The sequence below is a fragment of the Panthera uncia genome (assembly GCF_023721935.1).
Source record: "Panthera uncia isolate 11264 chromosome A1 unlocalized genomic scaffold, Puncia_PCG_1.0 HiC_scaffold_16, whole genome shotgun sequence".
NCBI classification, from domain to species: Eukaryota; Metazoa; Chordata; class Mammalia; order Carnivora; family Felidae; genus Panthera; species Panthera uncia.
Window position 1 is genome coordinate 19,529,169 of NW_026057576.1, and position 72,089 is coordinate 19,601,257.

The 72,089-nt window shown below is 40.3% G+C and overlaps 1 protein-coding gene across 1 annotated transcript; it reads left to right on the forward strand.

Annotated features, from left to right (window-relative positions):
* The first annotated feature begins 23,611 nt into the window (after positions 1 to 23,611).
* On the forward strand, positions 23,612 to 42,549 carry DLEU7 (deleted in lymphocytic leukemia 7). Its single transcript, XM_049647311.1, is given in 5 exon segments — positions 23,612 to 23,679; positions 25,438 to 25,863; positions 25,865 to 25,927; positions 25,929 to 26,061; positions 42,283 to 42,549. Coding segments are annotated over 5 exon segments (957 nt in total).
* Positions 42,550 to 72,089: the final 29,540 nt, after the last annotated feature.

The following is a 72,089-nucleotide window of genomic DNA, read 5'->3' on the forward strand; positions in this document are numbered from 1 at the left end:
AAGTCTGTCACTCATCTCTTTTTTTACAATTTATCTTATTTTTAGAGAGAGAGAGGGAGTGGGGGAGAGGGGAAGAGGGAGAGAAAGAGAGACAGAGAATCTTAAGCAGGCTCCACGCTCAGCCCAGAGCCACACATGGGACTCGATCCCATGACCCCGGGATCATGACCTGAGCTGAAATCAAGAGTCGGACACTCAACTGATGGAACCACTCAGGAACCCCTCAAGTCTGTCACTCTTACCCTAACAAGAACAGGCCAGAAATGCTAAAAAATCATAGTTGGATTTGTTGCTGTTTTTGTTTACTTGTTTTATACCCATCAGAGAATTTGTGAGGCAAAAATAACTAAATTAACTAAATGTTAGAAAGAATCAGGTACTTTCTAGAAGAGGAGTCCCACACTGCTTTCACCCCTAGGGCAGTCTGGACGGGATATAGCAAAGGAAGGGAGAGACCAGCCTATCTGTAAACACACTTTCAATGATCGTATGTGGGGAGGCATGATACCTGTGCTGAGTACATGGGCTGAGTACACTGAAAGTTCATGCCAGGGCAGGGGTGCCAAAAAATATCCCCCAGAGGTACATCAAGGCTTCCCCAGTACAGGAAAGCAGCCTGCTGGAGGTGGAAGCCTACCGGGAGCGGGAAGAGAGATTCTCTTAGGTACATGAATTTCATTGATTGTTAGGCATTGGCTTGCAAAGCTTGGGTGTAGCCAGCAAAGCTGAGAGGAGTTCTCTCCTCAGAGCACGGGCTCTCACCCGGGGCCAGGAAGCAGCCTGTAGAAACTGAGGCAAAGCAGGAGAACTGACAGGAATGCCCCCTACTGGAGGCACAGCAGGCCCTTACTCAACACATTGCAGCTGCCTACTGAAAGCTGGGGGAGGGCAAAAGACTGGAAATAGATATCCCAAACTTCTATGATGAAGAGGCAGAGTGGGGGTGGGGGGGCAAAGAAAATGCTACAACAACCCCCAAAATTTGGTGGCTGTGTTATAAAGCACAGACAGGTTTCCCTAGTTTGGCCTGTGAAGAGCTTGAGCTGGCCTGTGAAGCTTGAGGAAATTTCCAGAGTCTTGCAGGCTCTAGGGTTTCAAGACATACCAAAAGGAAAGTCCTGATCCCACTCTTAAAGCTCATGAAACCAGTCATAAACTGAATCCAAAAACTTGCAACAAAGCTTGGAACCCGCCCAACTAAAGATCAGGTTGACCAGCCCCTCAAACACAGAGAGCAGGATCCATGCTGCACAGTAGGAGTAAATATTATTTACCTCCATCCTTGTTGCTCTATTAGACCCCATGGCCAGTATAAAACAACAATATCATGAGCTACTGACAGTAATAGGACAATGTGACCCAAAGTCAAGATACAAATAATGTTATTAGAAGCAGATCCACAGATGGCCCAAATGTTAACAACAGAGGAAATCGGATATGGGGTATATGGGAACTATGTTATCTTTGCACTTTTTTTGTCATCTAAAACTATTCCTTTAAGAAAGTTTGTTTTAAAACACCTGTGAGAAAATAGCAAATCATCCAATATACATGTAATTAACAATTACGAAGCAGCAGGAAGAGGAATCAAGGCACCGATCCCATCTACAGTTGCACCAAAACCCATCAGATACCCAGGAATAAACCTAACCAAGGGGATAGAAGATCTGTACTCTGGAAAGTATAAAACACCTATGAAATAAATCGAAGATGAGACAAAGAAATGGAAAAACATCCCACACTCCTGGATTGGAAGAATGACTATTGTTAAAATGTCCATACTACCCAAAGCAAAACACCAAAGACTCTACCCAAAAGCTGCTAAAACTGATGAATGAGTTCAGTAAGGTCACAAGACACAAAGTCAATGTGCAGGAATCTGTTGTATTTTTATACACTAATATTGAAGCAGCAAAGGAGAAATTGAGAAAGCAATCCCATTTACAGTTGCATCAAATGTAATAAGATGCCTAGGAATAAACCTAATCAAAGAGGAGAAAGATCTGTCCTCTGAAAACTATAAAACACTGATGAAAGAAATGGAACATGACACCACGAAATGGAAAGACATTCTATGCCCATGGACTGGGAGAAAAATATTGTTAGAATGTCCATACTACCCAAAGCAATCTACACATTTAATGTAATTCCCATCAATACACAACCAGTGTTTTTCACAGACCTAGAACAAACAATCCAAAAATCTGTATGGAACCACAAAAGACCCCGAATAGCCAAAGCAATCTTGAAAAAGGAAAGCAAAGCTGGAAGCATCACAATTACGGACTTCTAGGTATATTACAAAGCTGTAGTCATCAAGAAAGCATGGTACTGGCATAAAAACAGACACATGAATCAATGGAACAGAATATGAAACCCAGAAATGGACCTACAACCATATAGTCAACTAATATTCGACAAAGCAGGAACGGATATCCAGTGGAAAAAAGACAGCCTCTCCCACAAATAGTGTTGGGAAAACTGAACAGCAACATGCAAAAAATGAAACTAGACTATTTTTTTTTATATCATACACATAAATAAATTTCAAATGGGTTAAAGACCTAAATGTGAGGCAGGAAACCATCAAAATCCTAGAGGAGAACACAGGCAGTAACTCCTTTGACATTGGTTATGGCAACATATTACTAGATAGGTCTCCTGAGACAAGGAAAAGAAAAGCAAAAATAAACTCTTGGGACTTCATCAAGATAAAAAACTTCTGCACTAAATGATAAAGCAGAGCTCTCATATTAGTCAAAAACTAGAAACAACCCCAGTATTTCGGCAGGTGAATACATAAACAGAATGTAGTATATCGATGCATTGAGATACTACTCAACAATAGAAAACAACTACTTCTATTTACAACCACATAGATGACTCTCAAAACCATAATGATGAGTAAAATAAGCTAAATGCAAAGGGCTAAATACTGTACAATTTCGTTTCTATAAAGTTCTAGAAAAAAATTGATCCATGGTAACAAAAAATTGATTAGTGGAGGGAACATTGGATTGCCAAGGGGCGTGAAAAAATTTGTGGGGGGGGGTGATAGGAATGTTTTATGTTTTAATTATGGTGCCAGTTGAACAGGGATGCACATCTGTCAAATTTATGAAACTGTACAATTTAAATAGATGTAGTTTAGAGTGCTCCTGGGTGACTCAGTTGGTTAAACGTCCGACTCTTGGTTTTGGTTCAAGTTGTGATCTCATGGTTCCTGGGATCGAGCCTGGCTTCAGGCTGTGTGCTCACAGCACAGAGCAGAGCCTGTTTGGGATTCTCTCCTCACCGTCTCTCTGCTCTTCCCCTTCATGCTGTCTCTCTCTGTTAATAAATTAACTAAAAAAAGTTGCAGTTTATTATATGTAACTTATACCTCAATGAAGCCATTTTTTAATATGGATATACAACTTCAGACATATGCAAGAGCACAGAAAATGGTTTGGACCATCACCTCTGTACAGGGAGGTAGGCTGGAAATTTGAACTTTTTACTCTGTATAGGTCCAGATTTTTAAAATGTACTATAAAAGGTACGGTTTCATAACAAAGATTCAGGGAGTACAGAAACTTATAAGAAAAATTACAGATTACCCATAATATCATCACTCAGAAAGAGCTTTCTTAACATTTTGGTTCAATTTAAAATAGTATCATGTGTGTATATTCCTTGGGAGCACGATTGCACGGATGCACATAAAATTGAGATCATTCTGTATGTGATTTTTTGCATCCTGCTTTCTTATTGAATACTGTATCATAAGCATTTCCAAATGTCTTTAGCTGTTGTTTGAAAACATGATTTTTATGGAAGTGTGCTGTTCCACTGTATGGAAGCATCAGAACTTATTTAACCAGTTCCTTATTGTTGGACATGTGGATTACTTCCCATTTTTTATTATAAACAATGCCTCAATAACTATAGTTAATCTTTTCAGGCATCCCTATTTAATACCTCGACACAGGTTCTTGGGGGTGGAGGTTTTTGTGTCTAAAGCCGTGAAGACACTCCTCACTTTGTATGGTTCTTATATGATTGAGTTTCAGTGTCACACAACAGTGTGCAAAAGAGAGGGCCACCTGCCTTCAGATGGCTACAGACACAAATGCCAGATTGCTTTTCCAAAGTGGTACCATAGGATGCAACCTATGGTCCATCCCAGCCAAACCTGAATAATGTCACTTTTAAAAATCGTTGATAATTTGAGAGGCAAAAAAAATAGTATCTAATTGGTAATTTAGTTTTCTTTTATTGTTAGAAGACCTTAACATCTGTCCTAGGTTTATTAATCGTTTGTATTTCTCCTTTCCTGAACTGCTTTAAATTTTGAAGCAAAATGCTCTGCAAAGGCTGAGTGGACTTTTTAAGTAAACTTTCTATCTCTGTAATAATCCCTCTACTGTGCAGCAAATTTTCAAATCTTTATAATCACTGCAATATAATATTAAAAACATCTTGGATGGTATCAGCCAAGTTGGAAGCAGTAAATAAATAATCCTAGTAGACACCTGCCAGCATAAAAATAGGTGAAAAAGGAATATAAATCTCACTGTCTTCCTTCACGTAAATCTCAAAACTTTCAAACCCATAACGTTTGCTTGGACCCAGAATTCTAAATCAAATCATTTCGCAGATACACAATTTCCATTTCCTAGGAAAATAAGCTACGTCCTGTTTCATACCATAGTTGTTGCAAAATACAAATGTTACATGTTAGTAGTGTATTTATAATGTGTAGCTTTCCACTATGGATGTGATAGAGATCTGTTTGAAATTATGAAATTGCCATTAAGGAAGGGAATATGTCTGGTGTGAGGCACATCTGTCTGGAAAACAGGACAGAGAATGTCAAAACAAAATGGTCTTCCGATGCAAAGCTCACACAGGGCTGGGCAGATAGAAGGGACTCAATTAACTATGTAAGAGAGTAAATCCTGACTAAATAAATACTATCCCTGCCTCCTTAGGATTTTTTTTTTCATTTTTAATGAAATACAGTTGACATATAATACACAGAACTCAGGTACTCAGTCCAATAATTTTGTTGTTAATGTGAGTATAGTTAACACACAATGTTACATTAGTTTCAGGTGTACAATTTAGTGATTTGACAAGTTTCTACATTATGCTATCAGTCTAACAATTGTTAATAATTACTTACTCCTGTGTCATCATCACCCAAAACAAAATATAGAATACTCCCATCACCCCAGAAGTTTCTTACTGGCCCTTTCCAATTCATTACCCATCCCCCTAACCCAGAGGCAACCATTTTCTGATTTTTATCACCATAGTTAGTTTTTCCTGTTCACGGACTTTCACATAAATTGAATCAACAGTATGCATTCTTTTGTGCCGAAATTATTTTACTTACTATGCCACTTTATTATTAAATTTTTTAAAGTTGATTTATTTATTTTTGAGACAGAGAGAAAGAGCGTGGAAGGGGCAGAAAGAGAAGGAGAGAGAATCCCAAGGAGGCTTCCACCCACGGCACAGAGCCGACGCAGGGCTCGAACTCACAAACCGCGAGATCGTGACTTGAGCAGAAGGAAGTCAGATGCTTAACTAAGCCACCCAGGCACCCCTCAATATGCCATTTTGAAGACTCATCCATGTGGCCGTATCATTCTTTGCCACTTAGTATACAGTGTATTCATGGTATGGATATACCACAATTTGTCTTCCCATTCTCCCACTGGTGAATGTTAGGTTATTTTTCAATTTGTGGCTATTACGAATAAGACTGCTTTGAATATTGATGCACAAATATATTTTTTAAACATTTTTTTAGTGTTTATTTTTGAGAGAGACAGTGTGAGCAGGGGAGGGTCAGAGACAGAGGGGGACACAGGATCTGAAGCAGGCTCCAGGCTCCGAGCTGTCACCACAGAGCCTGACCTGGGACTGGAACCCATGAACCACGAGATCATGACCTGCGCTGAAGTCGGATGCTTAACCGACTGAGTCACCCAGGCATTCCTGCACAAGTCTTTTTGTGGACAGAGTTTTAATTTTTTTAGGTAAATTCCTATGAGTGGAATTGCTGGGTTATGGGGAAAATGTGTATTTAACTTTTTAAGAAACCTCCAAACATTCTCCAGATTGGTTGTACCATTTTATACTCTGGCCAGCAATGCCGGAGAGTTCTAATTGTTCCACATTCTTGCCAACGGCTTATTGTCAGTATTTGGTTTGGTTGGTTTCGGTTTCGTTTTGTTTTGTTTTTAGGCACTCTGGTGGGCATTCATTGTGTTTCTTTGTTTCTGATGGACATATAAAGTTTATTGAATTTTGAAGGTTTTCTAAACCATGCAGTCACTGTGTAAAATAAGATATAGAACACTTATTTCTATTACCCCAGAAATTTGCCTCGTGCCCCTTTTAGTTAGCTCTCTCCTTTAACAGGCAACCATTTTCTGATTTTTATTATCATAGATCCATTTTGCTGTTCTAGTAATTAAAATAGATGAAATCACATAGCATGCTAGTTACCTATTTCTGCATAAAACTTGGCCACAAACTGAGCAGCTTAAAACGGCAGACATTTATCACCTCACAGTTTCTGTAGGTAAGAAATCTGTCACCGCATGGCTCAATTCTCTGCTCAGGGGCTCACAAGGCCAAAATCCAGGTGTTGGCTGAGGGGAGTTCTCATCTGGGGCTCAGGGTCATCTTCCCAGCGCTGGTTGTTGGCAGAATCCAATTCCTTCGCACAGTTTCCTCGCGGATTCGTCCACCTTGAAACCAGTCGGACGGAGTTCCTCTCAAGCTTTGAACCTCTCCGACTTTCCCTTCAGCCTCTGCTTTTAAGGGCTCATATGCTTAATTAGGCCTCCCAGGATAATCCTGAATCGTCTGCCTATTTCAAAGTCAACTGATGAGTTTCCTCAATTGCATCTGTAAAGTCCCTTTGCCAAGTTATGTAACATATTCACAAGCTTATAACCATATGACCAAGGTCATGGGGACAAAATTCCGTCACCTGTGGTGAGTCCTCTTTTTTGGTTCATTTGCTGCAATCAGATTACTACCTGTAAGATTTAGGCATATTTTGTGATCGTAAATAGTTTTAAACTGTTTTTTTTTTTTCTTGAGAAGTATTTTGTTCCACGAATATACCATAGTTTGTTTATCTACTCTCCTGTGATTGACATGTGTGTTTTTTCAATTTTTGGCTATGGTGAATAAGAATGCCGTGAATATAATTTTATAAGTCCTTTAGTTAACATATGTTTGCATTTCTCCGGGTAAGTACCTAGGAATGTAACTGCTGAGTCATAGGGGACATGTATGTTTAATTTTATAAGAAGCTGCCAAACAGTTCTCCAAGTTGCTCGTACAATTTTTTTACACTCCCACTAGCAATGTATGAGAGTTTCAACTGTGCCATATGCTCTCTACATTTGTTATTGCCAGTCTTTCTTTCTTTTTTTTTTTTAAAGCCATTCTAGTGAGTGTGAAATTGTAGCACGTTGTGGTTTTAATTTGTCTTTTCCAGATGACTAACGACGTTCAGCTACTTTTCTTGTGCCTGTTGGCTATTAATGGCTTCTTTTGTGAAATGTCTGTTCAAATTTTGTGCCTATTTTAAAAATAGGATTTTCTCAATTATTAACATGTATGTATCAGAATACAAGTCCTTTGTCATATATTAATTTTAAATATTTTCTCCAGTCTGCGATTCGCCTATTTACTTTCTCAACAATAGCTCTTAAATAGCAGAAAAGTTAATTTTCATGAAGTCCGTTTTATCAATAGTTTTGCAACTATGGTTAGTGTTTTTGGAGCCCTCTCTAAGAACATTTCTTTTTCTAGAAGCTGTATAAGTACATATTGTTTACATTTAAGGCCGTGGTGCATCTTAAATTAATTTTCTTCTTTATAATGACATGGGGGTTGAAGTTTGTTTTTAAAATATAGATATCCAATTTTTTTCTAGCACTTTATTTTAGTAAAAAGACTTTCCTTTCCCCCCATGGATAGATGTTTTGTCAAAAAAATTATCTGAAATGTCTGTATAGAAGTTCTATAGTTTCATTCTTCTTTTTTCAGAATTCTCACTATTATAAATCCTTTGCAAGTATTCCAACACCATTTGTTAAAATGATTTTTCCCCACATAATTACGTTAGCAATTTTGTCAAAAAATCAATTGATGATATGTGTGGGTCCATTTCTGGACTCTATTCTGTTTCATTGATCTCTTTGCCTAGCTTATTCTAATACCACATTGTCTTGATTACTGTAGCTTACAAAAAGTTGTGAAATCAACCTTATTCTTCTTCAAAGATATTATGGCTATTTTAGGCCTTTGCATTTCCATATAAATTTTAGTGTCAGTTTGTGAATTTATACAAATAAATACTAAAATTTTGAATGAGATTGTGTTGAATCTGTATATCCATTTACAATGAGTTGACATCTTAATAATATTTAATGTTTCCGATCAGTGAGCATGGCATATCTCTCCATTTCTTTGGATCTTCTTTAATTTCCCTGATCAATGTTTTATCATTTTCAGCACACAAGTGTTGTACATGTTTTGTTAAATGTATCCCTAGTTATTTCTTCCTTTTTGATGTATTATAAATGACACTTCTTTTAAAGCTTCAATTTCTAATGATTTGTTGTTAATGTATAGAAATACAATTGAGTTTTGAATATTGACCTCTGTCCTGTAAATAAGCTATATTCATGTTAGTTCTAGTGATGTTTTAATAGGTTCCCATTGGATTTTCTACATAGATGATCATGTTGAATGCAAACAGAAAAATAGTTTTACTTTTTCTTTTCCAAACTAGATGCATAATTTATTTTTCTTGCCTTATTACACTGGCTAGAATCTCTTAGAACAATATTGAATAGAAGTGGTAACAGTGAATAATATCCTTTCCTCATCTCAAATCTTAGTGAGAAAACTTTCAGTCTTTTACCATTCTTACGGTGTAGCAGTAAGTTTTTCAAGGATGTACTTTTTCAGATTAAGGAAATTCCTTTCCACTCTTAGTTTGCTGCAAGTTTTATCAGGAATGGATGTGAGATTCTGTCAAATACCTTTACTGTATCTGTTGATACAATCATATAGTTTTCCTTTTTTAGAATGGTAACATGGTGTGTCCATAAGAAATATTCCACAGAGGGGAATTGCTGGATCAAAATATGTGCATTTAAAATTTTGGTTGACAACTTAATAATACCTCCAAACCATCCTCTAAAATGGCTGACTTAATTTACATTGCACCTACAGGCTCAGAGACTGCTCATTCTGTTTTCTACATCCTCACTAATCCAGGATATTATCAATTGAGGGTTCATTTTAGAATCAGAAAAATCAAGAAATGTAAGTCACAATCAACTAAGGCATCAAAAAATTTGCATTCTGACCACTTATAATTTGTATTGCATTAATGGTAAAGAAGCAGATTTATAGAGCATAAATTCCAAGAAGTATGGATTTTGTCTGGTTTTGTTCACTGCTATATCCAGAACAATGCCTTATACATAACAGACATTCAGTAATAGTTGTTGAGTGAATGAATAAAAGAATGAAAAAATGAACAAAATATAAATCAGAACCAGCAGGGATATTTGGAAATCACACATGTAAAGGCTGCAAATCGGAAAGATGAAGACCAAAGAGTTAACTCGCTGCTCAAGATCTCACATATGATAAGTTACAGAGACATAGCTAGACCTCGGGCCTTGTGAGAACCCAGGGTACTAGCAAGTTAGAGGTGATATTGATGAGGATAAAGAAAACATCCTGCCCCACTCTGCCACATACACTTGTCTTTCCTTTGTGAGGGCTATTACTTTTATCTGACTGATACTTCTTTAAGCCATATAATGCTCAACATCCTCTCTTACGCAAAATATTTAGCCATGAAACCACAACACAGACTAAAGTTTTTAGTTGGAGCTAAAATTTCATAACTGAAAGTCCTCAGACTCCTGTAGGACCAAAATGCAACAATGGCATCCCTGAGATGGAAATCTGCGCTATATTCTTGTGAAGCTTTCAAAGTTACTGAGGGTGCTAAAAATCTCCACAGCTCTCATCTTCACTGGCACCTAAAGTGCAGAGTGAGTGCCCTTCTTTCTTGTCCCCATTAACCAGGAGCATCTTCACTGGACAGTCAATGAAGGAAGAAGCAAACTGCTATTGCGGTAAACTACTGAATTTTTGAAATTTACTTGTTTTAGCTTTTAATTAATATAATGTAAGATAGGGGTTTTTGAGAGTATATAGAAGAGACAATTAGCCATCCTTAGAAGGTGAGAGAGGGTGTCCTGGAAGTAGTGATACTTAAGTTAAGCATTGATGAAATAGAAGTTAGACTAGGAAGAGAATGGCTCCCTGCTCCTGACAAAAAGAACGGCATAGGAAAAAGCTCCAATGGCAAGAGAAAGTATACTGAATCCGAAGAGCTGAGTGTGAATGTGACACTATGTGGCCAAAGTGTAATATGAGAAAGAGGAAGAAAGAGACATGATGCTGGAAACTGACACATGCTGGAACACGGTCAAGTTCATGAAGACCATATAAGCTGTCTTACTGTGTTCACACTTTATCTTCAGGGTAACGAGAAGCTAGTGAACATTTGTTTTTCTAAATGTTGGATTGTATTTTAGAAAAACTATTCTGAGTGCCATATGGAAGATGAGTTAGCTGGTAGTAACAACAGAAGCTGAGAAAACAGGACAAAGTAGTAGCCACCCAGATGTCAGATGATGATGATGGGTAAGAGTAGGGTGTAGGTAGTGGGTGGAGAGAAGTGGGTTGGTTGCAGAGATATTTCAGAGGCAGATGGACAAATCACAAGGCTTGAGTTTATGGAGAAGGTGAAGGACAGGGAAGAGTAAAGAATGACATCTAGTTTTTTGTCTGGGACACTGGAAGAGGAGCTGGAAACACAGCAGGAAGAGTAGATACAAAGAGTGAAGAAAATTAGGTCAGTCCTGAATAAGTTGAGTTTGAAGTGATCATGATATATCCAGGGAGAGATGTCTCATGGCAAGTTGATATTCATCCACAGAACTCTAGAGAGAGCTAAGTGAGTCTTATTTTGGGATGTCATTATCATAAAGGTAGTCGGTAATGCCTGAAGTAAAGAAATGGCTCAAAAAGAATGTGTAGAGTTCATTCATTCATCAAACTGGTCACTCACTGTCAGCATTTAGGAAAAAGCACTGAAGAAGCGAGATCTGTTTCTCACTGAAGTTACAATCCAGAGGGGGAACCTCTGGGGACAGACAATAAACATGTAAACACATCAATAAATAAGATTTCCAATTAGTCCTAGTGCTAAAAATATGACAGTGAATGACTCTGTGTTTCAGATCAGGTGTTTAGGGAAGGAATTCTCTGAGGAGGTGTTGTATTATTGGAGCCATGAGATAAGAGGGCCAAGGACTGAAGCCAGAGGAAGACTGGCTTTTAAAGGCCAAAGAGACAGAATCCCACAAGGACGACTGGGAAGGCCCAACCTGAGATCTGGGAGAGCATCCATACACAAAGGTAGCAGAAGCCACGAGAAGAGAGCTTTCCAAGAATGGAAAGGTTAAGAGACTGACAAGTGACCACTGAACTGACAACAGGAGGCTGACGGGACCTGGGGAAGGGCCTGTTTCTGGAGCGGAGGAAGTTTGGCAGGCAAATCCCTGCAGCATAGGAACAGAGTTAGAAGTGAGGACGTGAGCACACAGAGAATAGGCAGGTCTTTCAAGAGGTGAAGGAAGAAAAGAAACTGGACTGACGGAAGATGGAATTTTTAAGATGTGAAAAATAACAAGCATATCTGATGGAAAGAAGCCACTATAAAGAGTGCAATTGGAAATTTATGAGGGGAAAAAACAATAAAAAAGAATTCAGAGATTGCTTTGTGTACTAGGTGTTTTACATATTTTTTTCTTATTTAATTCATACAAAACTAATATTAGTCTTAGTTTACAGATGAGGAACTTGAATCACAGAGAGTAAATAAATTCCTCAATTTACGCAGCTAGTGATAGATGTTTTGGGCCTAACTCCATATCGGCCTGACTCCAGACTTTGTTCATGTTTTGGAAGAATTATTTTCATAGTATGGAGTTTCCTCAAAAAATTAAAAATAGAAGTACCAAGGTATCCATATCGGTAAGAAAGGAGTAAAAGTTTCACAATTTGCAGATGATACGATGCTATATAGGGAGAACCCTAAAGACTCTGCCAAAAAACTACTAGAATTGATGAATGAATTCAGTAAAGTCAAAGGATACAAAAGCAATATGAAGAAGTCTGTTACATTATATATACTAACAATGAATCAGCAGAAGGAGAAATTAAGAAAACAGTCCCAGGCACCTGGCTGGCTCAGCAGGTTAAGCATCTGAATCTTGATTTCGGCTCAGGTCTTGATCTCACGATTTGTGAGTTCGAGCCCTGTGTCAGGCTCTGTGCTGACAGTGTGGAGCCTGCTTGGGATTCTCTCCTCTCTCCTCTCTCTCTCTCTCTCTCTCTCTCTCTCTCTCTCTGCCCCTCCCCCACCTTGCACTTTCTAAACAAACAAATAAATAAACAAATGAGAAACATTAAAAAAAAAAAAAGAAAGAAAGAAAAGAAAATCCCATTTACAATGCACCGAAAATAATAAGATGCTTAGGAATAAACCTAACCAAAGAGGAGAAAGGCCTGTACTCTGAAAACTATAAAACACTGATGAAAGAAATTGAAGATGACACCAAGAAATGACACATAAAGGACATTCCTTGCTCAGAGACTGAAAGAACACATATTGTTAAAAAGTCCATACTATCCAGAGCGTCTACACATTTAATGCAATCCCTGTCAAAATACCAACAGCATTTTTCAACAGAACTAGAACAAATGATCCTAGAATTTATATGGAGTCACAAAAGGCCCGAATAGCCAAAGCAATTGTGAAAAAGAAAAGCAAAGATGGAGGTATCAGGATTACAGATTTCAAGTTATATTACAAAGTCTTAGTAATCAAAACAGTATGATACTGACACAAAAATAGAAACATAGATCAATAGAAGAGAATAGAAAACCCATAAATAAACCCACAATTATATGGTCAGTTAATCTTCAACAAAGTAGGAAAGAATATTCAATGGGAAAAAACAGTCTCTTCAACAAATGGTGTTTGGAAAACTGAACAGCTATGTGCAAAATAATGAAACTGGAACACTTTCTTACACCAACACAAAAGAAAAACAAAAAAGAAACTCAAAATGGATTAAGAACCCAAATATGAGACCTGAAACTATAAAAATCCCAGAAGAGAGCACAGGCAGTAACTTATCTGGCATTGGCCATAGCAACATTTTTCTAGATCAATCACCTAAGGCAAAATAAACTGTTGGGACTATATCAAAATAAAAAGCTTCTGCACAGGAAAGGAAATGATCAACAAGACTAAACAGTAACCTACAGAATGGGGGAAGATATTTGCAAATGACATATCCAATAAAGGGTTAGCATCCAAAATATATAAAGGACTTATACAACCCAACACCAAAAGACCTCAAATAATCCAATTTAAAAATGCACAGAAGAAATGTATAGACATTTCTCTAAAGAAGACATCCAGATGGCTAACAGGCACATGAAAAGGTGCTCAACATCACTCATCATCAGGGAAATGAGAGGAAAAAAAAAAAACTACCTTGAGATATCACCTCACACCAGTCAGAATGGCTAAAATCAAAAACACAAGAAAGAGCAAGTATTGTCAAGGATGTGGAGAAAAATGAACCCTCTTGTACTGTTGGTGGGAATGCAAACTGATGCAATCATTATGGAAAACAGTATGGAGGTTTCTCAAAAAGTTAAAAGTAGAACTACCTTATTATCTAGTAATCACATTACTGGGATGTACTCCCCCAAAATGTAAAAACACCAATTCAAAGGGATACATGCACCTCTGCGTTTATTATACCTCATTATTTACAAGAGCCAAGTTATGGAAGCAGCCAGTGTCCATTGATTGATAGATGAATGGATAAAGAAAATGAATGGATTACACACACACACACACACACACACACACACACACACACACGGAATATTATTCAGCCATAAAAAATGAAATCTTGCCGTTTGCCATGATATGGATGGAGCTAGAGAGTATAATGCTAAGCAAAATAACTCAGAGAAATACCATATGATTTCACTCGTGTACAGTAATTAGAGAAAAAAAGACCAAAGAAAGAAAAAGGAGACGGAGACAAACCAAGAAACAGACTCTTAACTAGAGAACAAACTGATAGTTACCAGAGGGGAGGTGGGTGGAGGGATAGGTTAAATAGGTGATGGGGATTAAGGAGGGCACTTGTGATGAACACAAGGTGATGTATGGAAGTGTTGAATTACTACATGGTACACCTGAAAGTAATATAATACTGTATGTTAACTATACTGGAATTTAAATTTTAAATTAATTTCATTAAAAAAAAGGCAATATCATACGATCCAGCAATTCCACTACTGGGTATTTACCCAAAGAAAATGCAAACACTAACTTGAAAAGATATGTGCACCTGAGTGTTTCCTGTAACATTATTTACAACAGCTAAGATATGGAAGCAACCCAAGTGTCCATCTATAGATGAATGGATACAGAAGACATGGTATATATACAATGGAATATGACTCAACCATAAAGAGATGAGATTTTGCCATTTATAACAACGTGGATGTACCTAGAGAGCATTACGCTAAGTGAAATAAGTCAGGTACAGAAAGACAAATGCCACATGATTTCGCTTACATGTGAAATATTAAAAACAAAACAAACAGAGAAACAAACAAACAAAAAAAGCAGACCCAGACCCATAAATACAAAGAAGGCATCGATGGTTGCCAGAGGGGAAGTGAGTAAGGGGATAGGCAAAGTGGGTGAAGGGGAGTGGGAGATAGAGGCTTCAGGTCAGGGGATGACTAATTCATGGGGATAAAAAGTACAGGGTAGGGAATATAGTCGGTGGTATTTTAGTAGCATTCTATGGTGCAGATGGGAGCGACACTTGCAGCACAGCATAATGTATAGACTTGTCAAATCAGTCTGTTGTATCCCCGAAACGACTGAAACATTGTGTGTCAACTACACTTCAATGAAAAAAAATACACATTTTTAAAAAAAATTACCCAGGTAGTTCAAGGACATGTTATTCTTCTCAAATACCTAAATAATGTAGAAGTCTACAGTTAATCACTTGCTTAACAATGCTCCCAGCCTTTAGCACTGAGCACTTACATACAGATGTAATTTTTTAAAATATTGGAATCACACTATTACCCTCTAGTGGCTTCCCACAATATAAAGTCTAAAGTCCTTGGAGCCATTGGGTCAAAGTTTATTGGTGGTGGTGGTGAGGGAGGGGGGGAACTGGATATTTACAGAGTCTCAAATATCTCCCCACAAATGATTTATTACTTACCAAGAGGAAAAGGTGTCTATGCAGAGGAGACCGTCTTCAATGAGCGATCGGAAGCATAAACCACCAGCAACGGGACAAACTGGCATTGCGTGCCTCCTGATACGACACACCGAGGAGGACACGTGGCTTGTGCAGCATCACTGTCTAAAGCACAGGCCTTGAATCTAATCATGAGAGAACGTTTATACACCCAAATTGAGGGAAAACCTCCCAAAAAATTGCCTGTACTCTTAAAAAAGATTGGTGTCATGAAAGACAAAGCGGTTGAGGAATGGTTCCAGTTTACACACTAAACACACATGACGATTACAGGGAATGTGTGATCCAGGATTGAATCCTGATTCAGAAAGAAAAGGACATTACTGGGGCAATTGGTGAAATTTGTATGTATTAGACAGTGGTGTTTAATCAATGTTCAATTTCCTGAATTTGACAATCACACCATGATCATATAAGAACACGTCCTTGTTTTAATGGACTCATGAAAAGTGTGTAGGGATTAAGAGTCCTGATGTCTGCAACTCACTCTTGAATGGGTTATACAAAATACGTTTAGTGAAAGAGAGATTTGAGTGAGAGATAAATCAAATGGGGCAAAAATGCCAACCACTGATCCAGATTCTAGATGAGGAGTACGTGAGTCCTTTTCATTATTCTTAGAACTTTTCTGTTGAATATTTTCCAAAATAAAAACTTTAGGAAAAAACCTCCAAGGTCCATGCAGAACACCCTGTGTGTTTTGACCCCAGCCCTCACTCTGCTCCGGCCACCAAACCTGCTGCTCTCAAACACATGGGCCTGCTCCCGCCATGGGCCTCACCGCTAGCCTTTCCCTCAGGCCCAACATCTCAAGGCTCACTCCCTCCACCTCACCTAGGTCTCTACTCAGATGTCACCGCCTTGACTGCCATATCTAACACAGGCCCCATGAGGGGTACCTGGCTGGCTCAGTGGGTAGAGCACGTGACTCTTGATCTCAGGGTCGTGAGTTCAAGTCCCATGCTGGGTGTAGAGCTTACTGAAAAAAGAATAGTCCCCGCCTGGAATGCTGACGAATCACACAGCCAGTATGCTTCTTGTAGGCAAGAGGACAAAAGCCACAAGTGAGGACGGTAGAGCAGAAAGCTGGAAGGAACGTCGTTCTTTGGTAAGCTACCCTCAGCTTCCCTCTCCCTAGCCTGAATTTCCGTTACACGTTGATAAATAAATAATCCTTATTTATTCAAGCCTTGGCTGCTTGCGTTTCTCTGCTACAGCTGAATGCAGTAAAATGACACACAATGCTTGCTTTTTCTTCACAGCACTTATTGAACACGATTGGTGACATTTATTTGTTGATTTGTTTATTTTCAAACTTGCATTAGAGTGTAAGCTGCTCCGGGAAGGAACTTGACCTGTTTTGCTTATTTCTGTGTCCCAGAGTCTACGGCAGTGCCTGACCAGTTGAGAAGCTCAATCAGTATTAATATTTGTCAGGTGAGGGCATTGCCTTGTGACTTCCTTCTTTCCACGTTAAGGGCTATAGTTCTACTTATGTTTTGTGTTTTTTTTAATTTTTTTTTTTTAACGTTTATTTATTTTTCAGACAGAGAGAGACACAGTATGAACGGGGGAGGGGCAGAGAGAGAGGGAAACACAGAATCGGAAGCAGGCTTCGGGCTCTGAGCCATCAGCCCAGAGCCCGACGCGGGGCTCGAACCCGCAGACCGCGAGATCGTGACCTGAGCCGAAGTCGGACGCTTAACCGACTGAGCCACCCAGGCGCCCCTCTACTTATGTTTTGTATCAGCATTCTTTGTAACAGAGATATATACTCTCAGTGTCCCATGATTTTCTTTACCCATTCCCCTACAGAGAAGCATTTCCTTTATTTGCATTTTCCTCCTTTATTGCACACAGTGTATGTACAACTGTCCTCGCATGTGACTCTTTCTGGAGGATAAAAGGCTCCAAAACAGTTGACTTAGTATACTTCTACTAATGGTATATGAAAGTAGGCATTACCCTACATTGTTGGCCACATGTATTTTAATCAGCTTTTATTTCTGCCAGTTTGAGGGGCTGAGGAGTAGAAGGCCATATCTCAATGTTGATTTCACCTGCATTTTCCTAAGAACTAGTGAGGCTATCTTTTCATATATTTATTAGGCCATTGATTCTATCTCTTTTGCCTATGTATATATATATTTTTTAAAGTTTATTTATTTACTTTGAGAGACAGAGAGAGAGGGAGACAGAGAGAGAGAGAGAATCCCAAGCAGCCTCTGCACTGTTAGTCAGAGCCCGACATAGGGCTCAAACTTATAAACCATGAGATCATGACCTGAGCTGAAATCAAGAAGTCAGGCACGTAACCAACTGAGCCACCCAGGTGCCCCTCTTGTGCCTATATTTTATTAAAATCTGTCTCATTAAAATATTGTACAGTTTCTTTTTGTGTGTCCATATATTAATCCTTTGCCTGTTTTTTATGCTGCAAATGTATTTTCTCAGACTTCACTAGTTTTCAAATGTTATTTATGGTCTTCATCAAATAAAAGTTTTACAATTTTATGTAATAAAATCTATCCAGTTTTTCCTTTGTGGTGTATATATACTGTACCTTGTATACATTTATGGGAACTCAGTATAGGCAGGGAACTTGGGGCCCACGTGGGGCCCACCTGACTGCAGAACAGAGATGCAGGAAGTCCGTGCCAAAAGCTTCCTCTGGAACGCTTTCCTCTCTCACATAAATCAGCTCCCTGCTCCCGTTGAAAGCCCTTACCATATGTGCAGCTTCTAGTATATATACACATACCTGGCTCTGACTCTGTTGATCCATTTGTCCATTTTAGTACCATTATCACACTTTTAAAGTTAGTATAGCTTACAGCACATTTTCATACACAGGATACAAAGTCCCTCCTAACTTTTCTCATTTAAAAATTTTCTTGGGGTGCCTGAGCAGCTCAGTCGGTTAAGCGTCTGACTTCGGCTCAGGTCATGATCTCGCGGTTTGTGAGTTCAAGCCCCGTGTCAGGTTCTGTGCTGACAGCTTGGAGCCTGGAGCCTGCTTCAGACTCTGGGTCTCCCTCTCTCTCCCTGCTCACGCTCTGTCTCTCTGTCTCTCAAAAATAAATAAACATTAAAAAAATTTTAAAGAAAATTTTCTTAAGCTATTTTGATGTTTTCTCTTCTAGATGAACTTGCAAATGAGTTGGCTGAGTTTCATAAAAATCCTATTGAGGTTTTATTGGGATTGCATTGAGTTATTAGATTAATTTAGAGAAAATTTATAACTTTATACATCTGTTCAATCTGTAAGGGAGTATTTTTCTCTTTTTAGATCTTCTCTTACAGTTTAGTAATTTAGATCTTCTTTTACAGTTTTTTAGTAATTTTGTTTTACATATAATTTTTGTCATAAGTCTTGAAAATGTTCATGTTTACCGTATTTCCAGCTATTTTCTAGGTTTGTTGTTATTATGAAATGGACCATTTCCCCCCTGACATTTCTAATCAGTTATTGTGGTAAATAGGAGAGCTAATCAGTTTTTGTATGTTGACTCTATATATATCTGAAATAAATTTCACTTGTTCTTACAGTTTTAAGTTGATTTTCTTGGATTCCACAGGCAGGTGTTTCTATCATCCACAAAACCCCAATCTGTTAGCTTCCATGAATGTTAAATTTGGGAACTTAAAATATTAACATGGAAATTTAAGAAAGCGAAAAAAGGTTTTATTTTGAAGCATAGTGTAAATTGTGATAAATGAGAGTTTTTAAGGTATATATTTTTGCTCATCATATGCATTTATTTTATTTTAAGTATGCTTTATGCCCAACATGGGCCTTAAACTTATGCCCTCGAGATCAAGAGTTACATGTTCTATCGACTGAACCACCCAGGCATCCTGTCACACACATTTTATATTTTATGCTGACTTTGGAATAATATTTACTTAATTTTTTTTTAAAAACGAAGCCTTTGTTGGGGCACCTGGGTGGCTCAGTCGGTTGAGCGTCCAACTTCAGCTCAGGTCATGATCTCACGGTTCGTGGGTTCAAGCCCCGCGTCGGGCTCTGTGTTGACAGCTGGGAGCCTGGAGCCTACTTTGGATTCTGTGTCTCCCTCCCTCTCTGTCCCTCTCCCGCTCACACTCTATCTCTCAAAAATAAATAAGTGTTAAAAAAAATTAAGAAAAAGAAAACGAAGCCTTTGTAAAATAGAATCATGTATTAAAATTAACATTTACCCAGAAAGCATTAAATTTCATTCTTAGCTGAAATGAAGGAGATTTAAGAATTCCTTCAACGCTTCTTTAACAAATTATCTACCATTATCTATGAATGATCCATTAAAGACTACAATTTAAGCTTATGAGTAAGCTTAGATATTTGAACAGAAGCATTATAGATCCTACTGGATGTGGTTTCAATTTTCAAATGGGAAGTACAGACCAAATAAAATTTATATATGGGTTTTTTCAACAAATGCTTGAAATTTGATCACTTCTATGGACCATTTGTGTTTTATGGTCAGATTAGCATCTGTAAGACCCCACTTGCTAATTAACAGTGAACAGTAAAAAAAACAAAAACAAAGAAACAGATGATGAGGATTAAAATATAGACATTCGTAATGCCAAAATACGCAATGTCATGTTTTTCTGTAAACAGAAGTTTTAAAATAGTTTATATTTTTTTCCTCCAAGGGGGGGGAAATGGATTGCTTCCAGTCATATTCAACAAATCTTTATTTTTAAAATGTCTTTTACCTTATTTCAACTCTTCTGACTATTCTCAATAATATTTTGAAACAAAGGTTTGAAATGACCAAACAAATAAAACAAGCAGATCTGTCAGCCTCTCTTGTTTTCCTAACACAGATTGCCAATGTGGGAAGGCACTAATCCAGTTCTCAAAACTGCTCGAGTTCCCCCTCCCCTCACGCAGGGTTTAAGAGTTGGAAACCGGATTGAAGCTTCCAGTAAGAAGTTCTGACTTCGCAGAAACATAAGCATAGTGATCTTGCAGCGAACGCTGTACAGAACTGGGTACCTCCCCAAATCCCTCCTCCCTGCCCCCCCTTTCTTTTATTTCTCTTAGGAAAGAGAGCTCCGGAAAAATAGAAGGGAGAGAGGAGGAAATGAGAATGTAGATAAAAACACCAACGCCTGCTCCACCATAAAGCCTGACAGAAGAGGAATTGGGGAACAAGAACAGAAAATTCCTTAGAGAAAAAAAAAAATGCAGCGGGGAGTGAGGATAAATATAAGGAAAGGAGTAGTATATTTCTTTAGATCGTATTAAGAGAGTACCTACTGGAAATACAGGATGGTCATGGGAAGTGATGAGGGTGGTCACACCCTCACGAGCCCCCCCCCCCAACATTAAAGAACCTGCAAATAGTTCAGGGAATTAAGCAGCTTTTAACTTTTTTCCTCCAAGGGAAAGGTTATTCTTCAAGGGTTACATTCTGTAATCAGAAATTGAAGGGGAAACCCAGCCAGGTTGTCTTGTTGAAATTCTGTGTAGGCAGCATGAAATCCAAAACAACTCTGTCACTCTTCAACATAAAATCATCCACCAAAGCTACAAGAATTAGGAAAAATCCTATCTGTGCTTTTTAAAATCCACTTTTGATTTTTTTTTTTTCTGCCAACATCAAGAATTCCTCCTGGAGGTAAATTTATCAGAAAGACAGAACCAAGTAAAATGATTTACATGTTCAGAAAGAATTGCATTTTCTGGTGAGGATGTGACTTGCACATCAGATTATGTCGGCAGTCAGGTGAGATTCAGCATTTTAAACTTCTTCTTTCTCCCCCTCCCTTTACTACACTTCCCTTTTTGTTCTCCACTCAGTTTTACTAAACTTCACTTAGCTTCACCAGTTTAATAGGGTCTGGGCAGGCAGTGCGTATATGATGTCCTGAAAACACTTTGCCCTATGTAAACAATTGTTTTTGGCAGTTCAGAGGTTTCGTGGCAGGACTGCATTTTTCTTTTTTTTTCTGAAAATCAAATGTTTAGGCCAAACTTGGAGTTGCACGTGCATTTTTATGACCTGGCATATTCAAACATTACAATTGTATGTTTAAAAAGGGAATTTGATCTTTTTTGCTCTTTCTTCTTCAGGTTTCCATCCTTTCTAGTGCCATTGTTTTCTCTTTTACGCCACATTTTCCTATCTTGGGATATCTCTTCAGCATCTGTTTCTCCTCAACCATAATTTTCATTCAAAAATAATAACTCTTTGGTCTCTTTGGACATGTTTTGTTTTGCTCCCGCCTATGAACTTTGCCAGGGTGTGTTGAAGGTTACCAGCTCCATTTCTGGAATGCTCTTGGATCCCTTTTGGAGAAAAGTGCCAAAGTATATAAGAGGAGCTCAAATGTATCTGGGCTCTACCAAGTCCTTTGAGGAAGGCTTCATGTAGCTGCACCTCCCTTCCCCTCGCTGTGCCAGGCTTCTTCAAGATTCCACATCCAAGTTCGTATCTTGCTACACTCTTGGTGAGCGCCGTGGAACGTGTAGAGATGTCTAACACTCGCCGTACATCAGAAACAAGTGTAACATTGTGCATTGACTGTATGCCAATAGAAGAAACGACAAAGAGAGAGAGAGAGAAAAGAAGAAAGAAGTTCGTATCTTTTGCTCATGTGGAAAAGAACCTTCGGATGAACAGAGGCGCCGGAATACGTATTCCTCTAACCACACTCTATCACGTTTCTTAACAGAGAGAATGTCGCTTCTCATTTCACCGAGTTTTCTATCCTCTTCTCCTTTTCACCCCACATCACCCAGGGTCATGAGTGTTTCCACTGCTCATTTCATAATGCTCCTATCAATTGTCCGGAATACTGGACTTGCTCCAAGAGTTTTCCCCACGAGTGCTGAAATAATAGAAAGTTGAGGTGAATGACAGAGGTGTTGCTGGAACTGGTTGGAAGGACCTTTTAGCAGTGTTTTGCCTGAGGGGCACTGGGTTACAGGATCACTCCTGTTAACATTGTAACATCGTATCCACCCTATAAGCTATGTCAAGCAATTTGCTTTCATTGTGACTTTCTGTGGCAAGAGGCCATAAACTCAACCTAAAGGGGCTCAAACAAAAAGAGATTTTAGTGGCCTATATAACTGAAGAGCTCAGAGGTGGGGTCATCTTGTTATGCTGCCAAATGTAGGGCTCACGTGTGTTGTAAGGCCACTGGCTTCTCTCTATGGACCCCTTGCTCTTCTCTCTGGAGTGTTGGCTCCTTCCTGGACAGGCTCATCCCTCAGACTCACAAGATGGCTGCAGAAGCTCCGGAGCTTACGTCTTCTTAGTTCCACATCCACAAGGGATCATTGCAGTCAGCCATTTGATAGAAGAAGGATTAGCTGCACGAAACTGGATTTCCAGGGTATCTGGAAAGAGGAGCATGCCTGGAGATGCGACACCCCTAGAGATTAACCAACCCTGGAGCCATCCTACCTTAAGGTGTGTGATCCGAGACAATAGCTTATTCTGATTGATTAAATGCCTTTATATTGGTTTCTTGTTAAAAGAGGAATTCACCTTTTTTTTGCTATTTCATCTTTTGGTCCACACTTTCTTCTAGTTCCATCATTTTATTTGATATAGTACATTCAGCTGAAGGCATCCTAAATATTATTGTCATACTTGCTCCAGTTGGGTCGTGTGCCCACTCCTGATCATTCACAATGAGAATGTGATGTGTAAGTGGCCCCAGCCCAAGATGCCCCTGTCCACTTGTGCAGTGGGACAGCTTCATCCTACTTGACTACATGGACTGAGCATGGAGGAGGATGGATAGCTACTGGGTGATGAGGGTGTTGTTTCCATTAAAGAGTGAAATAGATGCTGTGAAGCAACAATATCTGGTGTCCAGTACCTCATCCAATTTGAGTGTGCCTTCTGTCACACAGTGGCCTCAAACTGTCACCATAGTGAGCTGGGAGTGTGTAATTAGTTGCTTGGTCTGGTAGCCTAGCATGTGTAATGTTGGGGGTGTTTAAACCAAAGGTAGATCTGCTGTGCCGCTGACCCATCTCAATAAGCCTATGGATACTTTTCCTCACTTAGGGCCTCATATCTCCAGCTTTGGGACATCAGCCATTAGAAGGTCATAGCAAAGAAAAATGTGGTCCATGGCTAAGACAGATGCCGGAGATGGCCTTGAGTTGCCGGGCGATCCAGGGCTCTCTAAAAGATACGAGGAAACCCAGACAGTATAAGCTGTATGTACCAGTCCCTGGACCCCACGGTTCTGTGGCCCCTTCTCTCATAGTCCCTGAAGTTCAGCTGGTCTCCTGGGTCTCAGAATCAGCCTGCTCTGTAGAACAGTGGGGCCTCAGGTCAGGCTGTGTCTAGCCATTTCAATTTTGCTGTTGGCTGGAATTTCATCTGTCAAGAAGGTTTTGCAGTCAGCCATTTGATAGCGGAAGAGTGAGCCCACGAAGCTGGATTTCCTGCCTATCTAGAAAGAGGAGCACGCCTGGAGATCTGACGTGCTCTGTGCAAATTAGGGCTTAGTTTTTGCTATTCCTGGTCAGTCTCCGCTAAACCTAATGTATTTCAATGTTTGAGGACTGAAACACACACAAACTCAAAGATTTTTTTTTTTAATTTTTTATCATGAACTTAAGTAACTTCATCAAGAGAATCTCATCAATGTTAAGCTATTTACTTCCTTCCAAAGTAATTTCCTTTCTGTCAATGCACAGACATGCATTTTTACTTAGTTATAATTAGTGTGAACATGCTCGTTTTTGTTTAAGAAAGGTTTTCTTTACCTTGGCATTCAGATTTGTTTTCATAGGCGAAGAAAACACTGAGAACTAGAAGGAACCTTCGCTGGAGAATTGGGAGGATTATATGGGGTCATGTTATCCCAGAGTTGAAGAAACCTTAAAGGACCCTGAATCTCACCCCATAGCTCTGAGGACTCCCCTTTAGACTAACAGACTCATTGGAGCAGCCTTCCCACACAAAGGTCTCTCCAGCTCTTACTGGACGGCACCAAGAGTGGACTCTCCCTTCTAAAGGAAGAATGAAATCCCATTTTCCATCACCCCCCCTTCCGCCGGGCTAGGGTCTATGTGTCTGTCCCTGGGCTTGTACCCTCCTTACCTGCTAAGTTATGCAAACAGTTTCCCATGCAGGAAGAAAGCGGAGACCATGCTGCTCTGTAACACTCTTCCAACCATTCTCCTCGAGCGTGTGTTGCTTTTCTCCCCCCTCCTAACATGTAACCACACACCAATAGTTTCCAATCTATCAAAGCTTAAATGTCCCAGTCTTCTCTCCTAAGTCAAGGACGCGGCGAAGTTAAGTTTAATTAAAAGCAGCAACTATTTGTACAGCTGTCTCGGGGTTCATGGCTCCTAAAAGGATTTAGCTTCAAACCTCCCTGCCCCTGTCCTCTGGGACTTTCACACAAAGCCATTTAGGCCCCTCATCTGGGCAGTTACCAGACCCGCGCTTCCCCAGTCACTTCAGGAGCGCCCTCCCCCCCCCCCCCCCATGCTGTGCCCTGATGCTACTTTAGGGGTCAGATCCTCTGAGCTCACGTGGCATGGGGCAAGGCAGAGAGGGGCAGGACTTCCCATACACGAGTCCCCTTGTTTGGTTTGGGGGAACACAAGGCCTTGACGAAGTTCCTGAAAATTCTCAGGGTTGGGAAAGCGGGTGGGGGGGCATGATCAGGCACAGTCTTCCTTTCGTGAGCTTTCTCTGGCTCTTCGCACTTTTGATCGGGGCTGTTCTTTCACGGGCCACCTCCAGCACCCGCGGCACGAATGGTCACTGACAGGCCTCTTTCAAAGGAGATGGGGGCGGGCTATCCCTGCAGGTAGATGCATCCGCTCAAAGCGGCACGCTTTTTCCCCCAGCAAAGTCCTGGAGTCGATGAAAACCCAGCGCTTAGCATTTGGCTGATTTTCGAGCGCACAGAGGCAGCGCTTCGGGCAGCCTTGGGTCTGCACACGCCCATTCAGACGGAGCGAATTCAGCGGCCAGCCCGGGTCACCCACTGCGGGCCGGGGGCGGGGGCGGGGCCGGCCCCACCCGGGAGAAGCCAGGGGGCCGCGAGGCCTCGGGTTAGGAAATGTGACCCTGGCGACCCCAAACGCCCCCGCCCCTCTCGCTCGCTGCTGCACCTGCCCGCGGAGCGCGCCGAGCCGCCGACAGGGAAGCCGGCTTAGCCCCGCGCCCTTAGTGGCCTCCATCAGCCACCAAATGGTGGCTCTGCAGATTCTGCAGCTGCTGCAGCAGGAGTGGGGCTGAGGGGACGGTCCGAGCGACCCCGGGAGCCCGCGCGATCCAGACCGCGTGTCCGCCGCCCCAGCGCGTCGCATAGGCAGGCCCTCGGCCGGCCGGGCCTGTCCTGGGGCGCCAGGATGGGGGGAGGGCAGGAATGGGGGGTTCTGGCGCGCGGGTCAGCTCCCCAGAAGCGGAAACGGTGCGAGGCGCCGAGGGGGGCGCGGAGCTGCACCCTGGCCCAGATGGGCATGCGCAGCGCGCTGGCCCGCGTGGTGGCCTCGACCTCGGAGCTGGTCAGCGTGGAGCAGACGCTGCTGGGCCCCCTCCTGCAGGAGAGGTCCTTCCCCAACCCTCCGAAGGCGAGTCTGGCCTCCCGCACCCGCGTGGGGCGCAGGATCCCCGGGCAGGGCGGGGCCGCCCACTGCGAGGCCGCGCTGGCCACAGACCTTCCGCCGGGGCGAGAGAGAACGCGGGAGGCGACACCCCCGGGGACTTGAGTCCAGGAACTCGGGCCCACCTGGAGCCCACCTGACTGCGGAGCCGAGACGCAGGGAAGCCTTGCCAAAACCTGCCTCTGGAACTCCTTTCTGTCTCTCACATAAATCAGCTTCCTGCTCCAGCTGAAGGCCCTTTCCACATGTGCAGCGGTCTGTGGATGGACCGCTCCCCCTGGCCCCCCTTCTAAATTAATAGCCCTTTCTCCAGAGCCTTGCATACACATATGAGGTCCCCTCTGTCTTTTGCATGACAAAATCACCTAGATTTATTTAAAGTTCCTTCACACTTAAGACTCACGATTATTTTTGCATAAATCCAACTCCCCGCAGAGTTCAGAGGCCTTACAGAGTCAACCTAAATTCTCATAAAGTGGGGTGAGAGCGGGGTGGGTTTCGGGTGTTGAAGCGTGAATACTAATGCTAAACTCCTGCTAAGTCACGCAGCTCGTATCTGTAGGGCAGGTTTCCTCTTACGGTACCAAACTGTTAAGTCAGTGGAGCGGGGGAATGTAGCGGCCGCCTCTCAGCCCGAGTGGGGCTGTGGAAACCTGGGGGGGCTTGGGATCCAGTCTCCGCTTTGTCATTAACTAACCTTAATTGGTTGAAGGTCACGGATCTTGAGATCTTCTGGCTTTCCAGTTTTGCTTCATTGCTGCCTCCCAGGCAGCTAGCAGAAGGAAATGAGGGAGGGATGTTGAAGAAAGCCTAGAGCTGTCCTCAAGAGTTGCTTTTCTTGCTCCACAAGCCAGGGTTTGGGGGCAAAAGGGGAGGTGCTGCTCCACTCATGTTAGAAAGTTCAAAAAGCAGCTGCATTTCACTAATGCTCTCTCGTGTGAAATGCACCTTGTATTTGGTACCACAAAGAAATAAAAACCCCTGCCAATTAAACTATGATGCGCCGTTTCTAAGATGTATCGCCACTTCCGAGATTTTTGAAACTTCGTGAAAAGAGGTGCATCTTAGAACTGAGGAAATAGGAAGCGCTGTGTGATGTCAGGAACCTATCTGGGGCACAGGTAGGTTGGCAAGAGGAGAGACCCAGTGATGAGTTCCACCTTAGGTGATCTCGGAAGGCTTCTCAGAGGAAGTGATCTTTAAGAAACAAAATGAATGCTTGCCTCGCAGACGTGAAAGGGAAAAAACATTTCAGGGGAGCTGTGTGATCCAAGGCCCGGAAGCAAGGAAAGGGCCTGGGCCTTTGGGGGAACTGAAATGAGCTCGCTATGGCAGAAGGTATAAAAGGATGCTGGAGACGTAAGTGGGATCAGGTGGCGAAAGGCCTGTGTGTCACGCAGAGGACGTTGAATCGTCTTGCAGGCAAAGGCAACTGTTGAAATGACTGAGGCGAGGACCTGACCCTGGATAAATCACAGCCGGGGAGGTCGCAGTTTGGGGGTCAGGTCAGAGACCGTGGTCCGAGGGCCTGACCCAGCTCAGACGCACTGAGCTCTCTGCTCTGGCCTACAAATCCCACCTCCAGAACTTCACCCAGCTGTCACTTCTACTTGGTGACCCTCTTAACGCTTTCGACTTGACTTTTGCCCTCAACATGTTCCACCGTCCTCAAGGTTTCTTTATCCAAACCTCAACCCCCTCACTCCTTTTCCGAGAAAATGGAGGCCGACAGACACAAATAGCTTCCTCTCGACCTGAAAAATCTCATTTCCACTCATCCTCCTTCTCGTCGCTAATAAAGAAATGCTGTTTGGTCCCCCTGACCCCCAACCAAAGTAGCCTTCCTCTTAGCTGCTAGAGCAAATCCTTCATCTGCCCTGGACCTCGTTCTATCAATTCCCTTCCCATCCATATAGTCTCTGCTGCCTGCACTCTGCCGGTTCCTCAGTCCATAAACTTGCTCAAGCTTCCCTTACCTCCCTGCACCTTGAGTCCCAGTCCTTTATTCACCTTCCGAGAAAACAAGTAGACATCTGCATGTGTTGCTTCCACTTTCTAGAAGTGTCCAGAGTGCTCATTAGGAACAGAGCTGTCAACTTTCTTACTCCCGGAGTCTGCTGCTCACCTGCAAGGGTGAGTTCTTAGAGCTCCTGAGAATAGCGAGTACTTTCAGAAGGGAGAGAAACAGGCAGAGGTTTCTCTGGATGATTTGCCTCCTCGCTAACTAACATCTTGGGATTTTTCTTGGTTTTCTATTTGGAGAGAAGGTAGTATCTCCATTTGGTTGTGGAGTAACAATTATAAAGAACTCAGACTTAAGGACACAGTAGTTTGTCTTTCCAGGGGGCTGGTTATGCAGAGTTGGCTTCATTATCACTGGTGTTAACTCGAAAAAGTTGGGAGAATTGTCTTTCTATATATTTTTTGTGACGTAAGTTTTAGGTGCCCAGCTTTATCATTTGACATCTGTATATACTACAAAGTGATCACCACCATAAGTCTTGTTACAACCCATCACCACACGCTTGACCACCTTCACCCATTTCACCCACCCCTCCACCCCCTTCCCCTCTGGGAACCACTAGTCTGTTCTCTGTATCTCTGATTTTTGTCTTTGCCTTATTTTGTTTGTCCTTTGGTTTTGTTTTTTAGACTTCACATCTGAGTGAAATCATACAATATTTGTCTTTCTCCGTTTGACTTATGTCACTTAGCATAGTACCCTTGAATCCATCCATGCTGTCGCAAATGGCAAGATTTTATTATTTTTTATGGCTATGTGTGTGTGTGTATGTGTGGAGCCACCTCTTTATCCATTTATGTATCAATGGACACTTAGGTTGTTTTCATATCGTGGCTATTAAAAATAATGCTGCAGTGAACACAGGGGTGCGTATATCTTTTCACATTCGTGTTTTCATCTATTTTGGATAAATACCCAGAAGTGGAAGAGCTGACTCCTGTGGCAGTTGTGTTCTTTATTTTTTGAGGGATCCTCATACCGTTTTCCAAAGTGGCTGCACCAATTTACATTCCCACTAACAGTGCACAAAGGTTCCCTTTTCCCCACGCTCTCACCAACACTTGCTATTTCTTGTCTTTTTGATACTAGCCATTGTAACAGGTGTTAGGAGATACTGTGGTTTTGATGTGCGTTTCCCTAATAATTAATGATGTTGAGCATCTTTTCCTGTGCCTGCTGGCCACCTGTATGCTTTCTTGGAGAAATGTCTATTCACGTGCTCTGCACGTTTTTTAGCCAGTAGTTTACTTTTTTGTTGTTGAGTTGTATGAGTTCTTTATATATATTTAGATATTAACCCCTTCTCAGTTGTTTGGTTTACAAATATCTTCTCCTATTCAATAGGTTGTTCGTTTATTCTGGTGATGGCTTCCTTTGTGGAGGAGAATCTCATTAGTTTGCTGTAGTCACATTTGTTTATTTTTGCTTTTGTTTCTATTGCTGTTGGAGTCAGATCCACAAAGATGTGTCCCTAAGACTGATGTCAAGGGAGCTTACTGCCTATGTTTTGTCCCCCGTCTCATTCTTTTGCCTGTGGCTCTCCAAGGTCCTCATTACCATTTATGGAAGAGACTGTCCTGTCTTCATTGTTATTGGCTCCTTTGTCATAGATTAATTGCCCATATATGTATGGATTTATTTCTAGCCCTCAGTTCTGTTCCATTGATCTGTGTGTCTGTTTTTGCACCAGTATTGTGGTATAGCTTTGTAGTATGCCTTGAAATCAGGGAGCATGATCCTTACAGCTTTGTTCTTTTTTAATCGTGTTTTGGCTATTTGGGGTTTTATATTTATATTTATAACTCCACACAAATTTTAGAATTATTTGCTCTAGTTCTTCGAAGTATGCCATGAATTTTGATAGGGACTGCACTGAGCCTATAGATTGCTTTGGTTCGTATGGCTATTTTAACAGTACTAATTCCTTCAATCCCTAAATACGGAATATATTTCCATTTATGTGCGTCTTCTCCAATTCCTTTCATGTTTTCTATATTTTCAAATTAAGGACACGCAGATTGATTTTCTACACAGAATGATTTCAGGAGGACTTGTACTCTTGGAAATAACACTTGTGTGTCACTTGCAAGTGTGTGGAAATGTCTCCAACATCAGGTGTCTTTCACAGTGTTACTTGCCACAGAGAGGAGGACTCACTTGGCCTGAAGCCCACAGCCCAGATGATAGGCAGCAGGGACCCAAAGCAGAGACAGTGCGGCACAGCTCGGTGATCGGGTCCTCCAGACTATTTCAAACCTACTATGCCACTGCCTGCTGTAGGCCCTTGGACAGAGTATCCTTCTTGTGCCTCAATCCCCTTGCCTGTAAAGTGGGGGTAGAGGGATCTAACCTTACTGGGTTATTAAGATAATGCACATGAAGTCTTAGCTAGTGGCTGCCCATATAAAGTCCCAATACCTTTGAGCTATTATTGTTATTATTATTATTATTAAGTTGATGCCTCATGTTCTTGTCAACTGTTATTATTGTGTTGCATTCTTGATATTGATGGATCTGACCCATGGACTCTATTTAATTTTCTGAGTTTACAGAAGCAGAGTCAGGATGACCCAAGGAGACTTTTAAGAAGCCTCCGCTCTCCAGAGGTCAGCTTTAGCCCATGTCTCTTATGACTAGCATAGAGACGTTATCACTGAATGACTTCCTGATCAAACCACTGAGGATTAATTAAGGAAGTGAAATTTTTAGGCTCGAAGGCAGAGAAACTCTCAGCACAATACTAATGGATATTTTTTTAATAGTATTTTAGTCTTTTCTTAAAGAAACCAACACAATATTCTTTTTGAATATTTAGAGATTATCAAACACACGCCAAACATACATGAAGTAAGATTCTTTATAGTGGATAAAAAATGCTTCATGGTACTGAGTCTTGTTAAATTTGTTGGAGAGGCTAGAGTTAATCAGCTTGACAAACATCTGTTACTGTTAAGATGTAACTGTTACTGTTAACATCTGTTAAGAGGAAACTGAGGTTCAGAGGAATTTAGGATTTTGCTAAAGATCCCATAGCCGGGAAGTCATGGCCCATGATCCAAACATGGTTTTAGCCGACTTTTTCTACCAAATCAATTAGAGAGGGGCTATGAATATCATGCTGAAATCAAGTACATGAGTGTGTACAGTTGACGGGGTACGGTCGTATGTGCCGTGCACTGCACACTGCTTGGACTACAACAGTCACCTTGTAGACTGGGTATGTTCGTCAGCGTGGGCTGCTGTAACAAAATGCCATAGACTGGGTGGCTTAAACCACGGGCATTTATTTCCTCATTGTCCTGAAGGCCGGAAAGTTGAAGATCAAGGTGCAAGCAAATTTGGGTTTTGTTAAGGGCTTTCTTCCTGGCTTGTAGGCTGCCTGCTATGTCATGAATGGCTCTTCCTCTGTACATGCAGAAAGAGAGAGAGAGAGAGATCGATCTTGGATGTCTCTTCCTCTTCTTACAAGGACATCAATCCTATCAGATTAGGACTTCACCCTTACGAGCTTATATAACCTTTATTGCCTCCCTAAATGTCCTTTTTCCAATACAGTCACGCTAGAGGTTACGTTTCAACATATGAGTTTTTTTGTGGGGGGACACAATTTAGTTCATTATATTGGGTCCTTTGTGTGTCTCTTTATGTGATGGCCACTTTACATAGTGACAAAAAGCACCAGACAAATGTAGGAAATCATTATCAAACTGGTAATAACTATCAAGGATGCTTTAGGCACTCACCACTCAAAGGGAACATAGAAACACACAGTCTAGGATTTTAAGAGCTGCTGAAAATGACCAACTCACATAGACACCATTAACCAAGCCAATTATGAAGTCACTCTGATTGAGTTTGTCTGTCTTCCTTTGAGGAGTTAAAACCATTTACAGTTTCCAAGAGTTCTGCTCTGGAGCGTAGTTTCATGGAAACTATGGCTGATGCCAACTTTCGGAGGCAAGAGAACATTCCTGCTGTTACAGATTAAACTTGCCTGTGGAGGGGCACCTGCATGACTCAGTCGGTTAAGTGTCAGACTCTTGATTTCTGCTCAGGTCATGATCTCACTGTTCCTGAATTCGAGACCCACATTGGGCTCTGCACTGACACTGTGAAGCCTGCTTGGAACTCTCTCTCTCTCTCTCTCTCTCTCTCTCTCTCTCTCTCTCAAAATAAATAAAGCTTAAAAAAAACCTGCCTGTGGGTTCACTCATTTCAATGAGCTAATTTCACTAGCAGTCATTCCTTCCTGTTCAGTAGTCTTTGCTGGTTTTCTCATTCTACATACCGAGAGCGGTGGTTATAAAACCATTGGCTTTGGCTTCACGGTCCCTGCTAATGTTCTTTGCAAACTGCAAGTGTGAATGTTGGGTCACTCAGAGGAAGACATTGATGACGACAGCTTTTTTCCTCATTAACATGAGTTGTGAAGCCAATGTCTGCAAATGTGGGAACTGTGCCTTTAAAAATTACTCACATACTATTGAAGAAATAAATGCTCAGGGTTATAGGGTTAGTAGCATAGCCACAGAATTGCCCTTCACTGGGGATAAACTCATGTTTTTCTGTGACAAAAAGGCCCAGTGACTGCTCTTCAAGTAGCTTAGCTCTAGCTTTGTTATTGCTCATAATGTGAATGATAAGAAAATCGGGGCATTTATGCTTCCAAAATGAAACTTTGGGGAAAGATAGGGCAGGAAGGCCCTAAAACAAAACTACTTATATATAACATCTTGCTGGAAGTGCTGCCGTGCTTTATTTTACAGTTTTGGGGTTTGCCTTGTGAACGTACTTGAATCACGTGCTTGTATCCATCGCAAAGTGCTTTTAACTGGACTTTTCTAATGAAAAAGGTACCATACCCAAAGCAAATGATAAGGAACCTTAGTTACTTTTGAGTGTTGAAACTGGGTACCCCACACGTAAAAATGTTTAATTTCCTGTGGTCGATAGACTTTTTATGGTGACTGGCAGATACTTTGGTTCTTCACTGAGTGTTTTATTAACACAGTTGCGTATCTATTTGAGATTGACCTGGGGTCCAGGCAACTGGAGGCTGCTCTGGGCCCCATGAACTTGTAGTTCAAAGCCAGATGTTGATGAGCCAAGGGGCAATTTGTAGTATACTGTTTCTGATAGCGTGGTTTTCACAACACGCCTCTAAATAAAGAAATGGCGTTCCCATTTTACGTACACATCCAGTGCAGAAGGTTGTGATGGGTCTGGGGGAGGAGGTTTGTGTTCCTTTAGTGGAGAGCGGCCTGCTGGCCACGCTGAAGTTCATTAAGGTCAGGCTTCATTCCAGAAAGCTGGGAAAAAGCTCTTTCTTCAATCCTCTCTGTAGAGGGCATTAGGTTCATGGGGAGCAAGAAAGGAAAATGTGAAAAGAAACAAGGTTGCAGAGGCCCTTATAAGAGAATATAGCTTAAAATGTTGCTGTTTCCAAAAGAATGGACTTATTTTAAAGCCGCAGGTTAAGCCTATATGAACTGGTTTTTAGTTTTTGTAGATCTAGAAGTAATTTTGAAGGTGATGAGGTAGGGAAAAAGCCAAAAATCTCCCTCATGGATTGCTTAAAGTTATCTGAATTGTAGAGCCTATAAAGTCATATTGTGTTTTTGACTTTACTATCCGTTGGTGTTGGTTTCGGAAAACAAGCCTTGAAACTGCTGCTGCCAGATTCTTTTTGCCTTCAAGCCTTCAGTTTCGATGGGAGTGTTTATTTTCAGTAAGAAGCTAAAAAAAGGCTTAGCTTTTCTTCCCTTTTGGATTTTGCAGGTGCATTTACGGTTGCTCCAGGGTTCCAGATGTGCGCATTCCTAATAAATACAATGCAGAATGCAGCAGAGGGCAAGTGGGCAGTTTTTGTAAGAGACCTCCCCTTCTCCCAGGTAGGAGAGGTCCAAGTGGCAGAAGAGTGAGCTCCAGCTAGGAGGTTAGCTACGGGTTGGCTTTGCATGGGGTGTAGAAGGTTCCACACCTTGAACATCTTCCAGACAGCCAAACCCTCTCAATTATGTTGCAGGGAGGAGGGATGGGCCAATGGACCAGTTTTCAATTTGTATGTGACCAATGCCAGTTTGAGGTTCGTAACACTCAGCCTTAAGAAAAATAGAGTGACTGTGGCCAAAGAAGAAACATTCACTTGCAGACATTGTTGTTCCATCCCGAAGCTAGTGCGGTGCCTCTCCTGAGTGCTTTCATGGTATCCCTGCTCACCCCTCTGTGGCGTCTATGGTGGGGGGGATCCAGGCCCCCACCCCCTTCTGCCGCCTGCCCTGGAGAGTGAGCTCTGCTTTGCGAATCACTGCTGTACCAGCCCGGTTTCTGATCTGGGGGCAGGTCTTTGATGAACATCTGAGTTTGGGAAGAGAGGATAATTCAAGCCCTGCCACTCATTTGCTGTGCGAGGCGGGTACATTGCCTGATCTCTCTAAACCACTGTCATTCACGGACTCTTGTGAGGACTGAGTGAGACAGGGTGTGTCAGGAGCCTGGCTTTGGATCCTGCATCTAGTGGGTTAGGCCAGACCAGCGTTCTTAAAACTCTGGCTCGCCCTGTTATCACCACGCTTGGAAGAGTCTAGGGACCTTACTGTGGCGCTCAAGGCTCACACACTAATTTCTGTCCTGGTTCGGAGCACAAAGATCTTTCAGACTGGCCCCTTCCCAGTCCCAGCCCCTCCTTGACTTCAGGCCGTAGCTCATGTTATTCATTCTGATCGCGGGGGCCGTCTTTTCCCTGGGAGGCCGATGCTGCTTTCCCTAGAATCACCTGTCTCGTAATATCGGTACACTCTTCCCACCACTTCTCTGATGCCTCATTTCTTCTGCAAGGGCTGGCAGGACAGAACTCTGATGGTCTTGACCACTTAGAAAAGAAGATTATTGTGGTAAAAAAAAAAAAAAGGGCATAACATAAAGTTTACTATTTTAAGTGTATGGTTCAGCAGTATAGAGAGCGTTCACATTGTTGTGCAACTAATCTCCATAATTTTTTCATCTTGAACATCCGAAACTCTGTACACGTTAAACAACAAATCCCCAGGGGCACCTGGGTGGCTCAGTGGGTTAAGCCTCCGGCTTCAGCTCAGGTCACGATCCCACAGTTGGTGGGTTCGAGCTCCATGTCTGCTCTGTGCTGACAGCTCAGAGCCTGGAGCCTGCTTCAGGTTCTGTGTCTCCCTCTCTCTCTCTGCCCCTCCCCCGTTCACGCTCTCTCTCCTCTCTCTCCCAAAAATACATTAAAAAAATAAAGGCTTATGGGGCGCCTGGGCGGCTCAGTCGGTTAAGCGTCCGACTTCGGCTCAGGTCATGATCTCGCGGTCCGTGAGTTCGAGCCCCGCGTTGGGATCTGTGCTGACAGCTCGGAGCCTGGAGCCTGTTTCGGATTCTGTGTCTCCCTCTCTCTCTGACCCTCCCCTGTTCATGCTCTGTCTCTCTCTGTCTCAAAAATAAATAAACGTTAAAAAAATTAAAAAAAAAATAAAGGCTTCTACTATGAAAAAAATAAATAAATAAACGTTTTTAAAAAATGAAAAAAAAAAACAAAAAAAACCCCAAATCCCCATTTCTCCTCCCCCCCGGCTCTGGCATCCACCATTGTTTCTGTTTCTGTGACTTTGACTCTAAGTACCACACATAAGTGGAATCGTATGGTATTTATCGTCTTGTGTCTGGTTTATTTCAGTTAGCATAATGTCCTCCAGGTTCATTCACGTCATAGCACCTTTTAAAGGCTAAATAGTATTTCCTCCTGTGTATATACCACAGTTTGTTTATCCATCGATTTGTCAACGGGCACTTGGGCTGCTTCCCCCTCTTGGCTGTGGTGGAGGGTGCCGCTGTGGATGTGGATGTGCAGGTATCTCTTTGAGACCCTGACTCCGTCTTTTGGCTGTACTTGTATGTTCCAGAAGTGGAATTGCTGAATCGTACGGTAATTCCTTGTTTCATTTTTGGGGGGAGGCTCCATACTGCTTTCCAGAGTGGCTCGGTGACTTTCCCTTCCCACCAGCGGTGCCCACAGGTGCCAGCTTCTCCACATCCTCACCAACACTTGTTGTGTTCACGTTTTTCTGATGGTGGTCATCCTAATGGATATGAGGTGAGCTCGACCACTCTTTTTGAGCCTTAATCTTATCCTGTGTGACATCTCTACTGAACAGTTTAAATAGTTTCATCTCACCAATTAGATTCCCAACTCCTATGGGACATATTTTTCTTTGCTTTGCTGTCCTTCCTTCCCCTTCTGTCCTTCTTGCTGATATCACCATCTAGCGGAGTACCCTATGCACAAGCTTAGGTTGATGGAGTGCCTTATAAATGCAGAGTTTGTGGGACCGTAAGCTTATTTGACCTTCACGGTCTCTCCACGTGGTCGCTGTTTTCATTTTACAGATTAGAATACTGACTATTCCATAGATAAAATGTCTTGTCCGCAGATGGCCGATTAGAGGGGCAGAACCAGGGCTCTGGTGGCAAATCCAGTGCTCATGAAGGAATCAACCCCACATTCCAGGTGTCTTTGTAGATACCTGGAGGGCTGTCCCATCCTAACTGACACCTATGAAGTCCCTTTTGCCGCACAGGGTAACATGCTCACAGGTTTTGAGGATTAGGACATAGACATCTTCGGGGGGCCACTCTTCTGTCTACTATAGGGCAGATTTTGGCTAGGAATTAAGAAAAAATGTTCTGAAGACTAGAGCCACAGGTTGCCTCCAGTGTGGCAAGCAGTGGGACACCAGGTATGCCATAGAAAGGATTCACACATCGGAACGAGCTTCGTATGAACCCCCTGCAGTGCTTGGATTACGAGTCTATAAATGTTTGTCTTCTGTAGGATTGGGTTTCCGTGTTTTTACCATAGCCCCCATCCCATTTCCCTAGACATTTGGATATATGCTCTATGTGTCTCAATCCTCCTATTAGGTTAGAAGCTCCTTAGAAAGTAGGCACTCATGTCATAATGCTTTTTACCCAGTGAGGGCAATCATGTAGTGGAGATTTTACACGTTTGAAATAAACGTAATTATTAACTTAAATTAACTGAGCCAAACAGGCTGAGGCCATTACCCCAGTAGATTAGTTGAGTCCGTATAAAATGTAGATGCTGGCTATCAGTTTGGACCACTGTAGCAATCAATACATTTCATATCCAGAGTCTGAAATCACACAAGGCTTTGGAAGCTACAAAACCTGCTTTTAGATTGCCCATAGTGCTAATGCTGACAATGTGCTCAAAACCCCACGTAGGATATTACATCATCTCTGGAAGCATCTGGGACTTGTCAAATAAAGGCTGCCGGGAGGATGTGCTCTGTCATTAAACGGAAAGCACCATACAGGAAATCATCACGAATATTGATGATGTGATTTTCTACTGAAAGCCCATGAGCCATTCAATATTCCGTTGCCTCTATGCTGTGAATTTTTGGCCCCCGCCTGTGCAACAGAATCAGTAGAGGTTTAGTTGGAGGCCATGATTATTGGATCCACAGTTGGCCTTCAGATCCTTCCGAAAGGAAGAGAAGCAACCACCTGTTCTATTTTTCCATCCCCTGGCTTAAGAGTCCCATGGAAAGCCTATGCCTATTAATTTGTTTTCTTTGACTGTGAATATATTTGAGAAAGGATTAAAAAGAAATACTGTACTAAAAGAGTAAAATAAAGAGACGTTGCAGAGCTTGCCAGGGATTTGAAGTTTACCGAGGGCCTCAGGGACCAGTACAGCCCAGCAGTGGAATTTTATTATATGTATACTTTCCTCAAACGATGCCTTCTTTGATTCTTTACAGTAAATGTGAAATTGACTTCAGATTTTAGGCCCACAAACATATTTTTAAAGGCATTTTAATCTTATTTGGGTGATGAATGCCTTTGCAGACTGGCTAATAGGCGCACGTCAGCACACATTTCGGTGGTTCCTTCAATTTTGAATTTCCCTTTGCATGTTGTCTTTGATCCTTCCACTTTGTACTTAGAGTTGTATTACTGCTATAAAGCAAGCGGACAATTTCCCTTGATGTGGATCTAGGGGAAGTAGTCCAGAGGCATTTTTTCCCCCTCTACTTTCCCATTCCCAAGCAATATGCTCCAGGAATATAGGTTGTTCCATAAAGTAGGGGACAGATTATCTAAGTAGCCCCTTGATACCTTCTGAGCAGAAAGAAGCAACACACAAAGGCAGGGGCGCGAGAATGCTTTAAAGAGGAATTCAAAACAAGAAGCGTGGGAGTCTGTGAATAGTTGAGTAAGGGAACTACGGTGTCTTGTGTTTATCTTTATCCCAGCACCTAAGTCACCTGGGTCCTGCTGCCATGGTTTGCATGGTTTGCTGAATTGAATAGATGAATGTTTGTTTTGTTTCCCAGAAGAAACTGTAATAAACACTTTGCCGGAAGCCCGAGTCCTTCTAACCCAAGTGACAGCATTTTTTGTTAGGGAGAAGAATACCTTCTCTTTCTGTACAGAATTAGGAAGAAAACTCTAGTTCCAAACTCTAATTTCAGCTTTCAGTTCTCTCTTTCAGTTTCTTTGGGATTATCTGTTTGTTTTTTTTTTTCCTTTTCCTAAATTATTGAGTTGGATTCTTAGCTCATGACTTTCCAGTGATTATTCTTTACTTATCTATAGCAGTAAGTGTATGTATTTCTCAATGCAGCTGGATCCCACAAATTCGTGATCTACTGTTTCCATAATTGTTCAGTATAAAGCATTTTAAAATTTCAGTTATTCTTTCACTGATCTATGAATCATTTAGAAGTCGACTTTTAAGTCATATATGTACTGGGAAGATTATGTTACTGATTTCTCATTAATTTGCATTGTGATTTGTATGATATAGACCTCTAGATATTCATTGAGAATTTGCTTTCGGCCTATTATAACATAATCAGCTTTCATAATTTCTCTGTATGTCTTTGAGAATAAGTGTATCTGCTTATCTTTATTGGACCAAGCTTGTGATTAGCGTTTCCATCTTGTGATTAGTGTTTCCATCTTTTCTCTCAAGGTTGATTGTTTTGTTGTTTGACTGACTAGTTCCTGAGGAAGCCGGGTAAAAATCAGCTTTTATGTTTGTGGATTGAATGTAAATTGACATTATCATATTAGGCACACACAGGTACAAAACTGTTATCACATCTTGGGGTATAATTTCTTTTATTAATTGTTGTTTATTTTATCCCCAATAATGAATTTTCTGGCTTTGTTTTGGCTTCTGTTTGCTTTGTATCTATTTTAGCATCCATTTGTTTTAAGTTTTTAGGTGCTTTTAGTTTTAAATGTGTTTCTTATAAAGAACATGCCAATAGATTTTTTTTTAAAATCCGATCTGGTGAACACTATATTTCAAAAGGTGGCTTATTTGATGTTTTCTTTTTGCCTCGATTTATATTTCTTCATTTTTACTGACGAATGATAGGATCAATTAAGTTTTAATATACCTCTTAAGTCTGCTGAGTTTTAACTTTACGTATTATTTCTGTGCTTTAATGATAGCACTGACATTTCCCACACGCATACTTAACAAGTCTGATGTTTATCAATTTTGCCACCTTTCTCTGAATATGTACAAAGCCTCAGAATGCCAGTCCATCCTACATGCTACTCCTATTCAGCGTCTTAGAAGCATCTTGCTTTTGTAAGCCCCAAGTTCATTGTTAGCTAATTGTCTAATCAGTTCTTTAGATTCGCGTCATATTTTTAAGTTCCTTTGTTCACTGTTGCTTCTTATATCTCATTCTTTCCTTTTGAATTAAATTTCCTCTTTCTGAATTAGAGCTCTAGAAAAATATGACAGTGGGGTAACTCTTGTTGTGCTATTAAATGAAGGTATATTTATTTTGCCCTGATGTTTAAATAATAGTTTATTTGGACTAAAAAAACCACTCTATGTTGACAATTATTTGAAAAATTATCTCATTCCTTTCTGTCTTCAGTGGTTGTAGCTCAGTAGTTGGCTGTCTGACTTGTCATCTCCTGAAGCCATCAGCCATTTTCTCTCTGGTTGCCTTTAAGAGTAGTTTTGCCTTGGGGCCCCTGGGTGGTTCAGTCGGTTGGGCGTCCAACTCCAGCTCAGGTCATGATCTCATGGTACCTGGGTTCGAGCCCCGCATCAGGCTCTGTGCTGACAGCTCAGAGCCTGGAGCCTGCTTTGAATTCTGTGTCTCCCTCTCTCTCTGCCCTTCCCTACTCACTGTGTCTCTCAAAAATAAAAAAAACATTGAAAAAAAATTTTTTTAAAGTACTTTTGCCTTAATAAGTTTAGATTTTAATCTCATTTAACTTATTCTGTTCCCGGATTATTTTACTTCCTGAATCTCTGTTCATGAACTTGGATTCATGTTTTGGATCAATTTCAAATAATTCTTATCCATTTTTCTCTTTGAATATTGCTTCCCCACCTCTCCCCCAGCCTCTCTCGTCTCTCCTGGAAGTGCATCTGGTGGGTTTCATCATTCTGTCATCCATGTTGCTTAACATCTCATTCATATTTCCCGTGCCTGACTTTTCATCTTGAATTCTGAGTAATTTTCTCATATTAACCATCCAGTTTACCATTCCTCACTTCAGAGGTTTATTCAGGTGTATAAATTGTCTGTTGAGTTTTTAATTTGTCATGATAGTTGTCATGCTAGAAATGGCGTTTGGTTCTTTTTCAAGCCCGTTTTCACTTAAAATAGTTTTGATTCCTTTTTATATTTTTAATCACTTTAAACAGATTGTATAGTTTCTAGCTGAAATACTCGGAGTTTAATCCTGCCCTGCATCGGTATCTGCTGTATCATGGTGGACTATGTTTTAAATTTCATATTCTGAGTTTGTCTTTGACAAAGCTTTATGAGAATACTACTGTGGGGCATGGGCTGTGGATGTGTCCCCATGGATTAGGCTCTTGTTTGCTTTTACCAACGTGTCTGTGGATATTTCAGCCCAGTTCCAATTTTTTAAGTTAATTTCTTAGCGTGAGTGTTTCCATAACGTATATATGGTATGGAGTGTAGAGGGCAGCTCCAAACTTAAGCGGCTGTGTAGTAAAGGTCAAAAGTTATGCATCCTCAGGGCAACTTTATCCTCTATCCCAAACCCAGCTCGAGACCGACTTTCTTTTTTTGATGAGTATTGATGCACAGCTAAAATAATCTACTCTTCCTTTATCTTTGGCTGTTAGGAATTTCCATTGCTTTCTTGCAATATCAGTAAGGATGTTTGTTCTATTTTATTTAGAATTCAGTTAGCAAAAGGTTTCGGGGAAACTAAGTGTGCCATGTTACCAGAGCCGGAAGCCTGTGGAGAGTCATTTACATGTATTTAAAATAAGTTATCTATTTAACATTATCGCTGAGATGGAATAATTTTGATTATTTATTGGAATAATTTTAGCATACCATGTCTATATAATGGATTTTAGAATGTGAACCATTTGGGGATTAAAAATCTGTTTAGTTACTTCATTATTTTTAACTACCTGGGAACTGTTCTTTCTAAATTTGCATTGGAAACTTCTTGAGATGATGTTATCAAATACAAATCCTGTATTGGAATTTTGAAGACAGCAAATATGGAATAATAGCAACAAAGGCTATTTGTGTATTCTTCAAAACTCTGCTAGGAACAAATAACAGAAACTCAACTCCAAATGGCTTAAGTAAAAAGGCATATTTATTGACTCAGATACCCCCAAAATCCTGGGGTTTATTGTTCAAGTATTGCTGGGTCAATATGCTCAGACAATGTAATTAGAATCAATCGCTTTTAATCCCTTTGTTCTACTTTCTTCTGTGCTGTCTTCATTCTCATTTGGATTCTCCCCTTAGAGTGACAAGATGCTTTCTAAAAGCCCCAGTTAAAGAGAGCTTCTCTCTCGCCATCTAACAGACATTCTGGAACTGTGGCTTATTGGTCTGTGTTAGACCTGTCCATTCCTGACCACTCCAAGTGGCCGAAGGGGGGTGGTCTCCGATTGGTCTGGTCCCTGGAGTTGTAGAATTGGGGTCAGCTTTAGTCAAACCACGTAGGCTGAACATGGAGGGGAGAGGTTCTCTGAGAGAAACAATGAGGTCTTGTGATGAGAAGAGATGGGAATGGAAGCTAGGTACACAAAACATCACAAATGTCCCATAACCTATCTAATTGTACGTGTTTGCTGTTTATTTCAGGATAGTGTTGAGTTTAGACACATCTGCAGTCATTTGGCTCTACAAATTCAAGGACAACAGTTTGACAGAGATCTGGGTACTGCCCACCGGTGTTTGAAGACAATAGTCATGAAGCTGATTCAGTCACTTGCTAATCTTCCTTCAGATGTCCTCATGGTAGCCTGTGCTTCTTTGAGACAGATCTTACAGAATCTCCCAGACGCATGGATGCTCAAGACACCAGAATTAGAACCACAGCCAGTACTGCTAAGAGGACTGGGTACCTGACATTCCTAATTGAATCAGCAGACAGTGGGTGCTTTTATTCCCAGGAAGGAGAGAGGTGATGACATATATAGCAGTCTGACCAGTGGCATCTGTACCCTTCAGAATCACAGCATGTTGGTGACAGGTTTTTAAAGCAGTAGTCCACATTTTTAAGTATGTTGATATATTTGCTTACTGTTTGATTGAAATGTATTCCACTTGGTAGAGCTGATTGTATCATATATGTTTATATTTACTAATCCATAGAAGGATTAGTTTTGATCAAATGATACATTAATCTATACTTATATTAATGTAGGCCTATGAGGTTTAATATGGTTATTTAATATGGTTATTTATATATGGTTATGTGGTTAAAGCTTCATGGTTCTTAAAATTATCTTGAATAAATAGGATATTTGATAATTGATATGTTCTACTTACTGAGCACTTCATTTCATGTTATGAAAATGATCTTTAGATGTTGTAGGACCACATGTGTCAATAATTATGAGTTCCAATCCTGGCATTAATAACTTACTGTTGGACAGGAAAAGAGTTGCTTCTAAGCCTTGTGCTTTCATGTACTGATTTGTAAATTTATAATGATAATGAGCTATGAAGTACCAAGGATATATGATATGTAAATACAAAGTACAGTATTATTAAAGTCTCATGTGGAACCATGTAGCTCTTCTTACTGTTTCTAAATATTCCAATTGAAGTAGGAAATTCTTGTGAAAAAAAGGAGGGAGTGGATATACTGGCAGGTTTCCCTAAATACTTAGAGCTGGGAAAAGAGAGGATAACTTTTTTTGCAACAATGATCTGAACATGCTAGGAAAAACTAAATTTCCTATTGCTTAATGATTGTATCTTTTAATGACTGTATTGAGAACCAAAGTAAATTAAAGTGATGCCTTAACCTTAAAATTTTAATAGAAATGGCATTGGATTTAGAAAAAAAAAAGAGTACAATGTATATTGTAAACAGTGCACCTTGTTTTCTGAAGGAATGAAAAACTAGGTCTGTATGGTGAGAGTTGATCTGCTATTAAAAAATAAAGTATTAGTAGTAATCAAAGCCTTTTTAATCCCACATGTTCTAATCCTAGTTGGTTCCAAAATTTATTCCAGGATATAATGATTAAAGGTATATATATTGATTCTCTTTGGATGTAACTGACTATTCCATAGAAGAGAATTACATTAATGAGACTGAATTCTAAATGGAAGATGAAAGGTGTGTGTTTGTGTGTGAGTGTGTGTGTGTGTGTGTGTGTGTGTGTGTGTATAAGGGTGAGGTGGGCCAGAAAAGAAGAGCATGTATTTCTTGGAAACAATCGTTAGCCCTTGGTTCTCCAATTCCTAAGAAACATTGTATTCTGGGACTATCACCATATTATATAGTCAAGTCTTTCCTTCCTCAGTGAAATTACCCCAGGACTCTTTCTCTAAAGACCCATCATTATAGGCCATTTTGCCCATTGTAATCAATAGCTATCTCAATAAATATTAAGGCTTTTTAAACTCTCATCCCCAAGAAATATTGAATATCTTTGCTTCTTTGTATCAGTTCTTGTGTTTTTTCCTCATTTTGCAATGTTTCGCATAGAGCAATAAAAACCCTATTTCATCCTTCAAGCCCTGAATTACCCATCAACTCCTCCTTGAACTCTCCTGGATCATCCTGGTAGGGCATGGTCTCTTCTTCCTCTGAACTCACATAAAACACATGTTGTGCTTGGACAGATTTGTATATTGCATAGCGGCTACAATTCTGAAAGTTCTTTGACTCTACTAGAACTCCCATTGTCTCTATCACCTTTTCACACTGCCCCCCTCCCTTACTTCTGTGGCTTATGTTCTTTGCTTAATTTGTATAATCATTTGGTTGTACATGCCACCAATTCCCCTCTCCCATGTTCCTTTGGTTGAATTCTGCTCACAAAACTCTATCCCTGGTCAAGACCGACTCTGCTTACTCCCCATCTCTATGTGAGTTCTGAATGTGACTTAAGAACAACACATAGTCATGCAAATTTCACTTCAGTTCATGGCTACTGATCTCAAGGGGCCCTCATGTTATCCACTATCCAAATAGTTAGTACTATTTCATGCCCTAGAACTACCATATCTAATATGGTAGCCACTGGCTACATGTGGCTATTAAGCACTTGAATATGGCTAGTCTGAATTGAGGCATGCTGAAACCGTAAAATGCACACTTTTTGGCTTTTAAAATCTTCTCAATTTTTTATATTGATACATGCTGAAATAACATTTCGAATATATTTGGTTATATACAATATATTATTAACATTAATTGTACCAGTTTTATTTTGCCCTTTTAAGGTGGCTACTGGAAAGTTTGAAATTCCATTCTTGGCTTACATCGTGTATCTATAGGATAGTGGTGTCCTAGAAAATTCACTAGACAATTCAGTGCTGTGCTTGACAATTTACTCCCTTAGGAAGGCTGTTCCACACCTTTTCACACTTGATCCTTTTCCATTCTCCTCATTCTTAGCTGATGGCCTTGCTTTTTATTGCACAGGGAAAATAAAAGCCCTTAGAAGGCACATCTTCACACTAATAGATCAACTATATACTCTGAGTTCCTTTTTTGTTATAAGAAAGACATGCCCTGGTCCTTTCCAAAGCTGACTGACCACTCAGGCGCTGGACCCTGTCTCTTCTCACTTATTTGAGGACATCTCTCTTGCACTCATTCCTTTTCCTGCATTATTATTTTTTGCTTCTCAACAGGAGCATTTTCATCAGCATGGTATTATAGTGTCTCCTCCAATCTTAAAAAAACAATTCCCCCAGCTATTACTCGATTTCTCTCCTCCCCTTAAAAGCAACAATCATTGCAATTGCCCAAATTAGTCGTCTACGATTCTTTTTCCCAGTTCCCTTTTGAACTCGCTCTAAATGGGTTTTGTGTCCACACTCCACCAAAAATGTTCTTCTCATGACTCCCAATGATTGGCCATGGATAAATTCCATGGCAAATCCTCAATCCTCATCTTATTGTATCTATCAGCAGCTTTTGACACAGTTGACTACTTCCTCCTTGAATCACTTTCTTATTTTGGTTTCCAGATCAGCAGACTTTCATGGTTTTACATCACTAACTCACTTTACGGATCTGGTTCTTAATTCCTCCACATCACGCTGACTTCTTGATTTTAGAGTTCTTCAGTCTTAGTCCTTTATCTATATTACACTTACTCTACAGTGATTTTAAATACCAGCTATCCACCAATGATGCCAAGATATATAGCTTTCGCCCTGAACTCCAGATTCCTATAGCCAACTCACAAAAGAGTATCTCTCTTTGAATGTTTAAAAGCAATTTCCAAATCCAAAACAGGATTCTCGCTCCCAAATCTGCTTCTTCCCCATCTTCTAAGTCTCACTTGGTGCTGGCTTATATCCATCCAGCCACATGCGCAAAAAGAACATTGAAATCATCCTTGACTCTTTTTATCACTCTCACATATAGCCCCTCAATCAGCAAATCTTAATGGCTCAGCCTTCAGAATATATCCCAAATCGAATTACTTCTCACCACTTCCATGGCTACTACCCCTAGCCCTATTCCTGCCTGGAATATCACGGTATCTTCCTAAATGGTCACACTACTTTGCTGCCCTCTCCATATTGTATATCAGGCACAGTAGTAAAAGTCAGACTGATTATTCCTCTATGCTTAATACACCAATGGCTTCCCCTTTTACTCAGAATAAAGTTCAAATTCTGCCTCTGACCCGTCTCCTACTACACTTCTATTCTCATAATACCAGTCTCTTTGCTGTTCTCACTTCTAACACAACTAGTTTTAGGGCCTTTGTGTTACTCTTTCCTCTGCCTGAAAGACTTCTCTCCCATCTACTTCAAGTAAGTCTCCACTACAATGCGCCTCATTACAGATGCTCTCTCTAACCCTTATCAAAAATAGTATCCCCTGTCACTCTCTTATCCCTTCTCCCTGCTCTGTTTTCTTCATAAAGCCATCTTCTAATGCCTAAATTTATGTGTTTATTGACCAGTGTAGTGGATTGAATGGTGGTCCCCGAAGAGTATGTCCATGTCTTAGTCAGTAGAATATGTGTCTGTTACTATATATTCCCAAAAAAGCGAATATGACCTTGGATAGTAACAGAGGTGATTACATCACAGATAATGAGATTAGATTCTTTAAGGTCATCTGAGTAGACCCTAAATGCCATCAGAAGTGGCATTTTACTGAGGGATTTGATCCCTCCAGTATTCTTACAAGCCTTCCATCTTTCAGCAAATATCTAAACATCAAGAGAAAAGTTAAAAGGGCATTTTAAGGATTAATTTATCCAGAACATTTTGGTTAAGTATTGGGTTAAAAAGTCATGTAGCTACTACTCAATAAACGGTTAATAATCATAATATTCATTGTAACCATGATGGGGCCAGTCCAAGTCACTCTGAAGAGTAGTCTTTTTCTCCTCAGATTTCCCATGCAGTCCCTTTCCTCTTCCCTTTACCCCAAATGCTACATAAATGTATGTTTAAAAAGGCACACTTTAAACCTTATGATTGTGGGCTACTTTCTTCCATAGCTCTATAATCATCATCATCATCATCAACGACAACAATCTTAATAAAATTCCCACATTTTTGTGGCTCCAGCAATGTTTGGAGAGATTTGATCATCTCAGAGTCAGGCAGTGGCTTTTGTTTAAGACTATATAGTGCCTTGGGCAGTACGTGATACTTGTTTAAGGAGAGGTTCTGGATGTCTCTTCATAATGCTGAGAAAAACTTGAGCCATCTGATATTTTCTCTCTTGGATTTCCTTGGATACTTCATGCTCCCATTCCTTTGGACTCTTCTGTTTCAATGCTCCACAACAATAGGTTTCTGGACGGTGGAAACACATTTGCTTATGGAATAAAAATAGGGGCCATGCTGGGAATTTTTAAGCAGAGGTAGACAAGCAATGACAACATGGTACCTACACACCTCTTTTCCTTAGATGGTCTCCTCACTGCCTTCTCTACTTCTCTGGAAGTTCCACGAGCTTCCAGATCAGCTTGATCCTACATCCTTTTGACTGCATGCCTTATGCTGACATAGTAACTATCTTCAGGTCCCTTTGGCTGTGTTCCATTTTCTTTTGCCTCTTCAGAATTGGTCCCCTTTCCCCATATAAATGCTCTCTTACTCTTCTAACTGGCAGTTACTCCCCAAAGTAGATTAGTTTTCTTGGTTTAGATGAAGGCCTTCGGAGAGTAGAAAACTGTAAGATACTTATTTCCTATAGACCAGAGGATTGCCAGAAAGATGTGTCTTTCACGTCTAAAAATTCTCTCCAACAGTCAGCACCATTTCCATTGTTCTTCATGCTCCAGTGCCAGATACTTACGTAGTAAATCTATCTGAGAGGAGTATAAATTCTTGGGATTCATGAGTTTTAAGACACATTTAATTCAGCAGAACTTCAAACACGAAGTGTTCCATATAATCTGGGTATCCTCATCAGGGATCCTAGTGTTCTCTTTTACAGCCAAACAAATTTACCACAGTCCTGGTTGCACTTAAATATACAACAGAAGCAAAGGTCTGGGCTATTGTAGCCCTGGCATGTGTTACCAGAGAGCTTACCTTTGTCTGATGTGACTTGTTTACTGCTATGCTCAATAGAAGTGATATTTAAAGCTGACCCATAGTTTATAAATTTCTCCTCTGGTAGACAAGTTTATATCTGAGTTTACAGTCATAAGTCAGGAGACACTTTCAAGACTGGCAGAAATTTCTCCAGCACAGAAGTAACAGTGATTGTTTCCCTTGCTTTGATGAAGTCTTTGATAACCATGGCTTCATTTTCTTTTTCCTTAAACAAGCATTATGAAATGTCTGTGGAGTGTAAAAGGTATCTGGCAGAGAGATACATTCACAGTGATCACAGAAACAAGTCACAGAAAAGTGTGTTGACTTAAATTTGGAGCAAAGAGGAGAAAAGAGGTTCTACGAAATCCCCTTCTCTTCCCTGCATGTGTCACTGTATCTCTGAGTGTAGCTTACGAGTACAGGATATTCTTGGAACAATCTGGAGTGTGTGGGGGTGGAGGGACTAGAAGGAAGGCAAAGAAGTACACCTGAGGTGCTGTAATCTCACCCATGAAGAAAGCTGTGGAATAATTTGGGAATGTTAACGTCCTTGGGGACATCCAGACTCACCTTGAAGAGTATATCCAATGAGTTTGTTTGGTTTGCTGATTTGCCCAAATGAAAAATACAGAACTTCTCTCACATGAAGTTGTTCATGCCACCTGTATACTCGACGTGACAGGTATTTTATACACAATTTCACTCAATCCTTAGTCTGTCTTCAGTACCTTCTCCTCTCTCAGTCTCGACCTTCTCCACGTCTTGGACCATCTTTCCTAGAGTTTGAGGGCAAAGGCATTCATAAGACTGTTAATTGCATTATGGCTTTTATATCTAAACATTATTTTATGCAAAAACAAATGGATGCTGGTTCTGGTCCTTTCCATTTTTCATATATTCTCTTGCCTCTCTTATGGTTTCAGACTTTAGGACATTTGTCAGTCATCTATTTCCTGTGTAACTCAGAATTAAACTGTAAGCGTATATAGCAGGAACACTATTTACACTCACATCGGATGAATAGTTCTTCCTAGAGGAATATGAATAAAACTTTTCTGTCCATTTTCCTGCCTGTCCTGAGGCAATGTTGATTAAAAGACAAAAAAAAAATGGCAGAATGAGATAAGCCTTGTAGGTTTGAAAACCTTGGAATTTCCAAACTGTTGAGACTATACAGGTGTCTTATGTTAATGAGGTGACTTTTGAATGGCACCAAAGGATGGGGGCTGATTGCCAGTGGAACCAACCATGTGTTTAGAGAGTTGGAACTTTCAGTCCCACCCCAACCTTCTGGGAGGAGAGAGCGGCTGGAAGTTGAATCAATAGCAGGTGGTCAGTGATATAACCAATCATGCCTATGTAAGGAAGCCTCCATAAAACCCAAAAGGACAGTGTTCTGAGAGCTTCCAGGTTGGCAAATGAGAGGGTGTCCAAGATTCCATGAGGGCAGAGTTCCTTTGCTTGGGACCTTGCCCTGTGGATCTCTTCACTGGGCTATTAATTCATATCCTTTCGTATCCTTCGTAATAAACTGATAATCTAGTGAGTGTTAGTATCCTGAGTTCTGTGAGACACACTAACAGATTTATAGAACTCAAGGAGGGAGTGATGGGAACATCTGATTTATAAGGTGGGTCTGAAGCACAGGTATCACCTGGGGCTTGTGATTGGCATCGGAAGTGGGGAAGGCATTTTGTGGGACTGAGCCCTTGACCTGTGGGTTAACTTGATATTCCCTCTAGTAGATAGTGTCAGAATTCAGTTGAATTGTGGGACACACCGCTGGTGTCAGAGAATTTCTCAGTGGCGTGGGGAACCACTCCCCTGCAAACATACACACACAGTGGAATCGGTGCTCAGAATTATCGTACTCGATGAAATGTCCCTCGTACTTCTGCTCAATCAAATTTAAATGGTTACCTCATTACCTATATTCCTCAATATTCTGGAATTCTGCATTTTCGTAGGCACTTTAATAATATTTCTGTTCTCAAAACCAAATTTTTGAATTTTTTATTAAAAAGGTAGGAACTTTTGCTATTTAGTAGTATCAGGAGCTATAAAGTTAATGGGGCTGGAATTACCGTCAGGAAGCTGCACTGAATACAGTTTTGCTCCTGTTCTCGGGGCCTGCTTCAACATTAAGTCACAAAACATTCACAACTCTCTGCAGCCTAAGTGGGCCCGTGGGACAGTTCACTTCAAATGTACTCATTAAGTTGGATCTAACTCTATACAAAACACCATCTATTCTAGATGCAAACTGCAGCCGTTCCATTGTTTCCAGGCGTTTTGATGACTGAAGCTGATCAATCTGATCAACAGTTGATCTGATTAGTATGGCAATAACTGGAAAATAATTGATAGCAAATCCCATCAATTCAGTAGGAGTGTGTATGCATGTGCATATGCATAATTTTCTATATTAATAAACACATACTTTCTAGGTATCCCCTCTCATTTTCCTTTACTCATTTCAGTAGGCTAAAGAGGTCTTTGAGTGGAGAGATTTCTCTATTAGCAACGGGTAAAAATGAAAACTTCTGAGGGACATTCAGTTCTAAGCAATCGTTACATATCCAACGTGTTCCCAAGTGGGTTTTTTGAGCACTGACTAATGATTACATCATAATTTCCCAGAGGTCCTTTGGCTACAGGTTTTAAAACTGTTCATTACGAATAAAGTGAGTTCCTTGAAAAGTGAGGGTGGCCCTTAGCAAATCGGTATCACTAGGGAAGAAAAGAATTTGCCAAATAAATAACTTGGGCCCTTTTATAGGCATCCAGGTAAGTCTTTATGCATCTACTTATTTCTTAATATTTTACTTTAAAATAGTTATAGGCCTATAGATTATATTCACAGATTATCCTGAGACTACAGATTCACGAGAAGTTGCAAAATAGTACATGGGTTTTGGGAACTTTTCACACCACTTTCCCCAATGATGCCATCTTATATGACTGTGACACGACAGCAAAAGTAGGAAACTACCCTTGGTACAATACTGCTAACTAGACTATAAACCTTACCCAGTTTTCATCAGCTTTTACATATGCTCGTGCGTTTCTGTGTGTGTGTGTGTGTAGTTCTACACAATTTGATTCCATTATAAATTTCTGTCACCACCACCACCATCAAGAAACAGAGCCGTTCCATCCAAAGCACTCTCTTGTGCTACCCTTTTGTAGTTGAATCCACCCACTCTACCCACCATATCTCTGTCCTCTGGCAATCACCAATGTGTTCTCCATCTCTATAATGCCATTCAAGAATCTTATGTAAATGGAATCATGGCCTTTTGTTATTGTCTTTTTTTAAACTAAACAAAGTATCCTTGAGACCCCCCCAAACTGTTCCATGTATCAATAGTTTCTTCCTTGAAATTGCTGAGCAGCATTCGACCTCTATGTATTTTTCAAATTGATTTTTGCCACAACACGTTCCAAACATGGGATTTGGGGGGCTCACTAAAATAAAAAATGTAAGTGAGAAAATCAGAATCTGGTATAAAGAATTAATATGCTCATGTATCGGAAGAATTAATATTGTTAAAATGTCCCTACTTCCCAAAGAAATCTACAGATTCAATGTCATCTCTATCAAAATACCAATAGTAGTTTTACAGAACTAGGACGAATAATCCTAAAATCTCTATGGAGCCACAAAAAAAATCCAAATAGCCAAAACAATCTTCAGAAAGAAGCACAAGGCTGAAGCTATCACAATACCAGATTTCAAGATCTACTACAAAGTTACAGAAATCAAAACAGTATGGTACTAGCCCAAAAATAGACACAGAGATCAACAGAACAGAATTGAAACCCTGGAATAAACCCATGTGTATGTGACCAATTAATCTATGACAAAGGAGGCAACAATATACAATGGGGAAAAGACAGAATTTCCAATAAATGGTGTTGGGAAAACTAGACAACTACATGCAAAAGAATGAAACTGAACCACTTTCTTATACTTTACGCACAAGAAGTAAATTCAGAATGGATTAAAAACCTAAGCATGAGACCTGAAACCACAAAACTCATAAAAGAAAACATAGGCAGCAATCTTTGACATTGGCCTTAGCAACATATTTCGAAATATGTCTCCTCAGGCAGCAGAAACATAAACAAAAATAAATTTTGGGGACTACACCAAAATAAAAAGTTTTTTGTACTGAACAGGAAACCATCAGCAAAACAAAAAGGCAACCTACTGAATGGGAGAAGATATTTGCGAATGATATACCTGTTAAGGGGTTAATATCCAATATATATATAAAGAACATATCTAACTCAACACCAAAAAAAAAAAATCTGATTAAAAAGTAAGAAGAGAGGGGCCTCTGGGTGGCTCAGTAGGTTAAACATCCAACTCCTTCCTGGTTTTGGCTCAGGTCATGACCTCATGGTTCGTGTGTTGGAGCCCCGCATCTGGCTCACCAGCACAGAGCCTGCCTGGGATTCTCTCTCTCTTTCTCTCTCTCCCTCTCTCTCTCTCTCTCTCTCTCTCTCTCTCTTTCTCTCTGCTACTCCCCCACTCTCTTGCTCTCTCTCAAAAGAAATAAATCAACTTTTATAAAAAAAGTGAGAAGAGAACCTTGAATAGACATTTCTTTTTCCCGAGAAGACATACACGTGGCCAACAGACACGAGAGAAAGATACTCAACATTACTCATCATCAGGGAAATGCAAATCAAAACCACCGTGAGGTATCACCTCACACCTATCAGAATGGCTAGTATCAAAAGTATAAGAAATAGCAAGTGTTGGTGAGGACGTGGAGAAAAGAGAACCCTCATGCACTGTTGGTAGGAATGTAAATTGTTACAACTACTGTGGAAAACAGTATGGAGATTCCTCAAAGAATTAAAAATAGAAATACCATATAATCCAGTAAGGCCACTACTGGGTATTTACTCGAAGAAAGTGAAAATTAATTCAAAAACATATATGCACCTCTGCGTTTATTGCGGCATTATTTATAATAGCCAAGATGTGGTAGTAACCCAAGTGTCTATCCATAGATGAATGGATAAAGAAAATGTTTTATATATATATATATATATATATATATATATATATATATATATACATACATGCAGTGGGATGTTACTTCACCATAAAAAAAGAAATCTTGCCATTTGTGACAACATAAATGGACCTAGAGAGTGTTATACCAAGTGAAATAAGTCGGTCAGAGAAAGACAAATACCAGAGGATTGCACTTACATGTGAAATATAAAAAACAAAACAAATGAACATGCAAACAAATAAACAGACACTTAAATACAAAGAACCAGCCGGTGGTTGCCAGATGGAGGTTGGTAGGGGGTGAAATAAATAAAGGGTATTAAGAGATACAAACTTCCAGTTATAAAATAAGTCATGGAGATGAAACATACAGCATAGGGAATATAGTCAATAATATTGTAATAATTTTCAATGGTGACAGATGGTGATTATACTTATCCGAGTGTCGTGGTGAACACTGAGCAATGCCCAGAATTGTTAAATCAATATGTCGCACACCGGAAACGAACATAACATTGTATGCCAATTATACTTCAATGATAAATTTAAAATTTAAAACGGAAAATTAAAATGAAGTCAGGACGAAGATAAGCACATGAAACACAGGTAAACAGTTGCTAGAAAATTTGGCTTTCAGCTTCCTGGCAGTTACCACAAGAGAAAAACAGCCGGTGAGGCTTCTCATAGTCTAAAGATGTAGGCAAACCAGTTTCCCAGGGGCAGCTCAGCCACTTCTGGCACTCCAGCTGGAGGGAAGATTCTTTCCCAGGCTCAGGAGACTATGGCCAGAGGACACCTCACTCGGAAATAAGACAAGACTCTATCAAAGGATGTGTGTTAACAGCACAAGGAATTTTCTTGCACAATTCAAGATTCTGATCATCCAACTTTCTCACTCTAGTATCTTAGGGCAATAGGGATGTAGATATTCTGGTCTGTGTTCAGAAAAAGTCATTCATGTGATTGGATGTGAACAGAAGGGCAGACAAATATGAACTGAAAAGCTATTATGCTTTCCTTTGAAGTCCAGTGAGTTTTCCCCTTACCTGGAGGTGCAGAATAGAGTCCCAAATAATAGTCTGTGGGCCCAGCTGGGCTGTGAATATCTTTTATGGGACCCAGAGAGAGTGATTTTGTCAGCCACATCCAGACACTGGGAGATTTCATATAATCAGGACTTCCAGTTTCTCCTGAAACACTGAGGTGGAAACACTGCTATCCCCATTCTGCTATCCCTGCTCCACCCCCCTTAAATGAGGCTTCCAGTCCCCTGGAATTCAGGGCTGCTCCCTCCTGAGAGGATGCATGCTTTCAACTTTCCCACGGTCAAGCCTCAGCCTGCTTCTTTCATTTAATTTATGAGGCTGGCTCCCAAGCTTGCAACTTCTGGTCTAGACAGTGATAAGTGTTCATCTTATGTTCCTGGGATCATGTTATGGGCACTGTATGCTGTGGGCCTTTAGTTGGGTTGGCAGAGTGGCTATTGCTTGACCTTAACTGTGTGTCACCCAAGGGGTCTGGTGACCACAAGGCTGGGATTTGCAGAAGAAATCTATAGAGACCAGTGAGCTACTCTACAAAAGTGTTGATAATAAAATGTTTATTATCTAATTTAAGCAGGCATAGTCTTCCCCTTTATTAATAAAAAATATCTCCCACTTATTCACTTGTTATTTACCATGTGCCAGAAGCTATGTATATGTTATAAACACAGTTTAATTATTATTTTAAAGCCTGCAAAAATAGCATTATCTTCATTTTAATAATCAAATAATTTTAACAATCAAATAATCCAGTGAAGAAATGGGCAGAAGACATGAACAGATACTTTTCCAAAGAAGACATCCAGATGGCCAACAGACACATGAAAAGATGTTCAACATCACTCATCATCAGGGAAATACAAATCAAAGCCACACTGAGATATCACCTCACACCGGTCAGAGTGGATAAAATTAACAACTCAGGAAACAACAGATGCTGGCGAGGATGTGAAGAAATGGGAACCCTCTTGCACTGTTGGTGGGAATGCAAACTGGTGCAGCCACTCTGGAAAAGTGTGGAGGTTCCTCAAAAAAATTAAAAATAGAACTACCCTATGACCCAGCAATAACACTACTGGAAATTTATCTAAAGGATACGGGAGTGCTGATTCATAGGGGTACATGTACCCCAATGTTTATAGCAGTGCTTTCAACAATAGCCAAATTATGGAAAGAGCCTAAATGTCCATCAACTGATGAATGGATAAAGATGTGGTTTATATAGACAATGGAATACTACTTGGCAATAAGAAAGAATGAAATCTTGCCATTTGCAGCAACGTGGATGGAACTGGAAGGTATTACGCTAAGTGAAATAAGTAAGTCAGAGAAAGACAGATATCATGTTTCCACTCATATGTGGAACCTGAGAAATTTAACAGAAGACCATGGGGGAAGGGAATGGAAAAAAATAGTTACAGAGAGGGAAGAGGCAAAACATAAGAGACTCTTAAATATAGAGAACAAGCTGAGGGTAGATGGGGAGGAGTGGGAAGAGGGGAAAATGAGCGAAGGGCATTGAGGAGAGCACTTGTTGGGATGAGCACTGGGTGTTGTATGTAACCGATGAACCACGGGAATCTACCCCCAAAACCAAGAGCACGCTGTACACACTGTATGTGAACCAATTTGACAATAAATTATATTAAAAAACATAAAGCTGGGAAAACTGAGGCTCAGAGAGGTATAGGAACCTGCCCAAACTCCTGCAGAAAGCAGTGTGGACACCAAGATATAAAGCTGTTTCTGCCTGATTCCAATGCTTGTGGTCTTCCCCAATGTCACATTGTTTTGCTCATTGTGGCTCATGGCTGGTTTTTCTCCCCTCTTCACAAGGGGACATGGGAGAGATAGTATGGCTTCTTTTGTCTCCCTGAAGTAAAGATGGAACCAGAGAATCAAAATAAAAAGTAGACAGCTTCATGTGTCAGAAAATGTGAGTTCTAGCTCTGGCTCTAGGGCTAACTTATAGAGTGACTGCTCTGTATGTCCCTTAGTTTCTGGCTTTTCAATCTTGTAAGGGAATGATAATTACTCCATTCTAGATCCCACTGTTACGAAGCATGGATTAGCTGAGATGACCAGGACAAAAGGAAGAGTTGTGATTTATTTACATATGTTAGGTATAATTGTTTATTATTAGTTTGTTGTAGAAACAACATAATTTATGGGAATAAACAACATATCAATAAATATCCATTGAGTATTAATGAATAAACGACATAATTTAAAACTCAATTCAGTCACGAAATTAGTTCTCTCAAAAGTATGAGTGGATGATTGAATGGTTGGATGGCTGGCTGGATGGCTGGATAGTTGGTTGGATAGATGGATGGATGGATGGTTGCGTGGATGGACAGCCTGTGTTATTTGGTGCTCTATCAATGTTGGGCCTGTTTTTTTCTAGACTGAGACTAAGTTGGGTTGTAGGAGAGAGCTAAGGACTCATGAAGTCAGCTTCTATTTGTTTCACTTTCTTGTTTTCAAAATTCATTTCCTAAATGAAGGAGTTTTGTAAAATTTATACAATGTTCATAACTGGAAATTCTGCTAAGTTGGTAAATTCTAGTTAATGAAAATGACTGCTATCACAATCCTCATCAAAATCATTAGAGTGAAAGTATTTTCTTTTCTTGGGCTGGTAGAATGAATTTCCATATGTGTATTACTCTCTCCCAACCCATATAACACATATTATGAACTAAATATTTCCAAGTGTGACTCTTCCTTTTAAGTGATTTCCCATATTTTCACTTCACAAGAGGCCTCTTAAAATATTATAGTGGTGACAATGACCTTGTTCAAATAGGTGAAGAGCCAGCCTTTTACATTTCTAATACATTTTTCTGGAATTTAAATTAGATTGTAAAAAACTGCCTGTTTGATCTTACCAGGTATGGCTGATAATACTTTGCTAATTTAAACACTTTCCATGCTGAAGCTCAATTCAATTTAAAAACACACATTGCTTAAAATGCCATCTTTTGTGTTTTTTTTTTTTTGTTATTCTAGCCATGAAATAGAAAAGCTCAATCTCTTTAATATAAATTGGTTATTTCAAAGATCAAAATATGGCATTTACTATTTCATTGTAAAATAGATAATAAGAATGCCTTTATGGACAGAAATATCTCTTAAAAAATCTATTTCACCCGCAGTCAGAGAGGGAGGGAGGCAAACCACAAGAGACTCTTAAATACAGAGAACAATCTGAGGGTGGATGGAGGCGTGGAGGAGAGGGGAAAGTGGGTGATGGGCATTGAGGAGGGCACCTGCTGGGATGAGCACTGGCTGTTGTATGTAAGCGATGAACCACGGGAATCTACCCCAAAAACCAAGGGCACACTTTACACACTGTATGTTAGCCAACTTGACAAAAATTATATTAAAAAAATAAATAAAAACACAAATGAGAAAAAAAAATCTATTCAATCTAATCAGTGGGAGATTTGGTATAATTTATATAAGGTAAGTGTATAATGGAGAGTAAATAGAACTTACTTATTTATAAATATTAGATTTATAAATAATGCATTTTGTCTCCTAAGATGGCGAGTCATAAAACATAGCACTGGTTTATTTTACCATATTATTCCAGAATCATCACTTTAATATTTAACCCAAAGATCTCTATTATTTACCTTAAAGTGTTTATGTATTTGATATCAAAAATTTCAAAGAAATTATGGAGACTTTTTAGTTAATCAAGAAAGAATATTTAAACTCTTCTTTAAATCCTTCTTCTCAAGGTTAACAACACTTTTGGTAAAACTCAGATGCATAAATTTGTTTATTTTAAAAAAAATTTTTTTTAACGTTTTTATTATTGAGAGATAGAGACAGAGCATGAGCATGAGAGGGACATAAAGAGGGGGAGACACAGAATCTGAAGCAGGCTCCAGGCTCTGAGCTATCAGCACAGAGCCCGACTCGGGGCTAGAACTCACAAATTGTGAGATCGTGACCTGAGCTGAAGTCAGACGCTTAACCGACTGAGCTACCCAGGCGCCCCTCAGATGCATAAATTTAAGTGTGTTTTTCGCCAGACACATACCACCGCACTGAAGAGTTCTTGTATCTGTAGATTACTCTGGGGAAGGAATAATTTATTTCATTTTTATCCCTTCAGAGCATTTGTTTTTCATAGGCAACAAGTCATATTAAACTTGGAAAAGAAGTCTTAATTTTAAGACATACTGTTTTTGCATTAATTCCATAGCTTTTGCTACATTCATATCAAGATTTTCTCCATTGTTTTAAATATATTTATCTACGAAGTAGATTTATGCACGTAAAACTATATATAACTTCGCATATATCAACAAGTTAGCCCTGAATCCCAACTGTGGTTGATTGAAAGACACTTGTTTTTATTCAGTAGATGAAAGTTTATGCCTTTCTGCTGATGTAACTTATGGTATTGCCCTGTGCTAGACCTCAGGACCTTCATAGCTATTTTTCTTGGGTGTATTTAGGAGTAAGCTGTTTATCTTGCCATGGCCTTTCTTGCCCTTTACCCTATATCTCCAGGTACAGACTAACACTCATCTTTGAAACGTTAACCACACACATACACACCCAAATAGATTTTCTGTAGCTGGAGCATAGAGTCAGCTGCTGTGGGGGCTGGAAGGATGTCAAATCCCATCTACCCCACAATTTCACCAAAAGTGTCTCAGAAAAGATAAGATGGGCCAAGCCCACAGGGGTGCCTCAGGTCTGGCTTCCAGAACCCATCCCCATGGTATTTTCCACAATATCAGGTTGGCTTCATGGTTATTTATTTATATCAATTTCAAATAGCATTTCTAGTGAAAACAGGATTCTGCTACTGAAAAAAAAGCACAAAGTAAATACTATAATAAAAACAAAACCCAAAAACTGACAAACACCAACCTTCTTTTTCTTCTAGATTTTTAAGTATAAGGCTAGAAAATTTAGGTGACTTTTTCAAGATTATAGAGACCGGGGCGCCTGGGTGGCTCAGTCGGTTGAGCGTCCAACTTTGGCTCAGGTCATGATCTTACAGGTCATGAGTTCAAGCCCCACGTCAGGCTCTGTGCTGACGGCTCAGAGCCTGGAACCTGCTTCTGTGTCTCCCTCTCTCTCTCTCTGCTCCTTTCCCACTCGTTCTCTGTCTGTCTCTCTCTCTCTCTCAAAAATAAACATTCAAAACAAAATTAAATATATTTAAGATTATAGAGACCAATTCAGTTCTTCTGACTTCTGATTCAGGCTTCCCTCTGGTAGACCCCAAAACTCAAACACATCAAGCTGCCGGTATAGCTAGTCTTTGCCTACTCAGCTTGGCTGGTGATAGGCAGAAGGGAGCATTAATGCTAAACCTGTTGAATGGGTCCATTTTCTCTCTGGGCCTAACCACAGAAGTCCCCGCTGGGTAATTTTTGTAGATGAGCAGATTTCCTTCTCAGAAATGCCAATCGTTACAATCTTTTTAGGGACAGAAGGTTCCAGCCAATTATCAGCATTTCTGTTAAACAGATAGGAGTTCTATGTAAAGGACCAAACTCATGAGGCTCCACTCGGTATAGCCATATATCCATGGAGACCCGAGGACTCATTGTATGAAGTCTGATATGGGCCCTACTTCTCCTTGGTATCTTTCCTTCTTGTGCATCTCTGGATACGTCCCCTTCTCACTGCTTTCTCTGGGTCCTCAACATTCACTTTCTGCCTACGCTCTTCTGATCTGCCTTTCCTTTTCTGTTTACGTGCCCCCTATAAAGGCTCCAAAGCATGGAGTTTATCTATTAGGGTCATGGCAGCAAGTTTCTGTGGCCTTGACAAATAAAAGCAGGGCGCTCCTTGGTGCCACACATACGTGCCACACATACGTGCACACAGACACACATGTGCACGCACACACATGCATACGCACACCTTCCTGCATGAAACCACCAAGAAGTCTATGTGCTTTCACTGGTACCATAAGCTGTCCTAAAAATGTTCAGAACCCTTTTTATAGTAACCCTACTTTTAAAAATAATTTTCTAGGGTCCAGTCATTAAAAAAAATATATCATTAAGCTCTTTGAAATTCCACTGAGGCTTAAAGATTTAAAACTTTTGGGGTGTTTAATGAAAATTTTGCCAAACCTTTAAATAAACTGAAAAATCCACAACAGTTGAATTCCCCCAAGGTCCCTTAAAAACACTTACAGATTGTTGAGCTATGGGGTAATGATGGATGACCACGAAAGGGGATGGGCAGCACTCAACAAAACGCCTCCCCTTTCTATAGCCCTTGGCACCAGAAGTTCTCTGTGGCCTTGCCCTAATCTAGTGAATTCCAAATGCCAGTCGTGCCTCGGGGCCAGCTGTTGACATGGTCTTCAACTTTCAGGAGTGGAATGAGAAATTCGGGAAAATAGATTCAGTTGTCTCGTAGAGTTAAATGTATTCCGTGAAAGGCTCTGTCTTTTGTTTTGAGGTTTTTACACTTGCTTTTCTGTCCTTTCTCTTCTGGTATTAAAATATTCATTTCTTCTTTTAAAATTTTTTTCAATGTTTACTTATTTTTGAGACAGACAGAGATGGAAAGTGAGTGGGTTAGGGGCAGAGGGAGAAGGAGACACAGAATCCGAAGCAGGCTCCAGGCTCCAAGCTGCCAGCACAGAGCCCGATGTGGGGCTCGAACCCACGAGCTATGAGATCATGACCTGAGCCGAAGTCGGTCGCTCAACAAACTGAGCCACCCAGGTGCCTCAAAATATTCATTTCTTATAAAAAATGAGGGTTATAGTAGATGATAGAAATATTCTGTTTTGTTTAAATGACCTTTCTTTATAAAATTAAAAGATGAAAACTCTGTATTGGTTTTAAAACCAATTTTAACTCTCTATGAAATTTAGTCTGGAAAACATTGCTCTAAGGCTGGGTCAAATCCCAAGACCAGGAATGAATGCCTACAACCGCTAAAATTCATAAGAGAATTTATCTTTTTATTTTTTTGTTTTGCGTTTTGTTTTGTTTTGTTTTGTTTTGTTTTGTTTTGTTTTGTTTTTAAGGAGAACTTCTCTTCCGGAAAACATAGACAATGAGGATAGTAAAGGATCCATTACTACTCTATTCTTTTTTCCCCAACATTCATAGAAATATAGGTCCTCTTGAAAAGTGAAATAGAAAATGGGTAAGGAAACAAAAAGCTGCTCCAAAACATTATGAGAAAGTTGCCTCCATTGTTGATCTGTTTCTTGTGTTGCCTGGCTCAAAGGATCACAAAGTGTGACACTGTCACAAACAGTCCCAATGTGTTTATTTTTTCCTGACAAATACTATAAATTTTCTTCTTGTAGTGAACAAACATTGTTTATGCAGCTGTGATTTCTTAAGTGAAAACTGACTTTCTACCCCCAATGTATCTTTGTTTCAAAGACACTTAAAGAGAGCTCCCTCTTGGCATTTGGTGGTGTGTGGGGGGGGTACTTTTCAAGTAAGACCGCCTAATTAGGAACAATCACTGTGCATTAGATCTACCAGAAGGGGGGGGGGGGGGGGGACAAAAAAAAAAAAAAAAAAACTTGGCTTAGTTAAGTGCTTCCATCTTGGGTTACAGACCTCATCTAAAGCGGCTTCTCCTTTGGCCTGAGTAGTCTTTGCCGTAGAGACGGAAGGTAAGAGCCAATGCTGGCTGGCTGACAGAGATCTAGAACAAACCCACAGGAAATCTCAGCCCCACTCCTCCGAGACCAGCTGAGATTATTTTACTTCATTTAACTAACCAGATGATAGGTTGACTGATGGGGTCATTATGTCCAGTGCAAGTAATTTTAGAATGAAAATTATGCAATAAGATAGACCACAGCTCAATTTTTATCACCCCAAATGCATGCAATGTCCCTAATGTGATTGCCTTTGGGCCAAGACTGAAAGAAATGTTCAGTCTCAAGGTGCCTATATTTTCTGAAATAGATTGAGTGAAACCTCTCTCTCTCTCTCTCTTTCTTTCAACCTAAACACATGGAAATGAATTTCTTAGGTTTTACTTTTAAAACATCAGATACAAAATAAAAACCGGAGTGATTAATATCTCCTATGGGGCCAGTGGTTGGTGAGGAAAAGTTACCAAGCTTTACCTGACTGTCCATCAAGTTGTTACTATCATTTTCATACTTGAGTCAGTCAAGTAGGTAGATAAGCTTCCTGACATGTGGAATTGCCTGGGAAACTGGAAATTGATCTTATTTTTAAAAATGTCCTCACAGAAAAGACATTTCGGTTAAGTGCCTTCTAATTTGAAATACACCTCAAAGACACCATAGTAGTTTCTTTTTGTGTTTTTTTTTTTACTTCCCTTGTTATTCCTATTGACTTTTCTATTTTTTTTTTTTGTTTTGAGATGAAGAAAGAATTTAATTTCGCGATTTGATTAAAAGAAACTCAGTTTGCAAGAATATCAACAGTTTCTCATTAGAATACCTTATGTTATTCCTAGTTGCTAGAGCTTAATTTTTGACTCCCAAACCCAGTTTGTAAACCAATCCTCCTCTTCACTTCTACCCATCCCAGACTGACTCCTCTTCTGGAGTTCTTATCTTATCTTTAGGCATCCCTGCCTACTCAACAGCAAGACCTTGTAGCCAGAGGGTTTCCTTTCCACCCCTTCACTCTGCACATGCATATTGGGTGCCTACTATGTGCCAGACTCTGCTTTCAGTACCGGAGATAAAGTCACGGACAAGACAGATATGGATCCCTGTTCTTATAGCAACTACATTCGGGTACATTTCTTCCAGAAATATGCTCACCTTTCATGGACCAACCCCCGACCTCATATAAATGTATGTATTTAAAGAGAAAATGCTTATATCATGATACGTGTCATGATAAATTAAAGAGAAAAAAATCTACATGTATCTAGGACAAAGACATTTTGTATGCTGGGATCTCTCTTCAATGACCAAATACCAACCAACCAAAGAAGCAAACAAAAAACCAATTCTTTGGAATATCATTTGAGAATTTCTAATTTTTTAAAAATGTTTATTTATTTTTGAGAGAGAGGGATGAGAGGGGCAGAGAGAGAGGGATACTGGCTGTCAGCACAGAGCCTGACACAGGGCTCAAACTCACAAGCTGTGAGATCATGACCTGAGCTGAAGTCAGAGGCTTAACCGAGCCACCCAGGCACCCTGAGAATTTCTAATTTTAATATACAGAGTAAACTCAGCAATTCCTCATTCACATCTCAGAAAAACCACCCAAAAGCAGAAAGGAAAACAAGAAAAACAGTAATGCAAAGCCTACCCTTTATAAATCTAGGAAACAATGGAGACCCCAAACCAAAAAATAAAATAAAAGACTTGCAAAATCAGTGAAGGTCAAACTGAAACATAGCAAGCTCCAGAGTGAAGGTGTCCATGGATGCTGAATTCAGAAAAAGTCTTAAGAGTTATAAGTGATACATATTGAAATGTAAACCCAGCTTTTTACAACAGAGGCCAGTGAACTTTTTCTTAAACAGCCAAATAGTAAATATTTTAGGCTTTGTAGACATATGGTCTCTGTCTCAACTACTCAGCCCTGCCACTGTAGAGCCCGAGCAGCCATAGACAAACACATGGGCATGGCTGTGTTTCAACAAAACTTTATTGATAAAAACAGGCAGCTGTCCGTGGGCTGCAGTTTGCTGACCCTTGTTTTATACTAATAAAAGTATACCAGCTTGAGTGTGAGCTGCTCTGGTTTGGATCTCAACCTGGTGAGGTTTCTAGAAAAAGGAGAAGAGATGGAGTTGAATGAAAAGTTGTACAAAAAAGCCATACTTGCTGGAAACAATCTGTTGGTTTGCCGGTGAGGAAGAAAGTTACTTTGCCTTATGGAATGGCCCAAATCTGCTGATAATCAATTGGCTGGACAAAGTTAAAGGCTGAAATAACCCACTTTTTCAGTAGAACAACTCTTGCTAGCTAGAATATGGCCCACACCTCTCTTTCACAGAAGTCTTTTGAAAAGAGCTGATTCAGAAAAACTTGCCTTATTCCAGGGTGATTAATCAAAAAGGAATCAACTCAGGATCTATAAAAATATATTAAGGGAAGAAAAAAAAGCAGGAAAAAAAGGAAAACATTTACTGGAAAAATGTTCAATGAGGTAGATGAAAATTGTGGCTAAATATATTCCTGAATTTTTAAAAATAAATGAGTAATCACCTATATGCAATTTCACAGGAAACAATGACAAAGCAACAGAAGTAGATTACACATATGCTGACAGGATTAAGGGAAGATCTGAAAAAAAAAAAATCACAGAAATGAAGGTCAAATGCAGCTTGGAAGCTGCATAAAGACTGGGTACTGATGAAAGCACAGCTGGGGATGTGGAAGACAGGAATGGAAAAAGGGAATATAAAGAATCAACACACAAGACGTTAAAGGGATGATGTTATAGATATGGAATACATACAAAATAAATAAATGCATACATAATTGGTGTCCCTAAAGAAGCAAACTGCAATAACAGACACCAATCTGAGAAATATTACACAAAAATAATCAATACAAAACATCGTTAAACAAAACCCAGTAGCACATTAGAAAACTAATACACCATGACCAAGTGTGATTTAGTCCAGGGATGCAAGGGTGGTTCAGTTTAGGAAATCTGTTCTTTTCACCACACTAATGGATTAAAAGTCATTTGCCTATATGTTGAGAGGCATTTGATAAAACCCAACGTCTCGTCTTTTTTTAAAAACCCTATCTAATACCAAGTGAGGTAAATCCCTCAGAGAAAGCTAAATGACGTATGATTTCATACCTATGTGGAATTTAAGAAACCAAACAATTGAACAAAGGAAGAAGAGAGACGGAGGGAGACAAATCAAGAAACAGACTCTTAACTATAGAGAACAAAGTGATGGTTATTAGAGGCGTGGTGCGTTTGCGGGGCGGGGGACGAGTTAAATAGGTGATGGGGATTAAGGAGTGCACTAGTCCCGGTGAGCACTGGGTGTTGGACAGAAGTGTTAAATCACTCCATTGTATACCTGAAACTAATATTACACTGTATATTAACTCTACTGGAATTAAGATTTAAATTTTTAATTTAATTGAAAAAATCCCTATCAATAAAATGGCAATTGACACTGCCTTAATATAATTAAATGCATTTATCTCAATCTAAAACCTAGCATCATGCTGAGTGGGGAACCTCAGAACTATTCATCTTAAAATCAGGAACAAGGCAAGGATATCTATTATTACTACTAATAAACACTGACCTGGAGATCCTGGCCAATTCAACTACATAAAATAAGGAAATAAAATGTATACAATTTAGAAAAGAAGAAGACAAATCATCCTTGTTCATAGATCATATGATTTAATATTGAATTACAATAAAAAGTAATCCAACTAAAAACAAATTAACAAAATAGGGGGGCCTGGGTGGTTGAGTTGGGTAAGCGTCCAACTCTTGATTTCTGCTCAAGTCATGATCTCATGGTTTCATGAGTTCGAGCCCCACATGAGCTCTGCACTGACAGTGTAGAGCCTGCTTGAGATTCTCCCTCTTTCTCTGACCCTCCCCTGCTCACACCGTCTCTGTCTCTCTCCAAATAAATAAATAAACTTTAAAAACAAAGTGAAATGTAGTTAGGCCCTTGGTTCCAAAATTAATATATAAAGTCATCATCCTTCATATATTAAAAAAAGAAGGATTAATAGAAGAAAAGACTTCATTTTTTTTTTAATTTTTTTTTTAACTTTTTTTTATTTATTTTTGAGACAGAGAGAGAGCATGAATGGGGGAGGGGCAGAGAGAGAGGGAGACACAGAATCGGAAGCAGGCTCCAGGCTCTGAGCCATCAGCCCAGAGCCGGACGCGGGGCTCGAACTCACGGACCGTGAGATCGTGACCTGAGCTGAAGTCGGACGCCCAACCGACTGAGCCACCCAGGCGCCCCAAGACTTCATTTTTAATAACAATTTGACTAGAAAATATTTAGAAATAAATTTATCAGCTGTGGAAGAGCTGTATGAAGAAATTTTTACAATGCTACTCATGGACACAAAAAAGCACTAGCATAAATGTAAAGATATATGATGTTCTTGGCAAGGGAAACTCAATATCGTGCAGCTTTCATTTCTCTCCAAATTAATGTAAACATTAATATAGTTACTATAACAATGGAATTCTGGATCTATATATGATTCTAAAGCTCATACAGAAAAATAAACAAGCAAGAATAACCAGAAAAATTCAGCAAAAAGGAGAAAGAAAATATGTAGTACTATAGCCCTACCACACATTACCATATATAGGATGTAATAAGTGTGACATTTCAAATCAGTGGGAAAAACCGTTGAGATTAAACAATAAATGTTGCTTATTCTGACTCAGTTATTCTATTGGGTTGCCTTCTGGACAAAGTAATATTGGATTCTTACCTCACACCCTGCATCAAAATAACTTTCTGAAGAATCAAAGATTTTTATGTAAAGAATAAAAATATAAAATTACTAGGACTTTCCAGGGGAAATGGAATATCACAAAACTCAGAAGTCATAAAAAAAAAAAGACTAATACATCTGACCACATAAAAATATAACGGGGCAAAACTTTGCAGCTCATAACTAGCACCATCCAATCAAGATATAATGCAAAATACATTTGCAAGTCTAAATTTTCTAGTGGCATCAAAAAAGTAAAAAGAAATGGACAAAATCAATTTAAATGATTTATTATATTTAACTTGACATATCCAAAGTATTTTCATTTCAACAGGTAATCAATAAGAAAATATTATAAATGAGATGTTTCCAATCTTTTTATTTTTGTAGTAATATACCTGCTGTATATTTTATAACTTATTGTTCATCACAATATGGATAAGCCACTGGTCAGGTGCTCAACAGCAACATGTAGCAGTTGGTGATCATATTTGACACTTTAATGAGTTAATCTCCTTATCATAGAATATCTTAGCATAGAGTTCTCATAAATCTGTAAGAAAATCTAACAAAAAAGGACAAAACATTAATATTTTTTTAATTTTTTAAATTTTATATGAGAGAGACAGAAACAGTGTGAGTGGGGGAGGGGCAGAGAGAGAGGGAGAGAGAATCCCAAGCAGGTTCCATGCTGACGTTGCAGAACCTGATGCAGGGCTAGAACTCATGAAACCAACAAGGAGATCATGACCTGAGCCAAAACTAAGAATTGGCTGCTTAACCAACTGAGCCACCCAGGTGCCCCAAAACATTATTAATTTGCTAAAAATTAGAGAATTCCAAGTTAAAATACTGTAAGAAAATAATATTCCAGGGGTCTCTGGCTGGCTATGTCAGTAGAGCATGCAACTCTTGATCTCAGGTTGTATGTTTGAGCCCCACATTGGGCATAACGGTTTACTTTATTTTTTACTTTTAATTAAAAAAATTTTTTTAATGTTTATTTTTGAGAGAGAGAGACAGAGAGCATGTGCACGCACATGAATGGGGGAGGGGCAGAGAGAGAGGGAGACACAGAATCCAAAGCAGGCTCCCGGCTCTGAGCCATCAGCACAGAGCCTGATGCAGGGCTCAAACTCGTGAACTGTAAGATCATGACCTGAGCTGAAGTCAGACGCTTAACTGACTGAGCCACCCAGACACCACCACAAGAGTTTACTTTAAAAAAAAAAAAAAAAACGAAAATAATATTACATTTCATCTCAGATTGGCAAAGATCAATACATTTTCTAACATGCTGTGTCCATGAAGAAGAGGAGAGTCAGCCATCTTATACATTGACAGTAAGAGGGTAAATTGGTGTCAGTAGAGGGAGGCTTGGCAATATCTATCAAAATGACCAGCGTCTGTATCTTTGACCTATGAACTCCAATTCTAGGAATTCTCCCCACAGATGTGTTTGCAAATGCAAGAAATTATTTATGTACCAACGATTTACTGGATATTGTTTATAAATGCAAAAAAATGGAAACTGCTTAGAAATTTATCAGTAGAGTACAGGTTAAATAAATTGTGGAACGCTATACAATGAAATACTATGCAATCAAAACTAACAAGCAAGTGTTTCAGGTGATGCTATGGGAGGCTATTCCAGCTACTGTCATATGAGAGAGAAAAGGCAAGACACAGACAAGTATAAATACCAAGGCTAGTACCAACTGTACAAAAAAATTATTTAATCTATCTAGAAGGTTCCATAAATAATTAGGAATAGAGATTGTCTAGGGGAGAAGAACTGCTTCACTCTGGAACAGGGATAACAAGGAGAGTTACTTTTTCTTGTGTATCCTTCTATGGCTTTTAATTTAGTACCATGAACATGTATTACCTATTCAACCTTTACATAAAATATTTAAATCCGTTAAAAGGCGTGAACCAGGGCGCCTGGGTGGCTCAGTCGGTTGAGCGTCCAACTTCAGCTTGGGTCATGATCTCACAGTCTGTGAGTTTGAGCCCTGTGTTGGGCTCTGTGCTGACAGCTCAGAGCCTGGGGCCTGTTTCAGATTCTGTGTCTCCCTCTCTCTCTGACCCTCCCCCATTCATGCTCTGTCTCTCTCTGTCTCAAAAATAAATAAACGTTAAAAAAATTAAAAAAAAAATAAAAAATAAAAAAAAATAAAAGGCGTGAACCAATAAGGATATTTACTGAAGCTGTTTTGCTCAATTTTTTTTATATCTACTGCAATGGATATTTTTAAATTTCTGGTTAAAATTCACGTCAACATAGCAGTGTTAAGGCAACATCTTGTTCCAAATGCAGGCACTAACCTGAACAACACAGGTTTGCTCTCTGAGAGTTACATTTTTGACTCTGGTTCTTAACAGTCAGGAACAGTCAGGAACAACCAGGAATACCTGGTGTATTGTCTTCTTACAGTTTTCTGTTCACTGTGACCAAATGACAGTTATTTCCAAATCAGAATCTCCTCCGCCAATCACTCCCTTAATCTTACTGTAAGCTCCTGAGTAGGGAGGCCTCAGCTAGGCTTCCACTATAATCAGCAAGTGCCCAAATTTTAAAAGGCTGTTCTGGACTTGAGGGGTACACAGGAAATATTTCCTGACATATTTCCAGGAAAGGCAATGAGCTTGCATTTTTTTCAGGGTGCAGAGGTCCCCTTGTTGACTTTGGCTTTCCATGTCTCCAGAAAACCCTGGCTGGTTCCAAACCTTGGCTGGTCCCCATGAAGAGAATCACAACCGAACCTCGGTGGCACTGAGCCAAGTGGGCCTTCCTTGCCCACCTCCTGGCAGCCAACAAAGGCATTTGCAATACTGCATCTAGAGCAGGCTGAGTTTGCAGTTGAGGTTATTATGCCAATTGAAAATGGGGTTACAATCACCAACCGAAGTTTAAGGCATTTAACAGAAAAAAAAAATCTCATTTGGCAATTGGGTGGTCAGTAATACCGTCCTGGGAATAGATTGACCTAGATTTCTCAGATCCCTGTGAATTCAACCTTGAGCATCCAAACCTGGGGTAGACAAAATGGTGGCACATGCTGTTTTGATTTTGGCAATGTTGGGCGCTCCGAGGTCTGTGGTCCCATAGCTCAACATCGGACCAGAGTTTTTCAGAATCTGCACACATACCCCCATAAAGTGGATTTATCATCATTTTAAATTTCAGTCCACAGCGAAATGCTAGCATCTCCACGCACAGCGCTGGCAGGCTCCCCGCTCCGCCTGTGAAAATGTGCAACATTTGGAGAGAAAGGGATTAAGGATTTCTATGCCAGCCAGTGGAGGTCAGTGTTGAGTCACTGATCTCTTGTGGTAACTAGATGCAGAAGTTACTAAGGTGGACAGGTTCTTGCTCATAAAACAGACATAAAGAGGACACGTACAGATGACAAATGTGGGCCTGTGACACCCTGCAAAGTGTATACGCAACTCCACGCTACTGAAGAATGATTGCCGGGAGTAGCTGATGATATTTGGGGCAACCTCATGAAGGGTGTTGCGAAGCGAGAAGGTGGGTGGAGGGGTGACCGTGTTTACATGCAGCTTCAGCTCCTGAGAGACGGCCCTGTCTTTTAAACTAATTCCCCAAATTCCTCTGGGCTGGGGATCCAAAGGGAGCATGCTGGTCTCCTCCTTATCTATGTGAGTTTTTAAAAGGGAGGAGAGGCTCAAAGCTGCTCCCCAAGAATAAAGGTAACTTGCAGGCAGCATGTTTCTCAGGGCCACAATCCTTATTTCTAGGAAGTTTAAAAGCCTCCTCAGACCATCATTCCAAAAGAAGAGCCAGCCGCATTGCTGGCTTGTTGGTGTCCCTCCCTGGGTGGGCCTGCCTCATTCACCTCTAGATACTGCACGTGTGGGAAAATTGAAAGGAAGAGGGAGGAGCCCGGGCTAACCCGTTAACATGGGGAGGACATGCGGAGACAGAAAACTCCAAGGGGCCATTGACAGTTCTCACCTCTCCAACCTAGGACCACAATTCTCTCGCCATAATTTGGAGACTTGAGGGTATAAAGAACTCTGCGGAATATCGGCACTGTTATTTCGGTCTTCACTACTGAAGTGATTTGGCTGAAGGGGGGTGGGGGGTGGGGAGAGGCGGGGTACAGGAAAACCCCAGGGTGTATGGTTTTAACTTTCTGGTTGCTAGTGGCTATATTTTCAGATGCTTACGTAGTCAAAGGGCAGCTGAGGAGGATCAAAGGCATCTCTCTGTGTGTGTTAATGCCTGGGGGTATAGGTGGCAATCAGTAACTTAACAGAGTGCTGAACAAAGTACTCTTTATTCCTTCAGAGCATGTGATTCCTGCTCAAAACACTGATAAGCAAAAGGCTTCCCCCCCCCCCCCCCCCCCCCATAGAAGGGAAAGAAGTGCTTTCTTCGTTTCTGAGTTTGGTATTTTTTTTTTTTACACTTTGGTGTTTTTGGAGATTTTCCGTTTCTTTTCTCCGTTCAGTCAACCAGGGCTGAGTACCGGCCAGAGATATGTCTCATCTGATACAAATACCACGTACTTTAGTTACCAGAAACTGCCTCTGTTCTTTTCATCCCGCAGCCTCCCTCTCACGCTCCTGTGCTTTCGCTCATACTACTTTCCATTTGCCACCTTCCTGCGTTCTTTATGACTTGCCACCTCCAAGCTATGTACCCTCCCTGAATGGAGAAATTCTATCCATTCTTCAAACTTAGTTCGAATGTCACCTCCTGCACAAAGCCTCCAGTGCCCCTTGCCAATCCTTTTGTCCCCAGGCAGAATTCATCATTCCCTTTTCCATCCCCCAAGAGTGTTTCTCGATCGTGTTTACACACGTGTGTGTAGACTTGAAATAGTTAAATAACACAACTTCAGCAATGCAGGAGAGAGATCATCAACCCCCCCCCCCCCACCCCCCAGGCCATTGCTGCCCTTGGGCAACTGTCCAGAATGCAATGCTGGCTGTAATCAGAGAGTAAATGACTCCAAATGAGTGGAGGAAAGAGGAGACAGCCTTTCTGAATAGTTTTCTAAACAGAAACATTTTCAACTGCGGTCCCCAAATCAGAGTGGCCTAGGGATACTACTCTCCCCATCAGAGTGCAGAGAGATAAGATATTTTGTAGCAATCCTTTTATAGAATCCATTTTGGAGGAGACTCAAGCCTCCTCCAGTGTCTGCCTTTGCCCACACCTGTGCAGAATAAACTAGGAATGGAATTAGCTAAGTGTTATAGAAATATCGTCGTTAAAGGATCTAAGGTTTAGGGTAATGTTAGAACTTCTTACGTTTAGAACTGTTTAGAACTTCTTACAGTTAGAACTAACTGTAATGTTAGAACTTCTTACCATGGCAGAGAAGCAGAATTCTCTGTAGTTAACAAAACCTCTCTGACAGTCACTTGTCTGACCAATCTGTCA